This window comes from Ochotona curzoniae, unplaced genomic scaffold, assembly GCF_017591425.1.
Source record: "Ochotona curzoniae isolate NIBS_2020 unplaced genomic scaffold, NIBS_Ocur_1.0 scaffold_1037, whole genome shotgun sequence".
Lineage (NCBI taxonomy): Eukaryota > Metazoa > Chordata > Mammalia > Lagomorpha > Ochotonidae > Ochotona > Ochotona curzoniae.
Window position 1 is genome coordinate 30909319 of NW_024467083.1, and position 70512 is coordinate 30979830.

Sequence of the window (70512 nt, forward strand, 5' to 3'; positions counted from 1 at the left end):
ACTAAGTTTGGCTTTTCCTCTTAGTTCACAAGTTCTGTTAGGGTGTATTCTTCGACTGCCAGCATCAATACCGAACACACCCTCCCTCTGGGCCAGGGCTTTTCCAGGGATCCTTCAGAAGGAAGGATTGTTGATCACGCTTCATTTGGTTCCAGCTCATCTCTAACACTGACAATGCCAGGGAATGGAATTAGTGGCCTGAAGGAAAACGAATTAAATTTTTTAACATTATTTACTCAAAAGGGATTGAAATGATATCTGTTTTTTCACATCCTCAATATACCTACCATCTAAACTCTAAGATAGATGACTCCTAATACAGAAAATGAAAAAATGTATTCATCCAGTAAGTCCTTATAAAATGTCTACTGTGTAGAACTGAACTGTACAAACTCTGAGGCCAGGGCAGGGTCTAAGTGAGTTGCTCTAGTTAAAACAGTCACTCAGGGCTTGGTGGGTGACCTCCTGCGTGGGAGTGACTGGCTGGGTTCAATGCTAAGTTCTGGCTCTGGCTCCTGACTCCAGCTTCCTGCTAATCCTGACCTTGGGAGGTTGTGGTGATGCCTCCAGTCCTTGGACTCCTGCCACTCATGTTGCGTTTGGGGAGTGAGTCAGATATGTGTACTCTGTCTCCCTGTCTGCTTCTTAAATTAATTAGACAAAGGCATGTAGCCAACCCCTTGTTCCTGTGAGAAGGTGGATTTGGAATTTGTGTACCTCCCACAATTGTTTAATGAAAGAACAGGAACCCATGTTTCCCTAGAGTTATGTCCATTTAATAAATTATTCAAAAGATTGCTTCCACTTTAGACTACAGGGGGACAAAAGACACTGTCCTTTAACTTTGTGTTAGTGTTTCTTAGCAACATTCCCTCCCCCCCCCCCCCCACGGAATAAGGAAGCAGTTTGTTTTGAAGAGGATGGAAATGTTGCATTCCAATGATTTTCACGCCGGCAGTTGCTTCTGATAAGCAGAATTTGAGCCATGTTGAGAAAAAAAAATTTTTTTCCAATGTTGTGTGTGACTTTTCCATATATTAATTTAACAGCATTTTTTTTTTATTTGAATGGTTTTTCAGGCCTAAGTGTTGCAAAATTTTAAGGAAAGACAACCTTAGAGCAACGAAACCAACAGCATCTCAGAACTATTGAAATCACTTAAGCAGTATCCTCAAAACATGTTCTACACTGGGGACCCTGGGATGACACTGAGTGGCCATCCCTCAGCCCCAGGTACTGATGTGGTTGGGTTTCTGGGAGCAGTCCTCTCCCTTCTCTCCCTTCTTCCAGATATAGGAAGAAAAAAAAAAAGGAAGCAAATGTCTCATCCACTTTCCATTCCTTAATCCTTCTCACCCTGATTGGTGGTCCATGTGGGCATATATCCTTCTCAATAATGTAAGCATCATCGAAAATAAAATAAATTTTTTATAAAAAATTGTTGAGGAAAGAGCACAGACAGGAGACAAACAGGTCCAAATTCAACCCCTATTCCTGCCACTCCTTGGCTATGCCTTATTTCACAGGTCACTTAACCTCTCTAAAGTCTCCATTTCCACATCCAGGAAATGAGATAATATTCACCCAGGTCAGGCAGGGTTCTAAGTTCATAACAACAGAAGCCAACAACACATTGAATTTCACATGTAAGCGGAAAAGGAATTTACTGAAGAGCTAACTCACAGAATCTTGAGTAAGATTAAACGGAGGAACAAAATAGGCTGAGCAGCCTCTCGGACAGCACCTGGAAGAGGTTGCAAAGCCGGCTCCAGGGAGCCAGCGACGCCCTCGACTGGGCAGTGACGCTTGGCTGTGCCCCCTCTGTCCTGCCCCATCACTTCTCGGCCTTTTGGCTAAGATCGAGTGTAGTGTCTGGTGGCCTTCCCCTTCCACTTCTCATGGAAGCTCAGGGTGGCTGCACTTCTACTCTGCCTGCCAATATGGAGGATTGATTCTCTGCTGTCTTAGCAACGCTCATTTCCAATACAATGTTTGGAGCAGGGTGTGTCTGGGAAATTTAGCTCATTCCCTAGCCATGAAAGAGACTGGGAAAATAAATACCTGCTATTTCAACTTCTTCAACTTCCACCAAGGGTCTTAATACTCAAAATTTACCAAACATAGGATGCAGATGCCAGCTAGTGTCCTCTGACTTTCTCACTGCTGCCCCCTCCCGCAAAAGACATTTTCACTGCAAGCTATCCCTTTGGCTGTCCAACGCCAGCACATCTTCCTCTGTTTACATAAGAAAAGTGTCCCCCACACAATCTGCTGCAAGGATTCATACATAATGGAAAATGCTCTCACCTTGACTCCAAGAAGCACACGCCAGCCTCACCCGTTACTGTGCTCATCTCCCGGCTCAGCATCTCTAGACAGTCTTCATCTTCCAATGTGTGCGTGATCCCATCTTGGTGGTTCTGCAATATAGAGACCACATTGTGCAGATGTCCTGGGACAGTGGAAAGATATAAATATATGCATGAAAGAGCAACATAGAAAATGATATATTCCATACTCTGCATCAGGTCACAAGGCCAAAGTAAGTAGGAGAACATGCCTAAAAGATCATGGAAAATAAAATTAGAGGGTGTAACTTGAGTGCAAACATTTTTAAATCTATGCATAATTTTCCTAATGTATTTTTTCATGAATTGTTGAAAGATCTTTTGTAGGCATGACTTTCAAAATTCTTTTGATACAAAATAAGCTTTTACTTTTTTATTTTGGATGATGTTTACACAGTTGAGATGGATGCATGTCCATGTGGAAATAGATTATGGTGGGAAGGTTTGAGGAATAGGGGAAAATAGATGACACTTTCCACTTTCTTTTTCTTTCTGTATCTGGGGGGAGAGGGGGAGAAGGGGAGAAGCCACACTCAGCATCCCAGCCACACTAGCACCCAGGGATGGGGAAAGGCCGCCCGATGTCGTCCCAGGGTCCCTGATGTGGCACATGCTCTGATGGCACTGCTCAGCTGGTTTCAACAGTTCTGAATTGCTGTTGATTTCGTTGCTTCAAGCATAAGGAAATGCTTCCATGGTCTATTTGGCTGACAGAGTCCACTTAGACTCCCCATTTTCCCAGATACTTGCTGTCAATGCTTGACTGAGAGACTTGTCCAATTTGTTCTGCCCTCCATCCTCTGCTATGGTACGGGATGGATGTCCTCTGCAGGTCTCAATGAACTGCCATACCCCATATGTGCATCTGGGCATGTCGTCCACTGCACTAGCTTTAGCAGCTGAGAAGGCCCAGTTCTGACACACACACTCCACAATCAGACCACAGATCCTGTGATTTTCCCCTTGTTTGGAGTTCTGAGTCCAGTGGTTCAGTTGTGGGGATCCCCAAAGAAACCTCACAAGAGTTGATCACGGACCTGACTCCTGCGTGCGGCTACCAGTGTGAGGTTTGGCTCAGTTGGTCACCTACATCAGCCTACATATACTGGTGGTTGCAGTTGCTGGGTCAGTTCTGTCTCCAGCCCTATCTTATGCACAAACCAATGGATATTGTGGCCCAGACCAACCCTGTCCACCACACACTCAGCCCTCATGCATACCAGTAGGAACTGCATTCTAGTCAGAGAGACCCCCAGTAGCCCCCACCAGGCCTACCCCAGCCAAGATCTGCGTATGATGTGTGCAGCATACTGGTCCAATCTGTCTTACATACCATTCAGCTCTCATACATATTAATGGGCATTGGAGCCTAACTCAGCCCAACTGTCCCCACTATCCAGTCCACACTTTATGTTGTCAGGTTCTACCACCTGTCCAGGCAGACCCTCGCCAAGCCCTGATTCTCATGCTTATCGGTGGGAGCTGCAGCCCATCAGAGAGGTGCCTACAGTTTCCCTACTGGACCCACTCCCAGTCTCAGATCTTGCACTTTCCAGGTGGTTCTGCAGTCTAACTTGACAGGACTTGCTCTTATTCCTAGCACTTGCTAGCTGATGCTGCAGCAAAGCATGACCAGCCTGCACTTACTCTGGCTCATGCATGCACTGGTGGATACAGTTAGCCTAGCATGGCTCTCACTTTAAACCAGTTCACATCAGGCCAACAGGCTTTGTAGCTCTGCCCAGCCTCATCTGGCCCTGATCCTAGTTCTCATGCTCACCCAATGGGACAGTGGCCAACAGGGGAGCCCCCACAGCCAGCCTACTGGACTTACCCAGTCCCCCAGATCTTACATTTGCTGGTGGGTGTCACAGCTCAGTCTGTCATGTTTTGCCTCACCTCAGCATTTGCTGGGGAGACTGCAGACTGGCCTGGCCCCAGTTCCAGCTGATGCTGGCCAGTATAAGCTTATCTTTTAGCTTCTTTTCCACAGACTCTTTGACACACTTTCTGATAGCTGATTTACCTCCTCTACTTTTCATTCTGCAGTGCTTTAAACTTCACCTTTTTGGACTGTTGTTCTCCATACAGTGGGATTACCCAACCCTTTGTTCTGTGGGATCAAAACCCTTGGCAATTCCACTGACATGTTTTCACATTTTGGTATTTGGGCACAGTGGTCCAGGGAGTGGCTCTGGGGCTTTGCTGGATGCAGCCATACTTTCCTAACCTGTTTCATGGCAGTAGCCCATGGCTTCTTGATAAGATTGATCAGTCCACACTACACAGTCATCCCAGTGGCAAGAGGAGTCTGAAATAGCATCTTCAATTGCCAAACTGAAAAAAAAAAATGTCCCTTTTGTGTTAGACTTGAGCATCGTTTGGATGGTAATTCCTGTAAAATAGCAAAACCTAGCTTCATAGAGATGGAGAATCAGAACAGCACTCACAGAGCATAGCACCTCTTGTCCCCCTGTTGGGTAAGAGCATTATCTGCAGAGGACAGCCTTTGGGGAATATCCAAGTGGGATAGAGTTGAGAACAGGCCACCCTATGTCATGAGCAGGCCCTTTGAGAGTAAGTTCTTGATGGTGCAATTTACTTGCACTTTTTAAAACCTGACCTAATTTCATTCACTTCTACTTTGCTTGGCTAAGGGGATAAAATAATACTAAGGTGCATGATTGTCAATTCAGGTCATATAATGCTGTCTCTGACATCCCATGGCAAGCTCCACCAGACAGTAAAGGCTGGGCAAAGATCAAGAGTGTGAATGATGTGGTGGACTTGGCCAAGGTTACTTTCATTATTTTGTATCATTATACAAGCAGAAGCCAGACAATGCCAAGGTTGGTCACAGGTGCAAGGATGGAGGTGTGAGTGACTACTGTTTCTGGATGCTCCTTGTGTCCAAATGGGTGGAAGTCTCTGGAGGGAGGTGTGAGGTGTACCTGAGAATTCATGGAAGCTCTGTGCTCCTACTTCATACCTTGCTCTATACTTTTCTTCCATCTGACTTTATCTGTATCCTTTGCAATACCTTTTTATTTTATTTTAGAAAAAAAAGGTATATTTTATTTTTATTTGAAAGGCAGATTTTACAGAGATAAGAAAGATAGATCTTTTTCCACTGGTTCACTTTCCAAATGCCACCACAGTTAGAGCTGAGCTGATCCAATGCTAGGAGTCTGGAGCTTCTTCCAGGTCTCCCACATGAGTGCAGGTAGTCCCAAGGACTTGCAACATTCTCTGCTGCTTTCCCAGGACATAAGCAGGGAACTGGCTTAGGAGTGGAGCAGCTGGGACTAAAACAGGTACATGTATGGGATGCTGGCACTGCAGTCAAAGAATTAGTCTATTTTACCACCACACTGGATCCCCTTGTAATATTCTTTGTTAAGAAATGAGTAAATGTAAGTAAAATATTTCCCTTGATTCTGAGAGTTGCCCTAGCAACCTAATTGAGCCCAAGGAGGGCTGTGGGAACCCCAACTTAGAGCTGATTGGTCACAGCTATGCTCCAGGCTAACAATGTGAAATGGGGAGCAGTCATGTGGGCCTGAGCCCCCAGTCTGTGGGGTCTGCTGTCATCTCCAGCCATTGTTAGAATGGAGCAGTGTCTGTGAGAGGGTACCCAGCTGCTTTCTGTGGAAGTGTCTGCTATGGAATTGATTGGTTACTGCTCATGAAGCATTCTGTGTTGGTTGGTGAGTGAGAGAATACATAAAAGGCATCAGCTTGGTTTTTTTCTGTTTCTAGAGGTACTTTGCTCAAATTCAAATGTACTTACTTCTCCTTGTATTTGCTACTTCTGTATTACTTAGGATTTTTTAAAACTCTGTTAATGCCCTGTTACAAGTTAATTGTTCTTTATATTAAACTATCTGATCATATTATTATATGATTTTAAACTTTCTAATTGTGCCCTGATTGATGCAATCATCAAACATTCAGCATTTTTGTTAAAATTTTAATTTCTTTTTTCAAAGGTTGATTTAATGCTTTGAAAGGCAGAATTATAGAGAGAGGGGTAGAACAGAGATCTTTCACATGCTGGTTTACTTCCCAGATGGCTGCAATAGCCAGGGCTGTGCCAGGCTGAGGCCAGGAGCCAGGAGCTTCATCTGGATATCCTCTATGAAGGGAAGGGCTCAAGGACTTATATCATCTTTCGCTGCTTTCCCAGGTCGTTAGCTTGGAACTGGATCAGAAATGGAGCAGCTGGACCACACAATGGCATCCAAATGGGGTACCAGCATCTCAGGGAGATTAATCCACTTTGCCAGTACACTAGTCCGTGGATGTTGAAGTTCTTCCTTTATAAAACTTTTTATTTTATTTTTAAGGTTTTTTACATAGTTGAGAGGAATGCATACCCATGTGGGCCTCCGATTAAGATGCAGGGGGTCGAGGTAAATAGGATGGTATGGGACAAATGTTTCAGTTCTTTTTTAATTTTTTTCCTCTTGTGTCCAGCAAATGGGAAGGGGAGAAAACCACTCCTTGCTGTCAAACTGTATCAGCATCGGGGATACATGGGGGTAGCCACTAGGCTACCGCCCAGGATGCCCCCCTTTTAAAAAGATGTATTTATTTTTATCGGAAAGGTAGAATTACACAGAGAAGGGGAGACAGAGAGAAAGATCTTCTATCTGCTGGTTCACTCCCCAAATGGCCATAACAACCAGAGCTAAGTTGACCTGAAGACAAGAGGCAGTAACTTCTTCTGAGTCTCTTGCATTGGTGCAGGGTCCCAAGGCTTTGGATCATCCTCTACTGCTTTCCCAGGTCTCATGCAAGGAGCTGGGTAGGAAGTAGAGCAGCTGGGACATGAACAGGCACCCAAATGGGATGCTGTCATTCTCAATAAGAAAGTTTTTTTTTTTTAATTTTAATTTACTTTTTAACATTGTTTTACACAGTTGAGAGGAATGCATGCCCATATGGGTGTCTGATTAGGGTGAAAAGAGTCAGGTATGGAGGAAGATGGGCCGGGCAAATGTTCAATTTCTTTTTTATCCTGTGCCTGCTAGGGTACAAGGGGAGAGGGCTGCTCCTTGTTGTAAAGTTACATCAGCTCCCAGGGATGGGAGACAGTCATTTGATGGCAACTTAGAGACCCCAATGGGGGAAGAATGCTTCAAGGGTGTTACTTGAGTGTTTTCGATAGTTCTGAGATGTCCTCAGCTTTGTTGCACCAGGGTTGGGAGAACCTTTGGCTGCCCAAGTCCATCTCAGTGTGTATCCATAGACTGCCATACCACAAAACTTGGCCAGGAGAGTTGTCCAGCCCAGGGTTTTGCTTGTGCCAGTGGGTGCTACGGCCTAGTCTGAGATGGCCTGCTTCAAGTCTTAGCATTCACTGGCAGGTGCTACAGCCTAACCCAGCCTGGTCTGACCCAGCCCCAGCCCTCATGTGACCTAGCCTGGCCTTCATGCTGATCTGGCTCTCGTGTGTGCCAGCAGCTGCTTGGACTGGCTCAGGCTGGGATGCCCCCCATACTTGGCCCAGCCTGGTCTACCTACAGCTCTGGCTCTAATGCTCACACGTGGGAGCTGTAGCCTAGCAGGGGATTTCCTCAAGTTACCCTACAAGGCCCATTCCCAGTCCTGTATCTTGCCAGTGCTGGCAGGTACTGTGATCAAGCCTCACATGTTCAGCCTCCAGTCCTGGCACTCATCAGTAGGTACTTCTGCCTAGCCTAACTGACCTGCACCCATTCCAGCTCTTACTGGTGAGTGCCGTACCCTAGCCCAGCCTGGATCACTTCTAGACCTGGTTCTCATATGAATCTATGGGTGCTGTGTACTAGCCTAGACTATGTCATTTCCATTCTAGTTCTCATAAGTGCCAGTGCGTGCTGGGGCTTAACTCAGTCCAACCTCCCTCCAGACCCACCCCACAAGCATGCTACAGGTGCTGCAGCCTTACCCAGCTTGGTCCATCCCCAGATCCAGCTTTCATGCTTACCAATCAGACCTGCAGCTTAGCAGAGGTGTCCCCTTAGTTCCCCTATCAGGCCCATCCCCAGCCCTAAATCTTGTGTGTGTTAGTGGGTGCTTCAGTCCAGTCTGGCATGGGTTGAAGTCTCAGTACTTGCCAGCAGATGCTACAATTTGGCCTGCCCCAACCTGTTCACAGTCTCAATTCTAGCTAGCAGATATTGCAGCCTAGCCAAGCCTGGCTTGCCCTGAGCCCTGGCTGTCATGTGAACTGGCAGGTGTTGCTGCCCATACCCCGTCCTGGCTTTCATGCACGTCAGCAGGTACTACAGCCTGGCCCAGCCCAGCCTTCCCATAGACCTGATACACACACAAACTGATAAGTGCTGCAGCCTTGCCCAGTCCAGTCCGTCTCCACCCACTGAGAGCTATGGCCTAGCAAGGCAGTTCCCTAAGTTCCCCTACTAGGCTTGCTCCCAGCCCTGGACCTCATACATGCTGGCAGGTACTGTGGCCCTGCTTGGAAAAGTCCATCCCCTGTCCTGACCTTTGCATATGCCAACAGGTGCTGTAGTCTGGCCCAGCCCGGCCTCCTCCCAGTCCCAGCTCCTGTGAGTGTTGGTGAGATCTGCGGTCTAGCCTGGCTTGGCTTGTAACTACTCCCAGCTCTTGCACAAACAGCAGGTGCCACAGTCCCACAGAGTAAAGCCCAGAAGGCTCCTACAGAATCTGCCCCCAAATCCAGTTCTCATATTCTGATGAGTGTGGTGGCTTAACCTAATGTGGCCCTCTCCCCGACTCCAACACTCGTGGAGGGGTACTCCAGCCTAGTTCTGCCAGGCATGCCCTCTCTTTCACTGTCTCTCACTCTCTGTAACCATGCCTTTCAAATAAATAAATCTTTTTAAAAAGGAAGAGAATGACTTTCTTCTGTGATGAGTCAAGTCAGGTGTCTGTTCCTCAGTATTTTCAGATCTACAAACTGAGTTGAACTATTTTGGTCTGAAGAACTGTGCAGAGCAAGTCATCATGCTGAGACCCTCTTAGACAGGAGATATTGATAACCTTGACTGCTCAACCTGCCCATCATGTCCAACCTGCATTACCGGGATCCTAGTGCTGTCAGTGGGCCCAGAAGCCCATTTCCACTGCAGCCCCTCTCACATGAACAGCTAGAATATTTCTGTTCTTTTGATTTAAAGATTCATTTATTTTTTATCTAAGAGGCAGATTTACAGAAAGAGAAGGAGAGACAGAGAGTGTGACAAAGAGATAGGGAGATTTTCCACTTGCTGGTTCACTCCTCAAGTGGCTGCACCAACCAGAGATGAGCCTATTCGAAGTCTGGATCCAGGAGCTTCTTCTGGGCCTGTGACGTGGGCACAGGGTCCCAAAGCTTTGGGCCATCCTCCACTATTTTCTCAGACAATTAGCAGGGAGCTGGATCAGAAGTGGACAGCCAGGACATGAACCAGTGCCCATATAATGTGCTGGCACTGCAGATGGAGGATTAGTCTGATAAACTACTGTGCTGCTTTCCACTATAGCACTTTTCAAGGGTGAAAGTATTTCCTTTACCAATGTAGAGTCTTTGGTCAAGGGAGTCTCTTTGGGAAAACTTTTGGGGAATGTGTGGATGGCTTATATATAAGATCCAGCATTATTATAATATTTTAAAAATGAAGTATTCATTTACTTGAATGAGTTACAGAGATAGAGTGAGCATATGAGTGAGCCAAGCTGAAATCAGGATCTAACAATTAGGACCTTCATCTGGGTCTCCATGTAGATGTCGAAGATCCAAATACTTGGGCCATGTTCTGTTGTTTTTCCAGGCCTTTAGCAGGGAGCTGGATTGGAAGTGGATCAGCTAGGACACAAACTGGTCCTCATATGGGATGCCAGCACCACAGGCAGTGACTTCACCTACTTCACCACGATGCCAACCCCCCTCTTATCATTATAAGGATACATTTCTTTGTGAAAACCTTAGTAGAGAATTTTTGGCTTCTTAATCCCATTTAAGCTAGGCCACCACTTGTCAGGCTTTAATCAATCAACTAAACAAGCAATTAGAGCTCCTCCCAATTATTCATACTTGCATAGCGAATCTGAGAAATTGATAAGCACACCCACATCAATACAGGCCAATCTAAAGTCATGTTTTACTTTCTTAACTAGAATAATCCATATTCGTTCCCATATAAACTTGCCCATCCAGTGTAAATTATCGAGTCTTAAAAATTCTTGAGTGTATTAAACCTTCTTTTCGGTGATCTTGACTTTGTAATTGGCTCCTTCTGGCATGCCAGGATCTGACTGGAGTTTAATCTCCAAAGACAGCGGGTGGGGATGTAAGCAGAGAAGTAGATGCATGGTCTTCCCCTGAAACAGTGTCTCCCTGAAGTTGCAGGATCAGTGTACATGCTATAACACTCCTTCGATAAGGGGTTGGCCCTGAGGAAGACTCAGCGACGGTAAAATTTTAGGATGTCGAGTCTGCCAAAACCTATCATAGCTCCCATGTCTAGTTTTTTTTTTTTTTTAAGATTTGTAGGACTAACAAGTGTGGCGCTGGCATCCCATATGAGCATCGGTTAGAGTCCCAGTTGGTCTACTTTTGATCCTGCTGGGAAAGCAGCAGAGGACCCAACTGCTTGGGGCCCTGCACCCACATGAAAGACCCAAAAGAAGCTTCTGTCTCCTGGCTTCCTATCGGCCCAGCTTTTCTGGATAATGTGGCCATTTGGGGAGTAAGCCAGTGGATGAAGATCTCTGTCTCTCTTTCTTTCTCTGTCACTCTGCCTTTCAAAAAAAAGTGGTAGAGATAAGGAGAGAGCGATATCTCCTGCCTGCTGGTTCACTCCTCAGATTGCCACAGTGGCTAGGGGGACTGTACTAGGCTGAAGCAGGAGTCTGGAACTCCATCCAGTTCTCCCACAAGAGTGGCAGGGGCTCAGGTATTTGGGCTAGATTTTGCTGCCTTTCCAGGCACAGTGGTAGGAAGCTGTACTGGAAATAGAGCAGCTGGGATTTGAACTTTCACTCTGACATGAAATGCCAGCATGGCAGACAATGGCTTAACTTGTTGCATCACAATGCTGGTCCCTGGTGTTAAACTTTTCCTGCTTAGTACCCTATATTTCACAGAAATGATCATGTGAGGCTGTGGGTTAAACAGTTGAGCAACATAGAGAGTCAAGCTTTTAAGTTTTGCTTTTTGTTTTTTGTTTGTTTGGACTATTTCAAGATTGTGACCAAAAGACATAGGGATCAGGCCCAGTGTGATAAGTCAATTGTCTGATGCTCCCCTTGCAAACACCAAGATCTCATGCAGGCACTGGTTCATGTCCCAGCTGCTCCACTTCCAATCTAGCTCCTTGCTAATGGGCTGGGAAAACAGTAGAGGATGGGCCAAAGCCTTGCGACCCTGCACCTGCTTGGGAGACCTGGAAAAAGTTCCTTGTTGCTGACTTCGGATCAGATCAGCTTTGACTGTTGTGGCCATTTGCAGAGTGAACCAGCAAATGGAAGATTTTTCTCTCTGTCTCTCCATCTCTGTGTAAATCTATCTTTCCAATATGAATAAATACATCTTAAAAATAAAAGACAAAAGTCAGACTTTTTATTACAGTAAGATACACAAAGACAGTTTTAAGTCATATGAAGTTTCAAGGCTCAACCTATGGCATACTTTGAGCTTATTATTTTCTTTTTAAAATCCTCCCTGCTGACTTTTCCAGCAGCCACTCCACTTCTCAGACCTTGAATTCTGTTCAGAGTATTCTAGGACTACTTCAGCCCTCCAACCCTCCCCTTGGTGGATAGACACTGATTGGCTGTGAGCCTTCACAACACCTGCTTCTCCAGTTCTCTGTCTAGTTCCTGATTCAAGACTGGATCAGTTTTCAAGGGATTGGATCTACACCTTGTGCTGACTTCCTTGTTTTAAGGGAATCTTGCAAAAATAAAACCCTGGTCTTTCTGAAGAAGATCGTGTCTCCAACAAAATTCCTGAGATGGAAGTATGTGAAGAGCTCAGATGTTTGGCTCTGGAACCTGTCAGGGTTTGGAGCATCTGCTGCTGATTAAGTTGTTAGAGCAAATAAGATTCTCTGTATTCATGTATATGTGTCTATATAATCTAACATAGTAGCAGATACACACTATATTGACAATACATACTGTTCACTGGTGTCTTCCTGGCTAATACAATAAGCAGGATTGAGCCCCAAGGGATGAAATTATATGGATGCAGTTAAACTCAAGCTCTGAAATTAGGATGTATACAGTTTAGAGGACACCCTAACAGAAAGGATAGGAACATTTATAGTAAGTCATTGCCCTCTGACACTCGTGTTTTGCATAAGTAGTGACATTTTAAAGCAGAAAAAGTGGAAAGTTCTTTATAATACTAGCTTACACATTTTTTATCTGGTTCTTGTTATAAAGGCAGGAAAAACAAACCAAATTTGAACCCACCCACCCATGTGAGCCTTGATGAGACTGGGTGTGACTTCTTTGTGCTGATTTATCATCGGACAGGAAGTCCATCTGGCTTGCTCTTACATCATGATGCCTCAAAGTCTGGGTTAAACGTGTGAATATAATTAATGGGATAAACAGAGAAAAGAAGGTGCTGTTTTGGGTCCCTGGAGAAACCTGAAATTAGAATGAAGTTGTGAATGAATTTTCTAGTCGCAAGCTGCATTGAGATGAGAGGTGCCAGGGTGGGCCCAGTGGGGAAGACTCCAGAGCCCCATATTGGAGTGCCTGGGTTTGAGATCCACCTCTGACTCCGGGCTCCAGCTTCCTGCAAGAACAGACCCTGCAGAGGGCAGCAGGTGATGGGGACTCAAATTCTTGGGTCCCTGCCACTCACCTGGGACTTCTGGACTGACTTCCTGGCTTTGGCCAGTCCAGCCTTGTACGTAAGTGGACCAAAAGATGGGAGCTCTCTCTCATTCTCTTTCTCTCTCAGTCTTTATTACCCCTCAAATAAATTTAAAAGAAAGCTAGAATAAAATAAGTATATTAAAGGCCTCGGGGCATATTTGTTGCCTTGGCACTATTATCTTCATCTGCTGGTTTCCACAAGTAACTAAAGAATGTTGCCACTCCAGATTTCACTCTTGGTGACTTATGATTTCTTCATGTATATGCATGTGCATTCGCCCGGTTGTCATCTAATTGCTGAGTTTCTGGTTCATCTTGGTTATCCTATCAGGCTCTGAAAATCCAGTGATGAAAGGACTTGGTCCCCATACTTAGGAGTTCACAGTGTAACAGATAAGATAGAGGTATGAACACATAATTGTAGTTAATGTGCCTAGCACAATAACACACACGCACAAAGAAAAACAGTGGCTCAAAGGAAACCTTCCTGAACTACAGCTGGGGAGGTAGAGTTGAGGACATCTTCACAGAGGACCTGAGCCTTGAGCTGAATCCTGAGGGCAAAGGCAGGTGTTGTCCGGGAGAAGTGGAGAGGAACATCTCAAGTGAGGCATGGCATGTGCCCAGGCAGGAAGGCAGGGAGTGGCCTCAAGTCCTGGGACTGCAGATGCTCAGAACAGAGTGGAACAGGGAGTGGCAGGAAATGGGTGGGGATAGCAAGGGGGCGTTGGAGGGATAGGTCAAAGCCAGGGCATGGGGGACCTGGAGTGCTAGGTTGAGAAATTTGTTTCTTATCTGAAAGAGACCAGGGAGCCATCGCTGGGTGTTAAACAGGTTTGAATTTAAAGCAGTCATTCTGAAATCAATTTGCAAGGGGAAGGAGGGTGGCACACAGAGAATCTGGAAGCACTGGAGCAGACAGCATAGTAGCAGTCTCCCATTTTGACTGTGTGTCTGTAAGGAGGACTCTCTCAGCTCCCAGATCCCTCCAGTTTCCTAAAATAGAGTCATGCACATCGTGGGGGGGACGTGGGCATGTTTGCAAGGGGTGCAGAGGCAGCTAGCTGACCATCCAAGCTTTGTCTGCCTTCCCAGGGCATGGGGTAGTTGTTTACGCCCTGTCACATCCTGGTGGAGCTGGGTTACTGGCATAGGAATCTAAGTGGAAGAGGCAGGTTCATTTTGGGGCTAAGATGACCGGTGTCAGCTGTGAGCTCTTTCATACTTTGTCTCCAATTTTTACTTTTCCTGTTGACTGGCATTCCCTGGAGGAGATTGGCCAGACTGGTTTGGCCTTCCTTGTGCTGGTTGACTCAGTGGTTTGCCTTCTCTGATACAACTGACTTTTTGCCAAGTTGCAGAAATTTATTATCAGACTTTGAGGCTTGGTAGCTAATTTGCTAAAAATACATCTGTTCGTGATTTATGAATAATTTTGGCAGTGACACTATAAACCTACATAATTTCTGTTATTATTAAAGTTTTATTTGCCTATTTGAAAATCAGAGTTACAGAGGCAGTGAGAGAGTGAGAGAGATTTTCTATCTGCTGGTTCACTCCCCAGATACCCATGATGGCCTATGTTGGGCCAGGCTGAAGCCAGGAGCCAGGAACTTCCTCCAGGTCTCCCATGTGGGTGGCAGTGGCCCACTGCTTTCCCTAACACATTAGGAGGGAGCTGAATCAGAAATGTAGCAGCTGGGACTCAAACCAGTGCCTATGCGGGATGCTGGCGTGGCGTGACAGCATCTTCCCAGCATGCCACAACACTGGCTCCTATCATTATTTTTTAATTAGAGAGAGAAACAGAAGGAGATGAAGAAATGCTTCTTTTATCCACTCATTTAGCCCCAGATGCTCTGGGCTGGGCAGAAAGAGAGCAAGTAGCTGGAACTCAATCCAGGTCTCCTTTGAGAATGTTAGGGACCCAAGTACTTGGGCCATTGCTGTTGTAATTGGTACAGATGTAAGGGACTGACTTTTTCCTCTTCTAGTGAGAATCGGACACTTATTAACATTAAAAGGAATGAATGGAACAGTCTAGTGGAGACAGCAGGGTAAATGATACAGAAGAGAGTAGAAGACTGATGGAAGGAAATCTTTTAGAAGGCAGGGAGGAGAGAACCGGAGGGAAGGTTTAGTGGGGAAGAGGGGTTTAGCTCAGTTTAATTGAGGAGAAGCAGGACAACACGTGAACAGGGTATGCCTTATGGTATTTAACCCTTACAAAACTTACTGGGGAGGGTGGTGGGTATATCTCCCCTGACCCTCCAGCTTTAAGCGATGTACTGGAGGCCTAGCAAAGGTTGGTTGCTTGTGTGGACTCACACAGGAGGAGTCTAGACCAAGCGGCCCAAGGTAATGCTCATTTACAGTGAGTTCTCTATAGAGAGTACTCCAAAAATGACAGAAATTTAACTGAGTGCTTGCTTTATGACCTGGTAAGTCAACAGGCAGACAGCTCTTGTTGGAACCCACAGACGGCGCCTTTTGGTAGACATCTGGCAGAAGAGGCTGCCTTTCATTAATGATTGAACCACTCAGTTCCAAAGGTCTCGCATGTCTTGCTGAGAAGAATTTGCAAGCACAAACAACCTGCTCTTGCCTGTGTGTGCAGCTGAGTGGTGGGTACCCCGTGCTCCTCCTACCTAGTGATCTCCTTCACTCCTCCCAGCCGCCGGGCCACGTGGATGCTGTGACACCTGCGTCACCCTTGAGAAAACGGAGCCTCAAAGAGATCCACTGGCCCAAGGCTACAGACGAGGTGAAGCAAGACTTTGAACTCAAGTCTTTTCTGATTTCATAGCTCTTGCTCTTCCAACAGTGTATTGCTTAATGTAGGTTAGGGATGGGAATGGACCCACTGGCACGAGGAGGCATTGTGAGGCTTTGTATTATCTTCAGGTCTATTACCTGCTTTCCAGGATTTTTGTCTTTCTTCTTTCAAGTTCCTGAAAATTAAATTTAGAAAGTGTGGCAGGACTAACCACGGTCAATATTTATATAGCATCAACCATACACTAAGCTTTGATGTAGGTGCTGAAAGTATGACTTAATCCTAGAGAAACTCTGTAGGTGCTACTGTTACCTCTCTTTTACTGAGGAGAAAGCTGGGGCCCCAAGAGGCTGAGTAATTTGCTCAAGGTCACACATACCACAGATTTCAAAGTCAGAAGCTGAACTCAGTTGGGCTCCTGAGTCTAGTTTCTCAGGCAGGAACCATTGGTCTTTGATAAGGAGAGTAACTAGACTTGATTCTCAACTCTGATTTTTCTGAGCTTCCTTCCCCATACCCATTCAACAGTTGCTTAACTAAAGGCATAGGTGGGAGAGGCAGGGCTGGATATGAACCATACCACTTACAAGAATTATGTGGTCTTTGACAAGTTCCCGAAGTTCTTTACAGCTCAGTTTCTTCATTTGTAAGGTAGGGGGCAATAAGAACACTCGGCTGACACAGTCCCTGAGACAAGGCACAAAATGCCTGGCTCATAGGAAGCAGGCAGTAGGTGTTACCTGTTCTTCTAAAATGTCCTAAAGCCCGTAGGCAAGGTTGGAGCAAGGCCTGCTGATGCCAGCACCCCAACACTCACCACTTACAAACTGCCTCTGGAGTGCCCTGGTCACACAGCCAGGCAGTTTCTCCTCCACACTTCCTGGATGCTCTCTGTGGCCATCTTGTGGCCTCTGGTGGGGGGCTTGGTGACTCCTCTCCCTTCCTGTCTCAACTAGGATGATCCGTCGGTCCTGAAAAGGAGGAACCAGAACCAAAAAGGAGTTTGAGGCCGGTAAAACAGGGCAAGAAGCCCAAACCTGAACTATGAAGTTCAAGTGGCCACCACAGGCCTTGCTAGGAACACACACCTGGACCCACAATGTTGCTGAGATGCCAGCAGGAAAGGTGCCATCTGTGAGCTGTCAGGTCCAAGGGAGACTTTGCCCAACACAAATCCTTACGTGTGATCCGTGACAAGCCTGCCACTCCTACCCCTAGTGAATCCTGCTTTCTATTTTTAAAATCATTATTGAATCCTAATATTTTTAACTCAAAAAGAATTCAATTATGATAAAATGCACATAACATACAATTTAACCTTTTAACCATCTTTAAGTGTACAATTTAGTGATGTTATTAAGTACATTCAAATTTTAAAGGTTTATTTTATTTACTTGAAAGGCTGCATTAGAGAGGGGGGATTGAAAGAGACCGAGATCTTTCATCTACGGGTTCACCCCCTAAATGATGGCAACAGCCAGGGCGGGGCCAGGTTGAAGCCAGGAGTCAGGTGCTCCATCTGGGTCTCCCATGTGGGTGTAGGGTCCCAAGGACTTGGATCATTCTTTGCTGCTTTCCCAGGCACATCAGCAGGGAGTTGGATCAAAAGTGGGGCACCCGGGACTGGATCCAGTACTCATATGGGACGCAAGATTGTTATATTGCCAACCCTGAATATCTGCAATTGTTGTGCAGCCAGTTTCCAGAACCTTTAGTGTTTTGCATTTAAGTGGAATTGTGTAGTTTTTGCCTTTTGATATGGGCTTATCCCATTTAGCATGTCTTTAATATTCATCCTAATATGTCATCAGTGGAGAATTTAACTATGTATCCTGGCCCCTCCATCTGTTATTTGGGGGTGCCTACTCAGAAGGCTGCAGTTGTGTGGAAGATTCTAGATTTCTCAGGGTGGCCTGAGAAAGCATGGAAGGGAGATGCTACATTAAGGAGAGAAGTCAATGGCTAGCCTGTGAATTAAAGGTGAATTTTAGATTCCAAGGTGAAGCAGGGACCTGGTGCTAAGAGGGAATAAAGAAGTTAGAAGCTGGTCAGACAGTGAGGAGCCCAAAAGGTCAAGCAAAATCGGCACCTGCCACGGAGACCACCATTTGTCTAGTATGGGAGAAGTGCTCATTATAGCAAAGCAAGGGCATTCCTGCCTCTCTCTCTCTCTCTCTCTCTCTGTATGCGCACATATGTGTATATGTGTTGAGGGGGGAGTATCTAGAAAGCATAGCTAAAGAAATGCTTCCTAGGAAAGTGTTTTTTTCTGAATCCCCATGCTTTGTATTGAAGATCTGTTTATTATTATAAAACTGTTTTACATGAGACTGTCAAGAAAAGGGAGTGCTATGGAAAGTTGGTCTCTGTTACTGCCCCTCACCCTGCTGCACCATGGGAAGCAGGGCTCAAAGGTGCCTTCAGTCTTCTATTCCTGTTCCAGTGCTCCAGTACAAACCTTACTTATCTTACTTGAATGTTGCCAGATGCACTTAGAACCACTGGAAAATAACATTATAAGATGTCATTAGTAAAAGAATACATTTTTATTTTACTAAGGACAGATGTCTTTATAGCATAAGGTGGCTACACATAATTTTTTAAAAAAAGTATTTATTTGAAAGGCAGAGTAACAGAGAGAAAGAGAGAGAGAGAGAAACTTCCCATTCACTCCCAGTGGCCACAGCAGCCAGATCTGGGCTGTTCAGCTCCAGGCTGTACTTCGGAACCAGAAAATTCCATCCTGGTCTCCTAGGGGCCCAAGTCCTTGGGCCATCTTCTTCTGCCTTCTCAGATGTGTGAACAGGGATCTGGATGAAAAGTGGAGCAACTGGAGTTTGAATAAGTGCTTATATGAGATGCTACTGCCACAGGGGAAGTTGAACATGCTCACGATGCCAGCCCCTACAAGCCATGTTTTGATTGTAAGCTTAATACTTTTTGTGTGTCTTTACATGGATTCAACCTCGAATGGAACAAAAGGACACTTCGCAATGCTCCTGCTCCCTGCTGCTTTTGTGGTCACCCTATTTCCCCTGTATCAGTGCGCTGCATGTGTCTCTGGAGGTCTTTGTGTAGCGAGTAGCTATGCACATACACTGCCCACCTCATTGCCCCTACACGGTAGTGCAGTAGACAGGACATGTGCATTCTTCCGGCTTTTGCCCCCTAATATTGTATCTCGGACATAGCTGCAAATCGGTGCATGGAAACCTTCCTCAGTGGGCTCCATAGCCGGTAGCACTGTCCGCTTCTGCCAGGTGTCAGATTCACGGAACAGGAGTCCATGATTCATGGCAGAAGCGTCACTCCCTTGCTCAAACACCGTCAGCTGCAGATTTAGGGCATGTCCACCCCATTCACAGCATGGCCTGTTCCAGCCCAGGCTGTCTCCGCTCTGTTCTACCCTCCTCACACCGCCCTGCCCAAAGTGGAGTTTCCTCCCAGTTCTTTCTGGCCAGAAACCTTCCTCTATTGAATGCCCAACCCTCACTGCCAACACCAGCATTTGCCACTCACAGTTGTTCCCTCCCTCGCATACGTCAAGGTGGTTTGAAATGCATAGCTCTTGCTCCACCAGGCCACAACTCTGCAGGGCCATGCCAACAGTTTTCTTTGTTTGCTGATTTCTTTGTGCTTTCAATCATGCTATAAAGTGTACATTTCAGTGTTTGTTCACTTGTCAGAAGGCCATGAAACCTGGCTCTGTGCCCTGACTCACCCTGGCGTCGTGCAGTGGGAGAGGACAGAGCAGAGTTCCCTGCAGAAACCGGGACTAAATTATCTCCCTCCTTCCTCTGGAAAAACAGGCTTGAGGCCAAGTGCTCTTGCTGGTGTCAGGGCCCTGCTGAATAGACCCTAAAGAGGTTACAGGCCCAGGCTTTTGCAGACACTGCTCATCTCTTAGGGTTTTTTGTTTTTCTTTTTTAGATTTGTTTTATTTAATTGAAAGGCAGAGTTACAGAGATGAGAGACAAAGAGAGAGAGAAAGAGAGATAGGGAGAACCTTCCATCTGCTGGATCACTCCCTATATGGTCGCAATGGCCAGAACTGAGCTGGTATGAAGTCAGGAGTCTGGAGCTTCTTCTGGGTCTCCCATGTGGGTGGCAGGAGCCATCCTCTGCTGATTTCCTTGTGCCATCCTCTGCTGATTTCCCTGTGCCATCCTCTGCTGACTTTCCAGGCACATTAGCAGGGAGCTGGACTGGAAATGCAGCAGGTGGAATTTGAACCAGTGCTTTACATGGTGGCAGGTGGCAGATTAACTCGCTATGCCACAACATGGCCTTCTTCCCTCTCTGCCTCCCCCACAGCCCATTGCTTTGGGTATGGTAAAAAAAAATCCAGTTTTTACCATGAGCAGATCAAGTTCTGTGTCTAGAGACCTCACTGAAATACTTTTTTTTTTCTTACTGATAGGATGATGTAGGAATGTCATGGGTTTAAGCTGCCACCTGGGACACCTGCATTCCATATCGGAGTGCCTGAGAATGAGTCTTTCCTAGCTACTTAGCTTCTGACCCAGCTTTCTGCGGATGCACCTGACAAACAGCGGATGCTAAACCACGTTCTTGGTCCTTTGCCAATCTTGTGGGAGACATGGATGGAGTCCCTGGCTCCTGGGCTTTTGGTCTGGCCCAGCCTGGCTTGTGTGGAGATTTTTGGTGATCGAATCAGCAGATGAAAGATTTTTGTTTTCTGTTATTCTGTCTTCCAAATAAACAGATCTTCAAAAAATAAAAGAATACTAAAGAAGATATTGATAACATGACATGACTACGTTCAAGTCTGTGTGGCCCCTTCTATACTTTGTCCACATGCAGGCATTTAAAAAGGACACGGCAGCTCCAGGCAGAGGGAGTTTCACATTTGTACAGGAGTCAACGTTTTAGTAGGAAGCTAGATGAACCGACATTCCGGGGAGGAGCCTTTCTCACCCAGGCGCTGGGGCACTGGCCTTCTCATTTTTCTCTTCTTAATTTTGGAATGAATTATCTGAGCTTGATTTATTCCCTTCCTCCTCTGCACTCAGATCTTCTCGAAAAGATCCATCCCAATCCCCACCCTGCTTTATCTTTGGCAGCTGGAATGCAATTGGAATGTGAGCGCTGGAGGAAAGTGGGTTGAACATTCAAGAACATGCTTAACTGCCTCGTTCGGTCTCCTTTCAGACAAGCCTCATCTCTTCCTGACAAAGGAAAGCATTTACCCAAACCCTGGCTCTGGAAAAGTTTCCCACTAGCAGCCTCACCCGCCATATTTTAAGCATAATTTCTTCCTTGTGAATTGTCCTTTATTAACCCTCTTGCATCTCCTGTTCCCCTACATGCACTAACTGGGAGCACTTCCACTTCAGTCACGCAGGACTTCATATGGCTGCCAGAGCCCCGTGTCCTCGGCTTGCTTGCTCCCTGTGGATATCATACCATGGGATATGGCAGAGAGGAGTGGCTAGCTTCACATTTGGCCTTTACCTCTTACTTGCTCTGTGCCTTGGCCAAACCACTTGTAAAGCATCAATAGCACTAATCCCCACTCCATGGTTGATGAGTTAGAACTTGTAAAATACTAGATTAGAACTGGAATACAGCAAGAACTCAGTTGAATATTGGCTATTGGTCAAATGTCTTACTGTTCAAGATCAGAATACATCTAAATTTTTCATAAATTCTTCCTTGACTGATTTCTCTCTGCCCGTGATAATCCCTAATTCTTTTAAAACAGCTACAGAAGGAAAGATACAGAGCATCCGGGTTCAAATATTGTCCTAGGAAGTAATATGTGACTATAAGGAACTTAAGTCTCAGTACTCTCATCTATAAAATGGAGGCTGTGACATTTCAACAGCGTTATTGTGAGGAATAAATAAGATCCCGCTTTAGATATACCTGGGCTGGGCAGAATACACAGGTCCTGACTCATAGCAGATCCTCCACAAATTCGCATGCTCCTACAAAATATTTTATTTATAGAGTTTTGCTTTTCAGATGATAAAAGAACTGTTATAAAACATTTGTGATACTCTTACACTGTTTTAGAGAAAAATAGTTCCATTGACTTTTGAGACAAAATCTCCCCAGGCCTTGTGTCTGTCTGCTTGTTTATGCCCACCACCTAATTCTGTCCCATGCGGTTCACACAGCAGCCCTGCCCATCTTTGCCAAGTGAATGGGTTCCTATCTACGACTCTCCCTCTGGAGATTAGAGCTGGGGTGTGCACTGAAGAGATCACTTCCAAATTGGGAAGGGGTTTTCCAGGCTTCTATTCCACCTCCCAGTGAGATGGGCTGGGCAGAAAGCATTAAATCACTCAGAGTTGGCTGGTGTTCAGGGGACTCAGAGAAGGGAACAGGTCCAAGAGAGAATATGAGCTGATTTTTGGGTCAAGTTCTGCAGAATGTTTGAAACTGGCTTTCCCTGCTGCCTTCTCTTTTTCCTTCATGACTGGGTGTGGGGAGGGGTGGGATCTGCTTGTACAACTCAGCAATGTAGCAAAATGAGTGGAATTTTCCAGATGGTTCCTCTTGATAGCTATTGGCACAATTGTAGCTTTGCCTGCTGGGAGCCATTAGGCCATGGCCCTGAAGACTAGACGGCTGTTTGAACAAGTTGGCTTGTGGGATCCCTGTGTTTTCATTGGCACAAAGAGCTGTGGAAGAGCTCCAGCCAGAAATACCATCTTTTATTTTTCTTGTGTGTGCTCCCTGCTAAATGCTGTGAGCAACGGTACCAAAGTGAGGAAGGTGTCACACTCTTGTCTGCCAACACACATCCACAGCAGCCCATCTTTAACACGGTGACTCAGGTGATTCCCCAGCAGCGGACACCGATTCTGAATGCGAGAACCTGCGGTAACCTGCCTCGGAACTTCAAATCGACACCTATACTGTGAAGATGAGTTGATGTTTCCTCTCTCCCATCCCTAGGGCCCTCCTCCTGGCAGGTGCTATTTCTGACTTGAGGTGAAAAGGCTGGGACTGTGGGAGCTTCCTGTGTGGTCAGGGACCTCTGTCTCCCCGTATTCCTATTTTACCAGCCCACTTGTGAATTGTTCAGCCATCTTCCCGAGACCCAGTAAACATGGTGCTGTTAGGAGGCAGGTGAGTCAAGGGGATAAACCTGGACTGATTCAAATTCTCCTCTCACCAAGAAGAGGTAGTGCGCCTCACTAGCAAGGGGCTGTCCGCTTCTCTATTCTCTGTGGCTCTCACAGAGGTTATCTTGTATTCTCCTAGCCTCAGAGCCATGAATTCTTTTACCTGTAATTACTTTTTCTCAAACCTACAGTAACTTGGCTTCGTAGTGCAGTGTCCCACCTGGCATGCAGAGGTTGGAAAATGTAACATGTTGTTTTCTAGGCTGACAGTAGGGCTTTCAGATCTTGTGCCAGATGCCTTTCCTTGAAAGTTGGATGTAGGGAGCCAAGCACCATAGCCTTGTGGCTAAAAGTCTGCCTTGTATGCGCTGGGATTCCATATGGATACTGGTTCTAATCCTGGCGGTCCCACTTCCCATCCAGCTCCCTGTTTGTGGCCTGGCAAAGCAGTGGAGGATGGCCCAAAGCCTTGGGATCCTGCCTCTGCTTGGGAGACTCAGAGGAGACTCTGGGCTCCTAGCTTTGGATTGGCTCAGCTCTGGCCGTTGCGGTCACTTGGGGAGTAAATCATCGAACAGAAGAATTTCCTCTGTCTTTCCTCCTCTCTGTACATATGACTTTCCAATAAAAATGAAATAAATCCAGAAAGAAAGAAAGAAAGAAAGAAAGAAAGAAAGAAAGAAAACTGAATGTAGGAACTAAGCAATGTGGGAAAAAGGCAGGCCACAGACATGCTTTGCTTGTGCATACAGCACCATGGTTTGAACAGGTTAGAGCTGCTGGCAACAGCAATGACTTCTCAGTTCAGCGGCAGCTGTCTGAACCAGCCATTGGTAGCCCAGCTTTGTAGAATGGACTTGGGAGTCAATCTAGAGTCAATTTCTTTGTTTACATCAACTCCCATCTTACTTTAAATATTCATGTCATAAATTCCTTTTTAAAAACTGCTTGCTGATAGTAGTCTTAACAGAATTTATCTTACCTTGTCCATGTGCAGTGATAAAGCAAAATGGTTGGAATTTTATCTTAGACTTTGTTATCATACATTTCTTTCTCCCAAATTAATTTTTTTTAATTTAGTTAGTTTTATTGAAAGTCAGATATACAGAGAGGAGGAGACACAGAAAGGAAGATCTTCCATCCAATGATTCAATCCCCAAGCAGCTGCAATGGCCAGAGCTGAGCTGCTCTGAAGCCAGAAACCAGGAGTTTCTTCTGGGTTTCCCATGTGGGCGCAGGGTCCCAAGGCTTTGGGTCAGCCTTGACTGCTTTCTCAGGCCACAAGCATGGAGCTAGATGGGAAGCAGGGCTACTGGGATTAGAACCAGTGCCCATATGGGAACCCAGCAGATGCAAGACAAGGACTTTTAGCTGCTAGACTATGGCATCAGGTCCTAAAACCTACTTTTTCTTTTAAAAAAAAACAGTTTACTCACTCACATCTGCTTGCTCATTCCCCAAATGCCAGGAAACTTAATCCAGGTCTCTCATGGCCACCATCTGCTGCTTCCCAGGGTACATGCGATCAGAAAACTGGAATGGGGAACAGAGCTGGGACTTTAACCCAGGTGCTTCAATGAGAAGCAAGTATACCAAATAGCTTTTTAACCACATTAAATACCTACCTACCTAACTCTCCTCCAGGCAGATTTTGAGTTATTCTTTTCTTTCTTGCAGTTTTCCTTGATATTGAATGACCTGACATTCAGTATCATATATATGGAAAATGTCCTCACAATCATACTGATGTGTCCAACCATGAAGTCTCCATTCAGTTGCAACACTTATATGCCATTTCATGGAATTCCGGTGAGGATACTTGAAAAAGTTCATGGAAATAGAGTTGGAAGATAAGTTTATTTTAGTACAAAAGCATGGATTTCCATCAGCCTACAGCATGTAATGCATGCACACTGAAGCTTGCAACAGGTTCAGGAAAGAACCAACATTGGTCAGAATTAAGACTTCAGTGCTGGCACTTCATTTCTGAAAAGAAAAGTTATAACTCCAAATAGAAGTCATGCCTAGCATATTTCCCGACATCTAGGAGATGATTCAATAGATGGTGATTATTCAGATGTCATACTCTACCCTTTCTACCTGGGACTGCTTCCCTTCTAGACTTTTTTTTTAATTGTTTTTTTTTTTTTAACAGAACCTTTGCCTTGAAAAATGGGTTCAGACATCTGAGGTACCCTAAGTGGCGGGTGGAGAAGCTAACTGGCTCAGCCTGTGCTTACTCAGGACACAGTTAGCATATATCCATGCAGACCCTTCTCCTAATTCCTCAAGTATTGGTCCTTCATCCTGACTCAGCAACAGGGCAGGGAGAGCCTTCTGGAGAGTGTGTTCCCACTTGACTCTTTCCTTGGTAAGAGCTTGGCTGGCTGCTGGCCTATCCAAAAAGAAGCAGGAACGAACATTTCTGAAGAAGAAAACAAAAATACTATCCCCAATTTAGATAGAACTAAAAAACAAAAAAGCACTTTATTTATGAAGGACAATAGTACGCAAACAATATAAAACTTGAAAGCTTATCTGGCATTGAATTAACTTTTCTGTTTCTGTCAAACAGGAGCTGGTTTCCATTTGGACATTTCTGCTCGTGAAATCCTTACACCGGGGTGGGGTGGTCGTTTGGGGGGTGCTTTTCCCAGGAGGGGTAACCGCCTCGTTCTGTTTACTTCTTTCCCTTCTGCTTCATGTGCATTACAAAATAGTCATTGCATGCAATGGTGAGGCCTGCGATTAGCGAGAAGAAGCTCTGGAACCCCACTTTGCCATCTCGGCACTGGTCCAGGTCCTTCATGATTTTGTCCACAGCCAGAGGGTCTTTTTGATTCTGAAAAGCAGAAAGAAAAGAGAAAAAAAAAGGTAAGACATATCAGTTGGTGGTTGTGGCAAGGAGCGCCCTGGGTTTGTGCTGCTGGCAGTCACGTAGCTCTCCTCTCCCTGGTTTGGGGGTTTGGCTGAGTCACAGGATAAGGAGCCTTTTATTTTTCTGCCTTGGAGCAGTTGGATACGTGTAACATTATTCAAGAGCCAACAAAATTATCAACTTAAAAATTAGCCTGCTGGAGAATTTTTTTTCAATTTCCAGCCCCATCCATGGTTGCCTTGGCAGGGCCAGACTAGATGATTTTGTGAGCCTTATGCAACCCAAGGGCTGGACATTCCATCTCCTGAATTAGATGCTAAGTAACCTTGAGAGGTAGTTTAAATGCTTCTTTTTTCCTTTCACCTTGAAGGGAGCGTTTTAGTAAATGAGTAATTAGATTCTGCCTGACAACTCCTTAAAGTTTCCAAGTTTTAAGTTTAAAAATTATATACTCATGTGATAATCTTGTATTCTGGAGAGCGTGGGCAACCTTTCAAAAGGAAATTCTCCACACTCTCACAGCAGATCATTGTCCTGTGGACTTTAAGGAGCAGCTGATGATGTCGCGGGATGTTTTAGTTTTGGTGAAGTTAGTCGGCTCTAGCTTTCGTCTGAGCACAGCTGATGCCAGCTAGTGTGACTTTATAGCACACGGTAACAGCATCACACGGTTTCATGGTCTGGGTATCACGTATGAATTGAGGAGGCTGGGTCAGAGTCTCTCTGGGATCACTTCCAATGCCAGAGATGGTTAAGTCTGCATATTCTTTGCTTGACGCTCTCTGTGGGAGCAGCTTCAAAAGGAACGAGTGAGGGGGTCATCAACTCCCTGTGACGCCCAGTGCCCTGTATGAATGTGCGAGCCAGCAACACCTTTATGCCTTCATCTTGTCTCCTGGTGTTTGGTTTCATCACCATGCCTTTCTGCAACGAGGCTGGTTAGATTAGGGACAGCAGTTTGCCCTATAGGATCCATGCCACCGATCAGAGAGGGCCGAACAGGCCTGTCAGGGGTTGTTCAAGGTCTTGGATGAAGGTCTTAAGAATTCCAGTGACTCGAGGTGAGGGTACTTTCAAAAGTTCACAGAAAATGTATATGAGGAAATAAAGAAAAAAAAAATAAATCCAAACTGTGCATGGTTCTCAAGAATGCTTGGACCAAAGCCAACATCTTTTAATTCCATTATCTGAGCTTTTTGAAGTGCCCTAGTATGTGAGGTTTCAAGTGTGCTGGGTATTTTTATGCCCTTTTGGCAAAGCAGCGGCACTTCCTACCCAAGGACAAACCCTGCTTCCTGCAATCAACAAAAACCTGCTCTGGGCTGCTCTGGGTGGGTTTCAGCTAATTCTGGCCTCACCCCCGGCTTCCTGGCTTCCTGGCTGTGGGCAGAGTGAGAGGGATTCGAATGACATAAGAGATCTGCTTTAGAAGCAAAGTGCTGTTATGCAGAGAGGCGCCTGCAATTATGACCCCGCACCCACGACAGAGCGCCCTGCCATGCCCAGTACTCCATGCTGGCCATACTTCTGCACCACAGAGTACACAAGGAAGGAGAGGATCTGTTGGTACGTGCCATTCATCCTGGCTTCTAATGGAGGCAAAAGCACATTAGACAAACGTGTAGTATGTCCAGAACGTCTCTGTTCGTGCCACGGGCAGGCTTCCAGTGAGTGTATTTTGTCCTTGCACTTTATGCTGGCCTTGAGGAGTCATAGGAAGTGAAAGCAACCTTGCAGATAATCACGTTCCCACCCTCTTGTTTGACAGAGGAGGGGGCGGAGTTCCAGACAGCTGGAGTTTCCCAGTGCTGGTTAGGGCACAGCAAGCCCTCTACAACGCCCTGGCCTGGTTCAACTCCTTCTGGGATAGCACTGCGGGAACTAATGCTGTTTACGCTGTTTGTAGCTGCTTAGTTCATCAATATAGATGACATGGAAGTTGTGGGGTTCTCTAAAGCCCCATGCTTACTGACAAAGGAGCTGGGGCTTGGCTCACATGCTCTTTACCAGGTAGATGTGAAGAGCCATGGCCCAGCCTTTTAGGATCCTTTAGAGGCTAATGCATTATTTAGCACCCAACACAGTTATAAACCTCTTAAGTGCAATTGTAGCAGGCAAAGAAGAGCTTGCATTTCAACCTACTCTTCTGTTAAGCAATCCTTCGCCCTGGTTGAACATTAAATAACTGACACCACGCCTTTGTAGATCAGAATGGAAAAAAAACAATATCCTTTTGTGTGAAGGCATTTTCAAAGGGAGATTCAAGCTGCTCAAAATGGACTGTGACGAGGATGTCCAACACCATGTTTCTAGACCTGAGGTGGCCACTCCTCAGTGTATTACTCTCTGGGGGACAGCTTTCCCCCAGCTCTGCCCCAACATGGCCTCAACGGGCACAGATCACTCCAGATGGAGTGATCCTCTGAGTGTCATGGTCTTCCACCTGCAGACGGCAGGCTCCTTCATGTTTATGTCCCCTAGAGTATCTTACAAATCATCGGCACTGAATACTGCTCAATAAACAAATGAATGGAAGCACTTTTCTACAAGTGAGGTTGACAGGGAAGGGAAGGAGGGATAAAAAGGGACCAGCAGCTGGAAGCGTGGAATTTTACAGCTGGTTCTTTCTGAGCCTTTGCAGACTTACTTCCAAAAACCCAGGGAACTCCTTCTCCATGAGCACTCTCAGGTCATCCTTTGTCAAGTAGCCTTTATCCCCAGCAAACTTGTGAAAGGTAAACATCATGGTTTCCATGGCATGTTCCATTTGAGATGGCATTGTGGCGAGATCTATTGATATCTGTTAAGGATGTGAAAATAATAAAAACAGAATTTGCATTAATACTTGGGTCACAGTACTGGCAGACTTGAGGCAACTGGAAGGTGGGGGATGAGCTCAAGATTCCTGAACTGGCACCAACCCACCCAGTTTTGGGCCTTCCTGGGGATGGGAAGAGGCACTGCAGGTCCTGGTGTTCTACATGAACCTTGCTGCTTGTTTAACTCTCCTTACGAAGGAGTAAAACTCTAGCCATTTAGGAAGGAAGATGAGGGTCCCTCTTAAAATTGATAGGGTCCCTACAGAAACAATAGAGAGGTCATCATTTCCCTTACCGGGATGAATGGGACTCTTAGATATGGCTGCACCCCAATAACTCATGCAAAGCCTGGATAATAGGAACGTTTCAATCCTCCAGGCTCAACTTGGTAACTTGGTTCAGTCAGAAATCTGCTTACACTTGAGTTTTCTGCTAGGTGTGTTTTCTTTATTGAAGTTCTAAACTTATTACTCATTGCAATAAAGACATTTGCCACTCTGCAGGAGAATGCAGTTGGAAGTAGATTATATAGTTCACCTGAGAAGGAACAAGTGAAGGTATATGTATATCCTAACTCCTTGGCAGCCTGGTGGCAGCCTTCTGATAGTGGTGGATGCAGGAGCTGTTTTTACAATTTGGGATGTGGTGGGAGAGCAAGAGCTTTCTGTCATGAAGCATTCATAAGAGGAGAAGAAACATACCACGTTGCTATTGACAGCTAGAAGGAACTCGGGGCACAGGTTTCCTTAGGACTCAGTGCTGGTACTGGCTGAACTTTGGTTTAATTGGAAACAATGCTTTGACCAAAACACTTTGGCCAACATCACCTAAAAGCACTGCTAGATAGAAAAGCAGTGAAGTTGGGCCAACCACTGTGACATAAGGGATGCAGTACCAGCATCGCCTATGGGCACTGGTTCCAGCCCTGGCTGCTCCACTTCTGATCCAGCTCCCTGCTAATGTGCCTGGGAAAGCAGCAGAGGACAGCCCATGTGCTTGAGTCCCTGAACCCACGGGGCAGACCTGGATGATGCCCCTGGCTTACGGCTTTAGACCAACCCAACTCTGATCGCTACAGCCATTTGAGGAGTAAACCAGAAGCACGGCTCTGTCTCTCTTTCTCTGTAACTTTGCCTTTCAAATAATAAATAAAATAAACCTTAAAAAAAAAAGTGAACTCAAATGAAGATTCTTGTAATATGCCACTCAAAGAAAACATCACAAGGGCAGGCTCTGAGCACAGTTGAAGGGGAGGCTGGCAACTGCCCCCACGGAGAGCCTTGGTCTGTTTCCTGCTGTCCACAGACACCTGCTTAATGCAAACTCGTCAGTGCTCTCTGGAACAGAGGAGAAGGTGGGGTTTGTGAACACAAGGATTAAGCAGGTATAGCTGGGAACTGTCCATCCTACCAGCATGCCAGCATGCCAGAACTCTCCTCGAGAGGCTGCTAGCAACCAGAATCGGCCATGATTCATCTGGAAGGCACTTCCCTTGGAGAGAGCTTAAAGGGACACTTCAAGGACTGCCTTGAAATGAATTTCAGCGTAATCACACCCTCCACCCTCTCCTCGCACGCCACCCAGATCTGGCTCGTCCCCTGCCATCCATATGGGTTTCAGATGGCTGAGGGCTTACAAGCAGCCGACCTTGCCAGGACTGTCTCTGAAGCCCAGCAGCTTAAGAGAACTGAAGTGAACTGACACATCCAAAGGGGAAAGACTAGGGTCCCACCCCAGCTCTTCAGTAACTCTGGGAAACAGACACCACAGAGCTTTCAAAATCCCAGTACCCAAGCTCAGAGCAGCAGGTCACGTCTTGACTAACTCCCAGAGATCGCAGAAACTGAGCCTGGGTGGGACAGCTTGGTCGTTTTTTTGTTTTGTTTTGTTTTGTTTTTTGTTTTTGCAGGCCAGAGCAGAAGGACTGTGCTGCAAAGCCAGAGAGATAAGCGGAAATGCAACAGGATATGGACCCCCACAAACAGGATGAAATTCATGTAGAGCTTTCTATGAACTTTTTGAGGACTGCTTGATGCATTGATTTCAAACAATTTAGCACCAGAATTCTCTTTTATTTTTAAAAATAAATGTTGGGCCCGGTGTGATAGCCTAGTAGCTAACTACTGGCCTTGCATGTGTCAGGATCCCATATGGACTCTGGTTCATGTTCCAGCTACTCCACTTCCCATCCAGCTCCCTGCTTGTAGCCTGAGAAAGCAGTGTGAGGACGGCCCAAAGCCTTGGGGACCCTGTACCTGTGTGGGAGATCTGGAAGAAGCTCCTGGCTGCCGATTGGCTCAGCTCCCACTTTTGCGGCCACTTGGGGAATGAACCAGTTGGATGAAAGATCTTTCTGTTTCTCCTTCTCTCTGTAAATCTGACTTTCCAATTAAAAAAAAGAAACAAATATATATATTTTTTCTTTTTCAACTGTGCCTCCAGACAGGCTCCAGAGAGGAGGGGCGGCCTTATCCCTGGGTTTCATGGAGGAGTCTCTCTACCCTCCTGTGTTGGGCTCATGCCACACCGCGTCAGTGGCACAAGGGCCTAGGAAAGGGCAAAATCTTTTCAAAAAGTTAAGAAATTTATGAGAGGGAGAGAGAAAAATCATTGATTGCAAGAGAGTTCCCATCTGCTGGTTCACTCCCCAAATGCCTGCAGACTAGGGATGTCCTCTGCCACGTCAGGAACCAGCGCCCAAAGGCACGGACTGGGCTATATGGAAGGAACTGTGCACACCGGTCTTGCACAAAGATGAAGAAGAATGGAAATGCTGCAATGGAATCCCTGCTCTCTTGGCTGGAGGTTGAACCACATAGTTCTCTGGGTACAGTGATTGCCTTTCCAGGGCGGGACTGGCAGGGCTGACTGCAGCCTGAAGACTGGCTCCCGAAGCCAGCAGTTGTTGAGGAACTGGCATCTGGCACTGCCCGCTCCACACGCTCTGCCTCCAGCAGGGGGAGGTCTCCTGTTCCCTGGCTGGACACACTTGTATGTGAGGGTCCTGAGGCTGGGATCTCCTTCTGTCCTGCGCCCTCTGCTCTGGCACCTGAAACATTCAGGTGTTTTTAACTGTTTGCCTTCTTGGACTTCAGCCTCTCTCAGACAAGAACTGCGGGTTCTTCTGCCTTTGCCCCTGGACCACTAGGTAACTGTTGTATGAGTGAACCAATCAAGCAATGCCCTTGGCAGGAGCTGAGGGGTAGGGGAGCCTGGCCAAGCACCAGGGGCTAGTTAAATACCCCTTTATTCTGAGCTCAGCAGGAATGCAGGAAAGCTGGAGAGGGCCAGGAAAGGGCCCCAAATGGGTCTGCTGTGTACAGAATACAGAGGGGAGCACATTCCATTGGCCAAGGAAAAAATATGTGTCCTGCCAAGCAAGTCTGGCCAGCCTCTGCAAGCCTCCCCTCCGTGTCTCAGGCTTGTTGTTCTCCCTACTTTCCATACATCCCCTTTTCACCTCCATGGGTCTCTAGCCCTGCTCTCTCACTGTTGGCAATCTGGTGATCTCACCATCCACTTCTGATTCATTTCATTCTCATGCCAGGACTCTCGGTCTCCAGGTCTACCTGAAGAACAGGCTTTAGGAGGGGACACATGGAAGTCCACCGGCTTTCTTTGTGTCATTTCTCTGCATGCAAAACAATTGTGGACTTGACACATTCAGTTCTTTTGGCAGCAATTCCATTTTCCAGTTTGGGTTCTACACGAAGCACCTACCTCGCAAGTGTTGACTCTGGTGCCAGGCAGGTGGAACCCGCCATTGCTGGGCCCCGTAACTGTGCTGGCCTTTGGAAGGTTCACATGCTATAGGAACGCTATTATTTAATCTCCTGAAGTCTAGTTATTTGCTTTTCTGTCCTCACTAGATGGTGGGCTTCCTGAGAAGGGTCTCCACAGCCAGGGCAGCTCTCCGATGCTCAGCAAGTAAGAATGTAATTCAGAGAAGCAGGGGCCTCCTTAGAAAATGTCTGCTGTGAGCAGTCCCAGCTGCTGGCTCCGGACCTCGTTTCAAAGAGGGCTCTTCTAAAGGGCAGGAGGCCTGGCCTGCTCTGCTCTTCTGCAGCTCATCCACGCTGCAGTTTTCTCACAGCCCACCCAGAAAATCCCTGGCAAGATGTCCATGAAAACAAACAGCTGCTAGGCAAGATGTGTGTGAGGTGTCTTCCCTTTTGCTTTAGGGATTAACCGAAACCCAGAAAGGCTTTTTGAGTTTGAATCCTAAGGAGAATCAGGAATTAAAAAAAAAAAAAAAAAAGTCGTGGCAACACATCCTGGACCTAGGCTGTTTACCACCTCTCGCTAAAGGATACCTGCTCTTTAAAGAGCTGGGCAGCAAAGTTTCCATGCAGTTCAGTGCGGACAAAGAACTCAGAAATCTCTTCTTTGCCAGCCTAGTATACCCATTTTTCCTTGAAGAACAATCAGCACACGAGTCTAAATCATCCAACAGTAGCTGCTGTGGACACAGCTTTGGTGAGGGGCAAGTTGTTAGGCACACCAGGTAACCTGCTGCCTGGGACACCCACAGCCATATGTGAATGCTGGCTTCTCTGCTTCTGATCCAGCTTCCTGCTCACAGGCCTGCGTGGTCCGGGTGTTTCTGTCCCACTTCCCACGTGGGAAACCTTGCTGGAGCTCCTGGCTCCTGGCTTCAGCCTGGCCCAGCCCTGGTGTATTGCAACCACTGGGCAAATGAACTTCTGCATAGAATCTCTCTGTATCTCCCACCTTCTCTCTGTTATTTTGCTTTCCAAATAATGTAAATAAATCTTAAAGAAAATCCTCTGGGGGCGGGGGAAGCTGGTGATAGTAATTTAGTAAAGAGATAAAGGAAGTGCTGAAAATAATTAAAATCACTGTTTTTTTTTTTTTTTTTTTGGCTTTTGCTGTGATAGTCCTAACTTGTTCAGTCTCCAGGAAAAATGAGAAATGCAAGAGCCTAAATTTTTTGCTCGGCTTCCCTTTGCACTCTGAATGCTAATGTACACATCATAACCCTGAAAGGATTCCAGTGTTTCTCTCCACGTTATGCTTTAAAACAGAGGCCCGTGTCCAAAGGCTCTAAAGACGTCCCAGTGTTTGGAACTGTCAGTGGAAAGGAGGGTGGCACCCCGCCCAAGGCCTGACCTCACTGGGGTGGCCGTTCAGAAACTGGCCAGACCTGGAAAGAGGGATCCTCTTAGGTTGCACGCAGGGAAAGATGGCAGGGCATCATCTGGAAGCTCCAATGAGTGAAAATTGGAAACGTTAAAATAAGACATTAATGGCAATCAAGGACCCCATAAAGCAACTATGCCGTGGCTGTCAGGGACACACACACCACTGAGAGGGTTCCATCGCAAAGACAAACCCGATAGAAATCTGTGGGGGCAGGGCCACGGTGGAAAGTTCTATGAGCTCTTTCCCTGCCCCAACCCCAGGCGTTATCTTTTGCCACTTGGAGGCAAAGATCACCAACCGTGAAAGGCTGGCCTCACCTAAGTACAAGATAGAAAAAAAAAAAATCCATTCCTGAAGGCTCCCAGGGCAAAAATTCTGCAACAACTGCAAACCTCCTAACGGGGCAAGGCTGCTTCCCAAGAAAGGTGGGGGCGGGATGCCAGGCAGCCCTCAGGTGATAAGCACAGCAGCAGTCTGCAGGTGGCTCTGCCCATCTAATTGCTGCCCTCCTCTGCAGTTGAGTCAAGAACCCCCCTCCTCCGGAGCGGGGGGTGGGGTGAGTCACTTCCTTTTGGAAAATGCCCTCTAAGATGGCACAGTTCCCCTTCTCTTTCACGAAGTGCTGGGTCCAGAGAGTATCCGCCAGGGCAGGGCCACACCCGCGCGGCCTCACCGCTGAGTCACCGGCCTCAGTCCCTAGGAGAATCCTGCATGGGGTTTGCGGAGCCGACTCCACCCAGAAGAGCGCATGCTTCCCGCTCCTCTGGAGGGGGGTGAGTTGGGAAGGGGTGCGAATCTTGCAGCGCAGAGCGGGTCTGGGCTGCTCTGCTTCTCCTGCCCTCTTCCCCTTTACCCAGCAAGGCAGAGTTTCTGGTTTGTTTGGCAGGGCATGGGTATGAGCAGTCTGGTCAGGGTGCGGCTGTGAGCCAAGAACCAACAGTAATACCGTCCTCTAGCCAACGGGACCCCAGTTAATCTGGGAGTGGGGGAATCCTTCCTCCAGCCTGTTAGGCCCCCATCTCTTTCTGGTTCCACCTCCTTAATGAAGATGGCAAGAAGGGAACTCCTTCGGCTGAGAATCACTTCACAGAGCCTTCCCCACCCGCCCCCAGCTCCCCAGCAAAACTAATTTGTAAAGGAAACACACCCTAGTCCCTCCCTCCGCTGGACGACCCTTCCCAGGGAGTTGGCTAACAGGAAGGCCAGCCCGCAGTGCAGGCGGAGGGCCTGAGGGGTATCCCCTCAGGAAGGGAATCCTGCAGCTGCCAGGCGGAGCAGCCCGCCCCAGACCGCCGCGAGGGGGGTGCAAACATCTGGAAGGAGGTCCACTTGCAGCTTAAACCCACACGGAAACTTACCAGCCAGGACAGGACAGCAGTGCGGGGCTAACTCGGGAGACTAGTGGAGAAGTATGTAAAGTGGGAGGAGAGAAGGGCAAACAGATGGGGAGAGATCAGAGGTCTGGGGCATCCAGTGCCCCCTACCCCGTCAAGCGTGTAGGGTCTGGGGGCCGCCACGCCCGCGCCGGGGAGGGGCGCAGCTGGCCTCGCCTGGGTGTGGCCGGCGGCCGAGCGCAGGACAGCCGATGCCACCCGCGCCCCCAACCCCGACCCCGCGCAGGTCCTGCGGTGCCGGGATGCCCCAGCCCCCATGCCCACCCCTCCAGGCCAGCGCCGCCGCCTGGTGGGGGGCTTCCCCGGGAGGGGCGGGCGCACGGGCCCGAGCGGGACTCACCTTGGCCGGGAGGCGCGGCAGGGACGCTGGACGAGCTGGGACGCGGGCGATGAGCAGAGCCGCAGGCTGTGCGCCTTTGTACGTGGGCCGGGCGCCGGGAGGGGAGGAGACGCGGGCTCGCGCGCGGGCGGGAGGCGCCTGGGCTGGCGGTAGGATGTCTCCTCCTTCTCTTCCTGCCCCACCTCCCGCGCCACTCACCCACCGCGAGCACACGCACACCGCTCGGCACGCACACACCCCCTCTGCTAGCTCAGCGCCCAGCCTCGCCCCGGCCTCCCCGCCCGCAGGGCTTTCGCGTAAACTAGGGTTCCCAAGAAGGAATGCGCCTACTCCTGGAGTATTTCAGGACAGCCACACCCTGAGCCCTGCCCTTCCTCTCGGGGTTGGTTTTAGATGGGGGTGAGTGTTAATCAAAGAATCCAGCCCCGCTGCTGCAGGTGGGGCTCGCGGGCCCCGTCCCGGAGCGAACCTGCAGGTGCGGGAGGAAGGACTCCGAGCGCTGATGGACGCCGCGGCGCTCGGACCTGGCTGGCCTGAGGTCGGAGCTCTCGGAGCTGCCTGCAGCGCCTGCCCTTCAGTCACGGGAGGCACGGTGCTGTTGGGCACCGTCAGCTGGAGAGAAGGCGCTGCAGCCCTTTGCTGTTGGGCGAGGGGTTTACTCCTCCAGGGTGTGTGGTTTGCCCTGTGGAATAGTTCAGTTTCGGTCATGGTTGCTATTGCCGCAACCCCCGTTTCCCAGCCTCCTTGTGTGAGCAGTGAGTGCTTGGCGTCAAATTCCCTACATCATCCTTTTTGCTCCGAGATCAGGGTTTGTTTGGCCCCAGAAGTTCTATAGGAGAAGTTTCTGGAAGTTATCTAGAGAACTCCGAAGTGTTTCCTAGCAGTGACACCGCCTCCTCCACCCCAGCCCTCTTAATTTTATTTGTGGTTGAGGGTTAAAGGCAAATTCCTAGCAGCTGTCTGCGGAGAAAAGCTCAGGCTCCAACCCTAGGGTTTTCCTCTGTTCCCAGGGGAGGTTCTGGGAGGCGTGAGTGATCGCAAAGGAATGAGCAGGCTCGGGGATTCCTCCAAGTGCCACCACGTGACTCTTGGCTGCAGTCGGGAAAACCCAACTGGTTTCCAACCCTCAGTTCCGGCCACCCTGGCGCTGACTCCTCAAGGGGGCAGTTCCGTGAGGTCCTCCCAAATGGTGCTTCCCAGGCCCCAGGTTACAGCCAGGGAGGAAAGCCAGGGTCTCTCTGTCCCTGAATTTAGAATGAGAAGGTCGGGCCCAGCGCAATAGCTTAGTGGTGAAATCCTCACCTTGCATGTGCTGGCAGCCCATATGGGTTCGTATCCCGGCTGCCCTACTTCCCTTCCAGCTCCCTGCTTGTGGCCTGGGAAAGCAGTCAAGGACGGCCCAAACCTTGGGACTCTGCACCCGTGTGGAAGACCCGGAAGAAGTTCCAGTATCCTGTCTTCAGATCAGCTCAGCTCCAACTCTTGCAGCCACGTGGGGGAGTGAGTCAGCAAATGGAAGATCTCTCTGTATATCTGCCTTTCCAATAAAAATAAATAATTTTTTTTAAAAAAGAAAGAATGAGAATGTCTAGGTTCATTTGATATCTTCATCTGGGCTACAGAGCTTTGGGAGAGCATCATAGGCTGTGTGAGAGCCTCAGCTGTCCGTCAGTCTGCCCTGGAAGGGCTGTCAGTCCACAAGCAGATAGTTAAAATCCAGGGTGAGCTGCAAGTGGCAGAGGAGACAATACAGATGGGGGAGCACTGAGGGGCCTCCCAGACGCCCCTAACTGATGGCAGAATCATTTATGGAAAAGATGCAAAAATGAAAAAAAAAAAAACTTGTGACTTTGACCTATAATGATCTTGTTTTAGAAAGAAAACAAAAATGATCGGTTTTAGAAAGAAAATAAAAATATTTACAAATCCATGAACCAAAGAGGAACATTTCCCTGTATTTCTCTCTAGTCTTTGAAAATGCAAGGTATTTCCATAACTGTAATTTCTTATAAAATGACTCAATTACTATCTTTGCTACTTTTATGTCATTCGATATTTGTTAAGTGCATGAGTGTTCATTTATGCCTTTGTTCTCTCTCATTTTAGGAACTGCTGAGAGGACTGCAGTTTCTCCCTTCTCCTGTTGCCATCAGGGCTACTTTGAGGGGGCCAGTGGATGCAGGCCCCCCGGGAGCTGGTTCTGACCTGCTGAGTGCTGGGACCACCATGGTGAGGATGGTCAGTGACGTAGACCCTCTCCCTGCCTCCCGTAGCTTCTTCACCACTGTCTGCACTGGCAGGTCCATAAAGCTCCATGTACCTGCTGTGCCTGCAATCTCTCTGGGAAAAGTACTTGTAGGCCAGTCTGTCTCCTGACAGCGGTGCACCTGGTTAACCGTGTGTACAGTGAGAGCAGTGTCCCTCCCTGATGAGAACTCCCTGGATCAAGGACCTGCACTTGAGCCAGAGCTGCTCCTCCAGGGCTCCATTGTGGCCAGAAGTGAAGGGGAGATGCATAGAGAGAAGCAGAGTGGCCATCCCATCCAGGGATGTGGGTCTCTGTGCCTTGATCTTTACCCCAGGTGCTTGCCCCCCAGTGGCTAGACTTCAAAGTGGAGGCTTACCTTTAGTGCATAAATGAGAACTGGATCATGTGTGTGGGCTGCCCATGTAGAGACACCTGTCCTGAGTGGGCCAGAGAGTTGCCTCTGAGGAGAGGAAGCTGAAGGGTGCCTGATCATGGTCAAGGGCAAAGGAAGGCCTCTCCCATGCTCTGTATCTTATGACGCAGGAGTTGATGCCTAAACTGAATAAACAAATGGGGTGAGGGCTTAGCATCTGTGGAGCTTTCTGGAGTTTTTATGGGCCTCAGCGTGGAACCTGTGCATGGTCATTGTGATGTCTCCTCCTTCCTGGTCCCAGAGGAGACACAGAGGTATCCTGGCAAAGGAAGTGCATTTATTTGATCGACAGGGGAGGGCAGGCAGTTCCAGCTTCCCCAGCTAACTCCCTGACCTGTTTCCCCATGTCAAGAGGGCTGAGAATGGACGCTTTAGTAAGTGTGGGCTCTGGAATGAAGAGGGAGCAATGGTCAAGCTCTCTACCGGACCCAAGGTATGTTTCAGTGCACAAAATCCTGGGAGCAGAAGAGATTGTTCTACTGCTGAAGCAATGCTGGATATTTTTTCCTGCTTTTTGCTGTGGCATAATGATGAAACCCTATTACCCAGTGGTCCCCCGTTCTGTGGGGTTTGTGGCTGTAGCAAAGAGCAGTGGTTGGCTAGGATGACGTTCCTGGCACCTCTAAGCACTTAGCTAGTGCTGTGTGACTAGTGACCAGCAGAACAGCATTGTAAGTCAAGGGTGTCACTTGCAGGCCAAGTTAGCCTGGAGCAATTTGCCCCTATTCTTTCTCTCCAACTGCAAAGACTTGGGATCCAGGAATGCAAGGGCCCCTGTGGGAAGGAGCCTGGTTCCCTGAACCACCCAAGTTGGGGGAAGAAAACCATTTCCTGAGCAAGAATACTCTGGCTGAAGTTCCACAGGGAGAGAGAACCTTGAGCTTGCAGCATAACCCTGATGAACGTATGGCATTCTTTGAGTACTGGTATTTTTAGCAGCCCATTCAGAAGAATTAATTTGTATGTATAGAAACTATACTTGGGTCCAGTGGTTAAATCTTTACCTTGCATGTGCCAGGATCCCATATGGGCTCTGGTTTATGTCCAGGCTGCTCCACTTCCCATCCAGCTCTCTGTCTGTGGCCTGGGAAAACAATAAAGGACAGCCCAAAGTCTTGGGTCCCTGAACCCACGTGGGAGACACGGAAGAGGCTCCTGGCTCCTGGCTTTGGATCAGCACAGCTCCGGCCGATGCGGCCACTTGAGGAGTGAATCATTGGATGAAAGATCTTTCTTTCTGTCTCTCCTTCTCTCTGTGAATCTGACTTTTCAGTAAAAATAAAATAAATCTCTAAAAAAGCTACACTATTGGCACAGGTGTTTATCTAGCAGTCCATCTGTCTGCTAGGACACTCACATACTGTATAAGAGGGCTGGTTCAGTGTCTGACTCCAGCTTCCTGCTAAGGCAGATGCACCCCGGGAGGCAGCAGTGTGACTTAGGTGACGAGGACGTTGCCACCCAGGTAGGAGACCTGGATCGCGTGCCTAGCTCCTGGTTTTGGCATGGCCCAGCCCTGGTGATTATGGACATTTGAAGAATGAACCAGAAGATTGGAGCTCTTTCTCTCTTAAAGAACTAATCTTATAAATTAATGGGGAAATAAAAAGGAAACACATTAGGGTACTGATGGCTTTGAGCCTGTTTAATACAGAGCCTTTCACTGCTCTTAGGACCGTGAGGCAAAGTGCTCCTGGGGCTGGCAAGTACGTAGTTTCTCTGTTCCCTCCCCGGGTCAGACTGTGCCCTGTGTCAGCAGAGACCCATACAGCATTGCTCAGCATCCTGGGCGCCCTGCTGGCAGCAGTGTGAGTCAAGCCTGTGTACAGGGCCCAGGAAGCAGTTACCACTGTCCTCTGCTTTCCTCCGTGGAGGACCGCTCATTCACAATGGTGAGGTCAGAAAGCTCTGCTGGCCATTCTGGAAGGAAAAGGAGGGCAGGGCAGGGAGTCCACAGTCGGCTCTGCCAGTATACCCTGCATTAGAAGATACTAGAATTTTAAAAAATGTGTCCCTTATGGCTAAAGCATTTAGGCTGTTGGTAAATTTTTTTCCTACTGTCACAAATAATTATGTCAAAGGATGACTTTTGAATAAGCAACTTTGCGCACGTTTTTAATTTTTTTGGATGGATTCTTAGAAAGAGGAGATCTTATTTGTTTATAAGAATTTTACAGGACCCGAGGGATAAGCCACAGTCCATGAGGGCAGGCAGGAGGTGAAACCAGAACCGGGAGCAGTTGTCTCCAGTTGTGCATGGGGAGGGACAATGTCCCTCGAAAGCCTGGCTCTTCATGCGAGGCACTTTGGAACTTACTTTTGAGATAACCAGGAGTTAGACGCAACAGGGAGAGTGCAAATCTCCCAGTTACAGCTGTGTACCTCTTAGCAAATCATTTCCGCCTCTGAACTAAAGTCTCCTTGTGGGCAGGGCAGGGTGGATCCCTACATTCTGGGCTGACAAAGACTGCATCGTCTGATGAATGGGATGGTGTCTGGCACTGCTTCAGCGGGCAGCAGGTTCTGGAGCGCAGATCAGTGCCTCTCCCGTGTGATCCCTTGCCCTGCAGAGAAGCAGCATGGCCTGGGTGTGGTGTGGGGGAGTGCTCTTGAGTAGACTGCCCCTGGGGGACTAGGGCTTGCACCTGCTGTGCCGTCTGATCTCGTTGAGCAGCAGAAGGGTTGTGGCTGTGGCTGTTGGAAATGCAGCAAAGCTCCTCACTTAGGCTTGGAAACCACTGGCTTTCCTCTGAATTCAGAATTCATCTAATATTTACCCAATACATGTTAATCCCCTTTTAAACAGATTTATTAATTCGGATGGCGGGGAGACAGAGAGAGAAGGAGAGAGACTATCTTCCCTCTGTTAGTTCACTTCCTGAATGACTGCGACAAGCAGGAGCCAGGAACTCTGAATCTCCTACATGAATGGCAGGGTCTCAAGCACAGGAGCTGTCATCCATTGCCTTCTCAGGCTCGTTAGCAAGGAGCTAGACTGGGAACTGAGCAGTCACAACTTGAACCATCACTCTGAAACAGGATGTTGGCATGGGAAGTGTGGCTTAATCTGCAAATACTCTTCTTTTTTAGTTCTTCTTCTTTAAAAAAAAAAAAAAGATTTACTTATTTTTATTGCAAAGTCAGAGAGGAGGAGAGACAGAAAGGAAGATTTTCTGTCCATTGATTCATTCCCCAAGTGAGCGTAATGGCCAGAGCTGAGCCGATCTGAAGCCAGGAACCTGGAGCTTCTTCCAGGTCTCCCACGCGAGTACAGGGTCCCAAGGCCATGGCCTTTCCCAGGCCACAAGCAGGGAGCTGGATGGGAATTGGAGCTGCGTGGATTAGAACCGATGTGTATATAGGATCCCAGCACATGCAAGAAGAGGACTTCAGGCGCTAGGTCACCATGCCATGCCCCTGTTTCTTCATTTTTAAAGCAAAGATAATAATGGTCTATCTTAGGGAATATTTTATAAATACTTGTTGAATCATCGACAGTGCCACCAGTATGCCTGGCACCATGAATATAGACATAAAGAAACTCTTTTTGCCCTTGGAGAACCCGGTCCAGCATAAGCAGATGCCACCTACCAATTCCTGGCATGTTTGGGTGCTGGGGATATGTCAGTAATGAAGACAGGCAAATTTCTGTCCTTGCAGACCGTGTATTCTAATGGGAAAGACAAAAGTAGCAGAGAAAAACCAGACTCATAGAGAATCTTTGGCCAGTTGTTGTGAGTGCAACGATGGGAAGCAGAGGAGTGCGGGTGAGAGAACAACAGGCACCCATCTTCGGAAGGAAGTTGGAGAAGACTTCCCTAAGAAAGGGTATTGAAACCGACGCTCAGAAGAGGAACTAGGGCTGCAGATAAAGGAGGGATGAGAAGGCTGTCCAGAGTAATGGCAGGATGAATGCACAGGCTCTGAGGCATGCAGGCGCTTGGTCTGAGTGGCCAGCTGCAAAATTGCCTGTATGAGCCAGGGGGAGGGTGACGTGAGGCAGGGGTGGGATACAGCATAGTTGAGGCACCAGAGTCTGGTCCTAGCTTGCTGGCAAGAGATAGAACAAAGCAGCCGTGTAACATAGCAACAGAGAGGGCAGGCTCCGGGCTTTCGGATAGGCTTGGGACTGAATCACAGTCTCTTTGCTGCCCATCAGCTACGTGATCTTGGACATATCATCTGCCCTTTGCAAGCCTTGGTTCTCTCATGTGGCAAATGGACCTGTTGGTGGTGCCTTTCTCACAGGGATCTTGTGGATATGAACGAGGAATGTGTGTGTACTAGGACTTAGCTGGGTACCTGCCACCCTGTAAATGCTCCACTCGTGCTATTATGAGCAAAGGCTGAGTTGGAACCGGATGGGCTAGTGTTGGATCCTGACTTTGTGCCAACGGCATGTCTCTGCTCCTGATGCCTATTCACCTGTGAGATGGGAAATGGGCTTTGCATTTCTGTAGGGATGATACGGGCTAGAGATAGGGGTCGATCCTATCTTTTAGGTTTAACTTGAAAGTCAGAGCCAGAGAGAGAGAGAGAGATCCTCTATCCACTTTCATTCCCCAAATGGCCTCAATAGCTAGAGCTAGGCCAATCCAAAGTTGGGAGCTAGGCGCTTCCTCTGGGTCCACCACGTGGGTTTAGGGGCCCAAGGACTTAGCCATTGTCTACTGCTTTTTCAAGTCATAAGCAAGGAGCTAGTTTGGGATATGACACAGCCAGGACTTGAACCGGTGCCCATATGGGATCTAGGCACTGTAGGCAGAAAATTAGCTTGCTATGCCACTGTGCCAACCCCTTTTAGAATTTTTTTTAAAAAGAACTTCTTGGGAGCCAGCATTGTGGAGCAGCAGGTTAAAGCCGGTATCTGTGGCCCTCGCATTCCATTTGCGTGCCACTTCATGTCCTAGCTACTCCATTTCTGATCCAACTCCCACTCACGTGCCTGGGAAAGTAGTGGAAGACAATCCAAGTGCTTGGACCCACGCCACCTTTGTAAGGAGGTGGGTTCCAGGCTCCTGGCTTTGCTCTGGCCCAGCTCCAGCCCCAGACATTGTGGTCATTAGGGAGTGAACCAGCAGATAGAAGATCTCTCTCTCCCTCTCTGTAACTCTACCTTTCAAGTAATTAAATCTTTTTTTTAAAATAAAGATTTATTTATTTTTATTGGAAAGGCAGATGTACAGAGAGGAGGGGAGACAGAGATCTTCCATCCGATGATTCACTCCCCGAGTGGCCGCAACGGCCGCTGCTGCGCCGATCTGAAGCCAGGAGCCAGGAACTTCTTTCTGGGTCTCCCATGCGGGTGCAGGGTCCCAACGCTTTGGGATCAGAACTGGCGCCCACATGGGATCCCGGTGTGTTCAAGGAGAGGACTTTAACCACTACGCTATCGTGCCGGGCCCATCAAGTAATTAAATCTTTAAAAAAATAAAATATCCTTTTGCAATGTTTATTTACTTAAAGGTGTTTTCCTGAATATATCCTGTCTCTTAATAAACACCCCCCAAAGAGACAAGTAAAACTTGAATCAGAATCAGTTACACATTTGTGGGTTTGCTTATGTTGTGGGCTGGTTGGGATGGCTCAGAGAGAAAAACCAAATAGAATTTTGGTTCTCTTTGGCTTTGTAGTTACAGGGGGGCTTATTTCCCCACTTCCGGTTGTGGGTCTCTTCCAAGGAGGAGGGAACTTGCCCTGGGCCTTGGGTTGCATAATAAGGCCGGAGTGGCACTCCAGTTTATCTGAATCGCTGCAGTCGTGAGAAACAGAACCCCGCATGATGTGACCTGCCCGCCACAGGTTGCAGTCTGTCGGTTCACGAACACACATTCCCTTTTCTTTAATCAAATCTGAGAGCCAATGGTGTTGGAGCAGAAAGCCTGGTCACTCGTGCCACAGATTCCTGAGGCTAGAACGTAGCTGGGCTCAGAGGCAAAGAACTTGGACTCCATGGAGCGCCGGAGACTCCAGGCCCTTGTGAAATCCTGCTTGCTGGGGGATGAGGCCTGCACCCCGGGATCCAGGCGCCGGCGCTGCTGGGCGCCCTGGGCGCTGCTGGGCGCTGCTGGGCGCCCTGGGAGGTGTTTGAGGTCCAAGATTCCCACTGGACATGGGTGTGTCCTTTCGTTCTAGCTGAGGCTGTGGCACCCCCTGGTGGCAGGAGAGAGAGTAGCTTTGTGGCGAGGTTTGCTAACAGGACCGGAAGCCAAGTGTGGGAAGCAGAGGGAAGAAGGTGAAGCAGGGATTGCCCGGTTGGCCTGAGGCAGAGGTTGAGATTTAAGTTGGCACTAGGTCCCCCTTTTGCTTCCACCGTAGGTAGTTTTCTTCTGGCTTTCAGCAGCAAGAAGTCGTGCTCTGTGTATGCCAAAAAATGAAAGTGGAAAGAGATGTTTTTCTCAGCTGGGGATTGCTACCGAGGTATAGAATTCAATCGGGTTTATCGACCAGCTTTGAAGCAAATTTATTCTGGCAGTTTGGAGCATGGGTATGTGGAAAGTAGGAGCGCCTAGCTGTGTTGGAGGAATGCACTTGCTGGTAACGGGTGGGGATACCATTGGATCTGCATCAGTCATATCATATAAGAAAAAAAGTGCATTCCTTTCTTAAATCTGCATTTTAAATTAATTTATTTTAACTTTTTAATATTGATTATATAGTTGAGTGGGATGCATACGCGCATGGGCCTCTGATTAGGGTGGGGAGGGTTGGGGTGTGAGGGAAGGTGAGTAAGATAAATGTTTCAGTATTTTTTCAAAAGTGTATCTCCAGTCTTATTAAAATTGGCAGCATAATTTCGCCATCTACAGAGTTTTGTGCCGTGTGTTATCTGGTTTTATCCAAAGAAGTAGTTTATTTTACTTTTTAACTTTTTTTCTTTATTTTTGACAATCTTTACATGGTTGATTAGGGCACAAAGGGTTAAGGGCTACAGGAAAGTGGGTAAGACTGTTGTTTCCACATTATTGCTTTTTTTTTTTTTTCCTGTATCTGGGGTAAAGGGCGAGATAAAGGGAGAAGCCCCACCCAGTCTCCCACCCACCCCAGGTCCCTGATGTGGGGCATGCTCTGAGGGTCCTGCTCAAGTAGTTTTGATAATTCAACAGTTTTGAATTGCTGCCAATCTCGCCATTCCAGGCACGATGAAGTCGCTGCAGAATCCACTGATTGACATAGTTCACCTTAGAGTCTTCGTTTGCCCAGATTTTCACTGCCGACACATGGCTGGGGTAGTTGATTGATTTGTTCTGTCCTCTGTTGTGGTACCAGGTATCCTCTGCAGGTTCCAATAGACTACCATATCCTCCATGTGCACCTGGATATGCTGTTCACTGCTCCGTCTGAGCCTCTGAGGCTCAGCTTTGACCCTTGCACTCCATGGCAGGCCATGGAACCTGCATTTCTCTTCATGGTGGGGGTTCTGAGTCCGGCAGTTCGACTGGAGAGATCCCGAAAGAAACTGTCTGAGATGGTCCCAGACCTGATTCCAAGAAGCAGTTTAGATTGCTTAGTAGTCACTTGTGGTTTATATGTGTTTACCTCTAAGCCATAAATAGACCTAGAGACTGCTTTCAGATGCAGAAAGACCATCCATAGAGGTTCAATAACCTCCCTCCTGAGGGCACCAGCAGGTCCAGCCCTATTGGAACCCCATAACCCTAGTCTGATACCTTCCCCTCCTGCCACACCCCACACTCTGCCCTTATGTGGTTACAGTAACAACCATGACAGCTGCATGAGAATATCACCGGAATGCCAAGGATGTTTGGAAAAAAAAAAGAGAAAAGAAAAAGCTCCAATGTGAGGTAGCATGTATGGCCAGTGTGGCATGGGAGTAGTCAGTAAGCCTGGCAGGAATTCAGAACTCCAAGCCCCCTCGTGGTTAGGACCCAACCTCATGGGAGAATGCAGGATTTGAAGTGAGTGTTGAAGATTGGATCAGATTCTACAAGCATCAGTGGGGCAGTGGAACAGGTGCCTGGATGAGGGCAATGGCGTGGGGGTGGGTACAGAGTAACATGTATGAAGATGCTAAGAGGAAAGGGGCAGGGAACGTTTGGGGAAATAGCAGCTATAGGTAGGCGGAGATGGAAGAGTTGGAGAGCCAGAGGTGGGGCAGACAGTTGCATCACAAGGCAATTTGTTCTCCTCTTGAAATCCTACCAACAGCCGAGTAACTCATTTAGCACCTTCCTTCCTGAACCAGTGCCTCCTCCCAGCATTGGCTCCTGGTGCCGGGGCTCCTTTATCCCTGGTCCACAGCTCAGCAGGGGTGGCCTGTAGATCCGCTCAGCGTTTGCTCTGATCTCTGCTCTCCCTGTACCATCGCAGGTCAAGCCTGCAGCAGCCCACCTTCACTGCATCCCCCACCTCAGTATCACAGGGCTATCACCTTACTCCGTGGGCAGCGCTGACTCTGTCTTCTGTGGCTTCGCTATAAATGTCATTTTAGCCTATAGCCTAGAATTCACAAGCATCAATAGCCAGCTCTCTGTCCCTCAGCCTTCTAGGGACCGTGGCTGTGATGTGTGCTGTGGCACCTGGGGAAAAGTTCCGAGTCTCTCAATGCTTCAGTTTCCTCATTTATAAAACAGGTATCAGTAACTGGGTTAGTGATAGGATTATAAAAAAAAGAATTAAAGAGATCATGCGTTTGAAGCTCTTGGAGAGTGTAGGGCGCAATAGTAAGTACCTAATATGTTGTGAGCTATTGTCATCCTAACTATTAAATCCCAACAATATGGCACAGTGCGGAGGACGTGGAAGACCATACGTCAATGCTGCTTTGTGACAGGTGGAGTTCTGTATGAAGGGAGATGCAGCAAAGGCACAATGGGAGGGGCAGATCTTGCAAACAAGGTTGAATGAGGAGGTAGATCAGCCTGAAGTGGTGTATATTTGAAGATAGAAGTAACTAGACTGAAAAAAATATTTATTTATTTTTGGAAAGGCAGAGCAGATTTACAGGGAGAAGGAGAGACAGAACGATCTCCCATCCACTGTTTCACTCCCCAGATGGCTGCAATGATTAGAACTGAGCAGATCCAAAGCCAGGAGTCAGGAGCTTTCGCTAGGTCTCCCACGCAGGTGCAGGGTCCCAAGGCTTTGGGCTGCCCTCTGCTGTTTTCCCAGGCAAAAACAGGGAGCAGGATGGGAAATTGAGCCCCTGAGACACAAACTAGGATCCTGGTGCTTGCAAAAATGAGGATTTAGCCATTGAATCATCAAGCTGGGCCGCTGGCTAGACTTTCACTGATGGTGATGGTCTTCCCCAAGACAGGAAGGTCAGAGTTTGGGGAAGAACCCGGTTAAGGCACAGGGAGAAGGGGACTCCACGGGAGCAGAAAAGAATGTGAGGCTGCCAGAGGAAGCAGGGATCCCTAGAGGTCAGGTACAGGAGGAGTCAGGAGTGTCTCACCAGATCAGAAAGCAAAGATGACTGGGGTTAAAGGGACGTAGGACCTCAGTGTAAGCATTGGTAAGGAAAATAACAAAAACATATCACATATACTTAAATCCACATGCTTGTAATAATTGTATACAGTAGAGTCAACAATGAACATTTAATGTGTTCTGTTTGGTTAATTTCAGTGGGTAATAGAGGATTATCTGATATTCTGGACACTGGTAAATAAGAGGAAAGAATCAAGTATTTACCCCGCTGTTCCTATATAAAACTGTCCTTTAGGCTGGACAAATCCCCAATGAGAAGTTTCTCTTTGTGAAAGAATTGTTCACTAAATAAGGAAAGCAGAACACAGTTATTTTGATCTTACAACCTCTAGCGAACTAGCTCCTGGGCCTTGATGGCTGCTAATAAGGAGAAGAAAGCAGCTGTTACAGGTGCCCTGATGAGGCATGGGTTTGGAGTTTACCAGAAACTCAACCCTGAATCTGATCTCACTTCAGATTCAACTTCAGTTTTGAGAAGGTGGAAGAAGAGGGGCAGCATGCTAAATATGAACACTGGGATGTAACTGGCAAGTTCAGACTAGGAGGAATTCTACAATATCCATGAAGGTGTTTCTTTTTCAATGAACAAAAAGCAAGGGGCAAGGAGAAAGAGGGAAAGAGACCTCCAGAGAGAGAAGCAAACTGCAAAAGATGTAAGGGGCGTGTATTTGGCACAGCTGCTTAAGTTACTACGTGGGACATCAGTGGCTGCGTCCATTCAAATAAATTAAGAATAGATAATGAAACACTTTTAAAAAGATTTATTTATTTACTTTTAAATATTTATTTAATTTGTATTGCAAAGCCAGATACATAGAGAGAGGAAGAAAGACACAGAGGGAGATCTTTTGTCTGATGATTCACTCCCCAAGAGGCCGCAACGGCTGGTGCTGTGCCGATTCAAAGCCAGGAGCCTGGAGTTCTTCTGGGTCTCCCACGTGGGTTCATGGTCCCAAGGCTTTGGGTCGTCCTTGACTGCTTTCCCAGGCCACAGGCAGGGAGCTGGATGGGAAACGGGGCTGCCAGGATTAGAACCGGCATCCATATGGGATCCCAGTGCATGTTCAAGGCGAGGACTTTAGCTGCTAGCCACCATGCTGGGCCCATAACTAAACATTTTTGAAAAGAGAAATGTAAAGATACCCATCCATCAGTTGCAATACAGCAAGTTTGCACTGAATTAAGCAAATTATTAAAAATAACTGTACACTGATGAGACAGTTGGGAAAATTTGAAAACTAACAAAGAATTTTCATCACCCTTTCAGGTTTGAATAATATGATTTTGTTCTAAAAATAAGGGTCTTTCTAATTTAAAGATACATTTGAAATGAACAAAATGATGTATTTTCTGGCATTAGAAACAACCCAGGGTTGGGGTGGCAGTGGATAATGTGCAAGACGTATGAGCTGGACTAGCCTAGTCTATTTTCACAGAAATCTTCTATGATAAAAAGGAAAAGTGGACAGGAGATAAAAACATTGATCAGTGTCTAGATTTCCCTTCCCAGCTGTGTTCTATTTCCTTGCGTCTTAGAACAAGGAAGACAGGGCAGGTGGCGGTCTCTGGATTCCCCAGCTAAGGAGGAATGTGTGTCAGATCTGGGGCCAGAACCCAGGACTTCAAGGATGGGAGGAAGAAGACCACGTGGTATGGAAGGAGACGATATCAGGAGACGTGGGGTCATCAGCAGTGCCCACCAGCTCTGCACATCAAGGTTCATCAGGCTCGTGGACTTGCTGACAGAGTGAGGACTTGTCTGACTCGCGGAAGACAGCACTGGGGAGATACAGCTGGTCCAGAGGAGGTGAGGAGGACTGTCGGGGGTGAGGAGGACTGTCGGGGGTGAGGAGGACTGACAGGGGTGAGGAGGACTGTTGGGGGTGAGGAGGACTGACAGGGGTGAGGAGGACTGACGGGGGTGAGGAGGACTGTCGGGGGTGAGGAGGACTGACAGGGGTGAGGAGGACTGTCGGGGGTGAGGAGGACTGAGGAGGGTGAGGAGGACTGAGGAGGGTGAGGAGGACTGACGGGGGTGAGGAGGACTGTCGGGGGTGAGGAGGACTGTTGGGGATGAGGAGGACTGTTGGGGATGAGGAGGACTGACGGGGGTGAGGAGGACTGATGGGGGTGAGGAGGACTGTCGGGGGTGAGGAGGACTGAGGAGGGTGAGGAAGACTGACGGGGGTGAGGAGGACTGTCGGGGGTGAGGAGGACTGTTGGGGATGAGGAGGACTGTCGGGGGTGAGGAGGACTGTTGGGGGTGAGGAGGACTGTCGGGGGTGAGGAGGACTGTTGGGGGTGAGGAGGACTGACGGGGGTGAGGAGGACTGACGGGGGTGAGGAGGACTGTTGGGGGTGAGGAGGACTGTTGGGGGTGAGGAGGACTGTCGGGGGTGAGGAGGACTGTCGGGGGTGAGGAGGACTGTCGGGGGTGAGGAGGTCGGACAGGGGTGAGGAGGAATGAGGAGGGTGAGGAGGACTGTTGGGGGTGAGGAGGACTGTCGGGGGTGAGGAGGTCGGACAGGGGTGAGGAGGAATGAGGAGCGTGAGGAGGACTGTTGGGGGTGAGGAGGACTGACGGGGGTGAGGAGGAATGAGGAGCGTGAGGAGGACTGTCAGGTGAACTAGTACCTAGGAAGCAGTCATCACTGCAGGGTCCTTGACAGTCATTTTCACCTCTCCCCATTGTCACATTTAAGCCCCTTTCTCAGCTCAAAGTTAGTCTGTTTCTAGTCCGGGCTTGGGGCACCCTGAGTGGATCTTTGTTTTGCACTGTCCTGGCGACTCTGCAGATCAAGTTTAGCGCTGGCACTGTCATTGGGAGGGTAACCTGTGAATCTGGAGAAGCATTTCTCCAGCCTTGCTTGCCTCCTCAGCCCCGTGAAGTGGGGCTGAGGGAACCTGTGTTACCCTCGCTTCCTCCTGCCCATTCTCGCAGACAGCTGGATTCACCCAGAACCCAGGGCCTGGCCAGTCCAGACTCGCCTCCCTCCCGGACTGCGCTTCTGACTGCAGTTGTCCAGGAATGCTTTCAGAGGCGACTGGGGGAGATTTAAGGGATCAGCGAGAGCAAGCAACAAAGCAGGAATTATCACAGTTGCTGTGCTGGGTGTGGTAGGTTGACTATCTGAGCTTGCATTCCCAGCCCATCTCTCACCAGGTGGCTGGGCAGTACAACAGGGCCGTTGTGAGGTGGTGGGTGGTGAGTCACTGAGGTCTTTCTGGGGTAAAGGGGAGAGGGAGTGTGGGGGAGTAGCTCTTCCCTAATGGTGGAGCTGGGTTGGATTGGTGGTGAGTAATCAGCTTTAGGATCTTCTACAGATCTGTGTAGCCAGATATTGCATTTGTAGAATCTCTTTTTGGTGGGAGGAGGTTTCTTCACACGTCCTCTTCTTTTTTGCGTCTGATATTTTGCTTTATTTGAACATTTTAAGCATACTCATGGTGTATTAATCAGGATTCATTAGGCAAATGGATTCATGCATTTCTAGCATGAATGTGTGTCAGAGGTGAGAAGTCCCATGCCAAGGGCTGCAGGCTGGAGACCTGGGGTGCTGGTGTGTGTAGCTTGGTACCAAGTCCAGGAACCTGAGAACCAGGGATGCTGCAGGTCTAAGTCTCAGTGCAAGATCAGAAGTCTGAGTGCCAGCAAGGCGGCGGCTGGTGAGTCCTGGAGTCCCTCAGCCAGCAAGCTGGGAATCCTGACATCCAAGACAGGAGTTGAGTGAATGAAACTTGTTGCAACTTCTGAACAAGAGACCACTTCACCTCCTGCATTGATTCTCTGCAGGCCAGTTGGTGGGGCTCACCCATGACAAGGCTGGGTCTTCCCACCTGGTCTCTCAGACCCACACACTAATCTTGTTTAGAAATACCTATGCAGACCCAAAATAATGATTTTCTAGATCTTTTGGTATTCTTTAATCCAGTTAAGTTGATATGTAAAATAGAATATCATGGGAACCAACACAGTGATGTAGCATGTAGCATCATCTATCTGCAAGCTCTCAAATGGGAGCCAGTTCATATCCTGGCTGCTGCACTTCCAGTCCAGCTCTTCCAGGGAAAGAAACAAACAATGGCCCACCGTCTTGGGCCCCTGCATTCACATGGGTGGCCAGGAAGAAGCTCCGGATCATCTCAGCTCTGGCCATTGCGGACATTTGGGGAGTAGGCCAGAGGGTGGGAGATCTGTCTTTTCATTTCTCTCTGTAAAAATCCAATAAAAAGAAATTAAAAAATGACCATTGTGCATGTTGAAGTCCTCCTTGACTGCTCTGTCTCCAACACACGTAACGGTGTATAGTCTCTCACCTGTTGCATGTACTGAAGGTCCCTCATTAGCAATTTGATGTCGGCAGGGGAGCCTGTTTTAGAAGGTTTCCCTCCTGTGATTGGCTTCTCACTGGAGAGTCTCCAAGGAGAGAGCTGGGAAGGGGGAAGTTTGTGTCTGCCTGGGGTTTCATGACACCTGCTGTTCTGAAACCTATTTCAGTTCATTTGTCAGCCAGGAGATGAGGTACTGGGGAACACTGTTTTGATTTAGCTCAGCTGACTGTGTTACCTGTGAGGAGTGACTCACACATTGGCCCTGAAGGTCCCCACCGTTTTGGACTCGGTACTGTTTTAAATATCTGCTTCCCCTAGGTTGGCTTCCTTAAGATTCGTGTGCCTTTCAGGTTTAAATATTGTTGTCCGCCAATCTGCTGTAACTTTATAACCTTGTTCCCACTGAGCTGCTATAACCTCATGACATCATTCTTGACAAACCCTCCTACCAATCCCTTCTGGCCCCTGCCTCTAATCCTCACCAACCTACCGATTCCCTGCGGTTCCAACAATCCCATCCACCAATCCTTCAAAGCCCTGTGAGGCACAACCCCAGTCACACAAAAATAGCACACTCCAAGCCTGGGTTGCCTGGCCCAGAGCCTGTTGTCCATCTGTGTTGTCCATCTGGCCTACCTGCTCGGGAGGTGCCAGGCATGTGAGCTCTGGGGGGTGAGGTGTCTGGCAGGGTCCTGGTCACCTGGTCTGGGTCCTTGGCCCACCTCTGCATGGTAGCGACCAGGTCCATGAACCCCAGGTTGTTGGGGGTATGGCAGGGTGCAGGTCACCTTGCTCAGGTCCTTGGCCTGCCTACACAGTGAGTCCCAGATAGGGGATCTGGCAAGGCCTAGGTTGCCTGGCCTGGGTCTTTGACCCACTTGCATGGTGGGTGCCAGGATGTGAGCCCTGGGGCGTGGGGGGAGGGGTTGGCAGGGGCCTGACCACCTGACCTAGGTCCTTGGCCCATCTATGTGGTAGGTACCAGGCCCTTGGGCCACAGGGATAGGGGGTCTGGTGGGGCCCAGGTCACACAGCCTGGGTCCTTGGCCTGCCTGTGTGGTTGGGGCCAGGTCCATAAACACCAGGGGCTGTGTGTCTCGTGGGACCCGGGTTGCCTGGCCCGGGTCCTTGGCCCACCTGCATAGTGGGAGCTGGATCCTTGAGCCCCCAGGGCTGAGGATTTGTTGGGGCCCATGTTGCCTGGCCTAGGTTTTTGACCTGCCTACAAAATGGGCTGCCAGATCTATGAGTCCCCAGGGCAGGGGGATTCCTAGTCCTGGGCCTGCCTATGTGGCCCAGCCCAACCCTGCCAACCACACACTCAGTCCTCACTCACACCAGCAGGAAGTGCACTCCAGTCAGAAAGACCCCCAATAACCCCTACTAGGCCTGCCCCCGTCATGGTTCCTGTGTACGATGATGTATGCAGCATACTGGTCCCAGTATGTGGGTCTGTCCCACATCCCATTCAGCTCTTATACATATTAATGGGCATTGGAGCCTAGCTCAGCCTGACCAACCTCACTATCCAGCCCACACTTTATCATGGCAGTGCTATTGCCTGTCTAGACAGGTCCCTAACCCTGGTTCTCATGTTCACGTGGGAGCTGCAGCCCATCAGCCCACATTTTCTCTACTAGACCCATTCCCAGCCCCAGATCTTGCACTTTCTAGGTGGTTCTGCTGTCTAGCTTGACAGAACTTGCCCCCCAGTCCCAGTGCTTGCTAGATGATACTGCAGCAAAGCCTGACCAACCTGCACTTACGCAAATTTAAAAAGCCTTGTAAAAAAGAATCTTGTAAAAAATTCTGCTGAATCCCAAGTTGGAGAATGGAGTAGAACAGGCCAAACTGGCACAGGAGGAATGCGAGAGTCAGGGACAAGCTGGAAAGACTTTGTTTTCAAAAAAATTGAGATACATAATTGGCTTATTTAATGAAATATTTAAAGCATGGTTAAAATGGATATTCATAAAAAAATATATTTTAAGGAGTTCTTTAACTTAAAAAAGGTAGTTACCAATGTTTACTGCGTTATCTTTCTTTGCCTAAATCACAACGATTTTTAGGTTTTTTTCTGAAGATTAACTTATTTATTGAAAGAATTACAGAGAGGGTAAAAAAGAGATGTTCAGTTCATTGATTCACTCCCCGAGTGACCACGATTGGCGAGGGCTGGGCCAGTACAAAGCCAGGAGCCAAGAGCTTCTTCCAAGTTTCCCATGTGTAGCAAGGGTCCAAATCCTTGGGCCAGCCTCTGCTACTTTCCTAAGCCATTAGCAGGGAACTAGATGAGAAGTGGAGCAGCTGGGACACCAGCTGACATCCATATGGAATGTAGCGTTACAAGTGGCGGTTTTATCTGCGGTGTCACAATGCTGTGGTAGACATAAAGTGGAGATCCTAAAAGTGCTTGGGAGGTAATCTGAGTGAAAGGTCTTTGTGCATTTCTGTGAAGTTTTTAATTTATCCCCAATTATTTCCAGTTGTCTCAGCTGCAGCTGTAACAGCTGAAGTTATCTTTTGTCAATTCTTCTAGCCAAGTCTTAAAAGAATTCAGTTTGGCTTTCATAAGGACAAACACTAGCTGCCTATTTGTATTTTATGACTTTATGGAGCTTTTGGTTACATTATGTGTTATAAAAGCAAGTACAAGGTGTAAGGCCAGTCACAAGACTAGAATTAATTTCCTTGTCTGGGAACTTCTTGAAGCGGCCTTGCATTGTCTTCACAGCTTGCATGCTTTAATGAATCCGCATGGGAAGTTGATGTGGCCAGGAACTGAGGGTGGCCTCTGATGGCCATACAGCTGGAAGCTGGGGTCCCAACATAGCACTTCCTTCAGGAACTAAATCCTGCCACAACCATGTGTGTCTGGAGGCAGTTCTTCCACAGGCTGGCCTCCCAGGGGAGCCCAGCCCCAGGGTGGATGCCTTGGGAGAAAGCCAGTGAGGCCATGTCCAGACTCTGGACTCAGGAAGTTGAGATGGTAAACTTTAGGTCATTTAGCTTGTGGTCACTTATTACAGGATGAGAGACAGCCCACACATGCAGTTATGATTCTTTTTTTTTTTTAAGATTGATTCTTATTTATTGGAAAGTCAGATATACAGAGAGGAGGAGAGACAGCAAGGAAGATCTTCCATTCATTGATTTACTCCCCAAGTGGCCACAATGGCTAGAGCTGAGCCAATCCGAAGCCAGGGCCAGGAGCCTCTTCCGGATCTCCCATGCGGGTGCAGGGTCCCAAGGCTTTTGGCCGTCCTTAACTGCTTTCCCAGTCCACAAGCAGGGAGCTGGATTGGAAGCAGGACTGCTGGGATTAGAATCAGAGCTCATGTGGAATCCCAGCACGTGCAAGGTGAGGACTTTAGCTGCTACGCTATTGTGCTGGGCCTGCAGTTGTGATTCTTAAAATATATTCAGGCTGATTCCCTAAAAAGGCGAATAACAGTGATCTTAAATGTCTCAATCTCAAGTTGATGGTCTCCCTACAAGCATTGTCTAGTCTCTCCAGCTAAACAGATAAAATTTGTCAACCCGTAGATGCGCTCAAATTTCTGCCTTAGAGATCTCCTTTTAGTTGCAGCCCACACCTGCTGTTTCCTTCACCACACAGTGCTAGCGCTGGGACACTCAGCAAGAAGGTGAGAGAAGTCCAATGGAATTGAGAGAATTAAATAAGCCAGGTGTGGCAGGCTTATATAGAGAGGGATTGGCCTGCCTTGAGCTAAGATGGCTGGATTGTACTGGCCTTAGGGGTTCAAGAGAACCAGCATCCCTGGGAGGGCCTGATGCCAGACAGGAGACTGCTGGAAAAGGACAGGACTGGGAGGGGAAAGGTCGGAGGGGAGGGACCAACCAAGAAAAGGCCACCTTGCTGGATGACAGACAGGTGGTGATGGCGTGGAAAGAGGTGCAGGGTGGAAAAACCAATGAACCTGGGGATTTGAACCGATGTGAGGCTCCCAGAGGTGGGGAGATAAAGAGTTGGTGTGTTTCTGGGCACACCAATCAGGTGCATGTAGGTGCTGTTTCCTGTCTCGGCTTATCCGTGGGTTCAGGAATCTGTGGTCACTGCAGCTCAAGTGTTTTAAATGGAAAGTTCCAGAAATAAATAATTCATAAGTTTTAAGTAATATTTGTTACTGTTTAATTGTTCTATTTTAATTTTAAGCTGTTGTTGTTAACCTCTCACTGTGCCTAATTTGTAAATTACAATTCTATCACAAGAGTGGGTGTGATGGTGCATGGGATTAAATTGCCATTTGGATGCTTGCCTCCTGTTTTGGGGTGCTCACTTTGAGCCCTGGTTACTCCATAACTGGTCCAGTTTCCTGCTAATGTGCATCTTGGGAGCTCAAGTGGTTGGGTCTCTGCTACCCACGGGGAGATCAGATGGAGTTCCTTGTTCCTGGCTTTGCCTGACTCAATCATGGTTATTGTGGACTTTTGGGAAGTGAACCAACACGGGAACAATCTCTCTCTCCCTTTCTCTCTTACATTTGTTCACTCTGCCTTTCAAATAAATAAATTTTTGAAAAGAGAGATCACATAATTGACCATATATGCATTAAAACTTTTTTTTTAAATCATGGCTATAAATACATAGGAAAAATCGTTGTACTTATGGGATGTGGTAGCTCCAGGCATCCATGGGGGGTGGGGAGCTTGGAACACAGCCTCCAAAGACAAAGGTATATCACTTTACTGTTTTATGAGAAGTCTAGGAGGGAGCTTGGATGCTCAGGTGCTCCAGCTGGGTTGTGATAATTGGAGCTGTCCATGGCCAAAATCTCCAGGGCGGGGCATGCTATGATCAGTGAGGAGGTGACTTGGCAGGCAGACCCAAGGACCATCAATGTTTAAAAGACAGGAGGTTAAAATTTTTATTGTATATTAAAGGCAGTAACAGAGAAGAAAAGATAGAAACCCATCTGCTAGTTTGCTCTCCAAGGGTCACAATGGCCAGGGCTGGAGCAGGCCAAAACCAGGAGCCTGGATCTCCATCTGGGTTTCCCACATGGGTGGTGGAGGCCAACTTCCACTGCTTTCCCAAGAGTGTTAGCAGGGAGCTACATCCTAAGGAGAAGATCTGGAACTGACAGGCTTAGCGTGTTGTGCAACAATGCCGGCCCCTATTGGTCCTTTTCCATGTGGTTCACTGGCCTTGCTCTCCTGATGATGTTTTCTTCTGTTCACCTTTGCTGAAGCTTCTTCCTTTGGTTGTCCTCTCTTCCTACCTGTGGGCATGTCCCCAGATTTTCCTCTCTCTGCTGCCCTCTGCTTACACTAGGTCTTCTTTCCAGACTCCGATCATAAATGCCCACTATTTCCAGGTAGCCCTCCTAACAGCCCCTCCAGTACTCCACAGCCTCATTGAACCAACCCTTCTGCTTGGTACCTCTGTAACACTCGTTTGCTTATAGGAGACGATCCATGGCATGTTGTTGATTTGAATCTGGAGTTAGAAGCTTGATGCTGATTGGATCTTACTTATCAAAACTTGAGAGTGCCAAGTAAGTAAAGATTTCCTAACATTTGATGTCTTAAAGCCAGTGACTTCTTGTAGAATGGCCAATAGACCAGTATAACTTAGGACATCTGGTATTTTTCCTTTTTTTTCTTGGATCAGTACTCTTTGGGATAATGACACTTATTTCATACAGGGTGTACGTGCTAATGGAATAATATGGAGGCTTTCACTGACTACAGATTTTTTTCCCCTTGTGCTGATAATGAATTAAAGAACTCATCCAAGAGGTGACTATTATTCTACTTGAAAAATCTGGGACTTGCTTGACACTGACGTTCATTTTGGAATGTTAGAGCCAAAAGGGAGGGACCTCAGAAGTCATATCTATGATCCATCCCACTTGGTTCACAAAAGCAAACCTCTGTTCAGGAGAAATCCCTGCCAATCAGTTCCAACTCACATCAATGGAACAGGAATCAGAGCTTCTTTGAAACATCTCACTGCCCCTGTGTCCTGGGGACAGCTGCTTGCTGCTGTCTCTTTTCTGGGCTCTCCTGACTGTTCCATCAGAGGGACAGAAGCCATAACTCAACAGGCTAATCCTTCACCTTCAAGCACTGCCATCCCATGTGGGTGTCCGTTCGTGTTCCAGCTGCTCCACTTCCCATCCAGCTCCCTGGTTAATACCTGGGAAAGCAGAGAAGGATGACTCAAGTCCTGAGATCCCTGCACCCTCGTGGGAAGCTCCTGACTCCTGGCTGTGGATTGGCTCAACTGTTGTCTTTGTAACTATTCGGGGAGTGAATCAGTGGTTGGAGATCTTTCTCTCTTTGTGTCTCTTTCTGTAAATATGCCTAAGACATAAAAAAAAAAAAATCTTAAAAAAACCAACCAACCAAACAAAAAACAGAAACAAAAAAGCTGAAACCAGTGTGGACAGCAGCGGAAGCTGAGCATGGCCACAAAGACCTTGACAACACAAGCCCCCTTCTGTTCCTCATACACCCCCGGCTCCAGCTCACTTGCTCACTTGGTGACCTCTGCCTGTCTCTTTCCTCTGACACGCCCTCCTCTGTCTTTCAGCCTTCAGCAAAAGTGTCTGGTCCTCAGAACTGTGAACTTCCTGACTTCTAAGGTGGGGTCGTCATCTTTTCTTCCTGCCATTCTGCACTCTCTGACAGGCCTTAGTCGTTTTTCCTTCCTTAGGTTCTTCCCGCAGTAGAAGGCACAGAAACGCAGGACCTGGTCAGCTTTGCCCAGTGCCACCCCCAGGGCGTCTGCTCGGGCCTGCAGCCGGGAAGGCCATTTAAGGCATGAGTCGTGGCAGTGATAACACTCCATCACACTTGAGTAACTGAGGGTGATTCCCATCGTGTCATTAGTCATTGTTCCCACTTACTGTGTTCTTGCTGGTAAGGGTGCCCATGAATCTGATTTACATTCCTCCCACTCTCCACCCTCCCTGGCACACATTTACCAACACTTCAGTGTGTGTCATAAAAAAAAAGATACAAATGTATTGCTTTATTACTGCCAGCAGGAGCGGCCAGTGTGGAGTGGTGGGTGTGGGGGGTTGGGAGGGGGAAGGACAGCACACAGGGTGGCTCTGCCAGTGCCACAGGGGCCTCAGAAACGCTTCTGGGCCTTGACAAAGGACTCATGGCAGGCGATGGCCAAGCCACCAACAAGGTTGAGGAATTCTTGGAAATCAAGCTTCCCGTCGCTGTTGAGGTCCAGCTTCTTCATCATGCGGTCAAGGACACCGGGGTCCTTCTGGTTCTGCAAAGATGATAATAACACATTTTTACTGCGTTTTCTAAGGAGGCTTTCAAAGATGCTGTCATGTTTTATTCTGCTAGGAGTGTGAAGTATAGGACAGGGCTATTTGTCTTTTCTTTTTCCAGAAACAGAGATAAAATGAACTGCCTAATGGGCAGACTAGACTTGAACCTGGGTTTTTTTGCTCCAAGTTTGGGGTTCTTTCTGTGACATTTTGGGTGACTCCATTTTGATAAATCAGTAGCCCTTCCTTCAAGGATTGCATGCAATGGCAAGATATAAGCTGTGTAAAAGTAGATTGAGTGTGAGGGGGACAAAGACACAGGCCCTGCTTATCTGGGTCCCCAAACACGCACACAGCCACTAGCTACATATGGTGGACTATGATTCAACTGGAATCAGTTAACCAAGAGAGTCAGTCTAGTCATGTTTCAAGGGTAGGCACAAGTAGCTGGTGGCCACCACACTGGACAGCATAGATACAGAATGTCCTTGCAGGGAGTGCTACTGGACAGAGCACTCATAGCCTTTGGGTCGTTTGGGTGGTGGTGGCCAGTGTGGGGGAGTGCATTTGAAGACAATCCTATGATGCCAAGTAATACTTCACTTACAAGTAGTTCCCAACTTTGAATTTTTTACAACTTTATGATGATGTTAAAGCAATGTGTGTTCAGTAGAAACCTCAAAGTCTGAATTCTTTCCCCAAGCTGCTGATAGGTGGTATGATAATTCCTCATGATGCAAGGTATGTTAGCCATGCGGTTACAACCAGGAGGGTCAACAACTAACCCTGAGTGGTGCACCGTGTTGCCAGTGTTTCTTGAATATAGTGTTCTGTGTTTTTGCATCCCATCATGTCTTAAGACATTCACGTGTGTAATTAAGATACTCAACTTTCCTATGAAGCAGGCTTTGCCTGACATGATTTTGCCCAACCACAGGTGAACATGAGTGCGCAGAGTACATTTGAGGCTGGCTTGGCTACGCGCTGCTGTAGAAGGGGTGGGGGATCGTGCCTCAAATGTATTTTCAGTTTTGCAAGAACTTCATCGGTTTGTAACTTTACAAGTGGAGGGGCATGTGTGTTTTTTGTGCCAATCCCTGTGTCACGCAGCTTACTCACTCTGATCTGTCAAACACTTCTTACTTCACAGAGAAGAAGAAAATGCTCTCCAAAGGTCATGCTAAGCTCACCCTGGGCCTGGGGCTCACCCTGGGCCTGGGGCTCACCCTGGACCTGGACCACTATGTTGGAGTGAGTGACACCAAGGCAGGAGATGGGGGTCAGCAGCCAAGCTTCCCTTCCCCACCTGTGTCCCAGGGTCGGTAGGGAGTGGTACCTTCGTGAAGGCAGCCAGCTCGGTGTTCATGAAGGTCAGGAACTCTGTCTTGGAGAGGGTGAGGCTGTTGTTGTCCTTCCCAGCATACTTCTGGAAAACAGCGATCAGGGACTCGATGCAGCGCTCGGTCTCTGTGGGGTGGGACATTTTCGCCTTTGGAGAAGGTTGCCTACAATGGGATGATGCAGACAGGGTTTACTGACAGGGTTAGGACGCACAGATAAACACAGAGGTATCCATTTTCCCAGAGTGCCGAGGGGCTTTCGTGATGAAGGAGATTCTAGTACTCTGGAAGGCAATCTGGGGCTCTCTCACATTTTCTCGAACAGTAGAAGTTTCTGTGCAGATATTCAGAAGTGAAGCAAGGGATCGACAAGCATGAGAAGGAAACCAAGTTGGCAGCCCAGCCCTTGTATCCTTCCTTGCTCCTTTCCCTTCCAAGCACGGCCAGCTCCCTGCTAATGCGGTTCCTGAGGATTTAGCAAGGAATGCCTCAAGCACTTGGGTCCCTGTCACCCATACCCACATGGGAGACCACCTGGAGGGAGCGCCTGGCTCCTGGCCGTCGCAGGCATTTGGGAGCAAAAGAGCAGATGGACGATCTCTGTCCATCTCCCTTTCAGAGAAAATGAGCCATTACAGACTGAACATAAAAAGGAATCCTTCCAAGTGGGTGAGGCTGTCCGCCCCTCCTCCAGGGCGGAAGTGTTGTGCTCTCCCTGGTGGATGACAGCAGCAACCGCAGGCTCTTGAGAAACCGGCCCCGCCCTTCCTCGAGGCTTCCACTCTGGGCATTAACGATGATTTATGTTTAGATGGCGAGATGGGCCAGCTAACGTTTAGCCTTTCCTTGGTCCCGAGGAACGGACTTTCTGGAGCTTTCGAGCCCGGTCATTAGCACGTGCAGAGGATTGCTCTGAGCTCGCAGCGGTACAGCCGCGGAACTTGGCGGCTCCTGCACCTGCCAGGCGCCCCTGCCCTATTCCCCGGTGCTTCTCGGAGCAGGCCGAGCCCCAGAGCCCCTCCAGGGGTGGAGCCTTTCCCCACAGTCACAGAGTTCAAGAATGGCTTACTCCCAAAGGGAATTTTTTTTCCCCCGGAAAGAAATGTTGGTACACTGAGCGCTTGCAGAAGAAGCAAGACCGGCCAGCCGAGAAATGGCCGCGTTTGCACAACGCGATCTATCAGGACTGACATCTCGTGTGTCAGACCCGGAGGACGTTCCCGGTGTGGGCGGCTGCGGACCCTCCGCCCGGCTTCCTGGTCTGTAGGTGCCTTCTCTGCCTCCTTCTCTTTGCAGGTTCAGAGCGCCTTTCCGCTCTGCTCCGTGGGGTTTCATTAACAACCATCCCCATTGTAATGTAGATTATTTTCCCTCTTGTAAACTGTTGCTCTCAGCCTTAAGGAGCGAGTGAAAGCGTCTCCACCGCTTTCCCGGGAAGTCATTCCCCAAAGAAAGTATCAAATGACTGACACGCCTGACTGTGGAGCTCGAGGGGATTTTGGCAAAGGGACCCAGGAGTCCGCAAGGCTTTGTCCAGGAGGCCACAGGGGCTGACCAGGCCGAACCCACGCCCTCCCCATTGCCCATGTGCCTCGGGCGTCTGCCCTGGTGGCACCTCAGACTGCAGAGGACAAAACCACCGGATACGATGAAAGAATTTTAAAAATGCACGCTAACTTTCCCAGCTCCAGGAGAGGGAGAGGTGGGGAGAGAGAGAGAGAGAGAGACAGAGAGAGAGAGAATATGAATCGGAGAGTACTTCAAACGGTTGTGGACAGTGGAATAGATAACGAAGTTTATCTGGGGGTAGATCATTTTCGGAAATGCACGCGGTCGCCCCTCCCCGCCCCCCCCCCACACGATTTGCACTTTCCCGAACTGCAGCCACAGCCTCCCCGCCCGCCGTCCACCTAGGAGGAGGAAGACGAACGGAACCTAGACGGGCCTCGCTTCCGGCCCGAGGCGCTCCCTCCTGGCCCTCGCCGCCCGCCGGGGCGGGGCCCCCTTTTCGGGGTGCCCCGTGACTCGGGTTCTCCCTCACGCAGGGCAAGGAGAGGAGCAGGGGGGACCCAGCGGCTGGTCACCCACCCCTGGGTGACCATCGGGCTCGCGGTCAGCCCGGACTGCGCTCGAGGGGGACGGGCGTGGCCACGTCCCGGTTCCCTCCCGCGCTCGGACGCCGGTGCCGGTGGTGGGAGATCAGATCTCGTCCCTGCGCCACCGCGCGTTCTTCTGCGGGTCTCTCACGCACTTGCATCCACGCAAGCCGCGCCTCGCCCGCGGACCTCTGGCCTGGACGGGAGTGGCCGCGGACGCAAAGGGACGGCGCGCGGGGAATGGAGAGTGCGGAGGACAGGCGGCCGGGCGCGCGCCCAGAGGGCGGCCACCCGGCGAGGAGAGCGCAGGGCTGCGCTTCCCAGGCGTCAGCCTCAGTGTCCCTGCCGCTTGCCGTTGCTTGGGGAAACTCGGGTCAGCGCGTCCCGAAAGATCCCGCTCTGCACAACAAAGCCAGCGACGCCTTCCAAACTTCAACCCCGGTCTTCAACTTCGCTCCCGGGCCTCGGCCCGGACACCTCCGCCCTTCGCTGGCCCAGGGCCCTCCGGGTTCGCTACCCGACCGTCCCGGCCACCCCCGGCCGTCACCTGCAGATGACTTGGGCGGGGGGTGGGGTGGTGGTGATCTTCCTCCCTCCCCTCCGGTAAGACGAATTTTTCCTGCACCAGTTCGTGCCACGTCCGCACGGCAATCACAGAGACTGCCCGGCGGGACGTTTGCTGATTTTTTTTGTTTTTCTCTCTGGGAGGAAGACGCAGCCAGAGCGGGGCTTACCGGGGCTTACCGAGCAGAGCTGCGCGGGGCTGGCGGCGGCTGCGGGCGAGTGCGGCGGAGCGCAGCGTGGGGAACCGAGTGCCCAGCCTAGCCGGGGCGGTGGCCTCCCCGCCCACGTTGCTCAAGCCTGACTCATGCGCCCCGCCCGCCCCGCTGCGCGCTGTGCCCGAAGGCGTGCACACACACACCCGGCTCAACTCCCACGGGTGACCCTCGGGGATTTTTCTCTTTCCAAATGGGCCCCCGTTCCTGACTGGGAGTTTACGTTGGGTTTTGGCAGGACTTATTTGTGCATCAGCAGCTTCCCTACAGTGAAGATTGTTGGGCAGTAGTGGTCACTGATGGTTACCAAGGATTCTTGGTGCCACTGGTTCAGGGATTGTTATCTCGTTCCAACTTCAAAATGAGGACAGTTTAAAAAGACTAACTATGTGTGTGTGTATACACACATATACATACATACACATACATATTACATACATGTACATATTATATATGTACTACAATTTTAAAACTGCCCTGCACTTGTAGTGTTATCTGTGTGACGTTTGCTGAAGAGTTGGGAGCTGTGTTAAGAACCGGAAGCTTTGAGTTCTAATCCCGACTGTTCCTTCATTGCAAGGCTTTTGACAAAATTCCCTCACCCCCGAGTTCTCAGTTCCTTATCTGCAAAATAGGTCACACGGTCTTTTCTATTTTCATAATGTTGTTGCACTGTTAAATGAAAGGATAGTTTTGAAAAGGGCTTGGAAAACTGCAGGGTAGGGGCTGGTGTGATTGTATAGCGTGCTAATCCTTTGCCTGTGGTGCTGGCCTCCCATTAGGGCCCTGGTTCAGGTCCAGCTTCCTGTTAATGTGCCTGGGAAAGTGCAGAAGATGGCCCAAGTGCTTGGGCCTCTGCAACCGTGGGAGACACAGAGCTCTGATCTGGCCCAGCTCTGATGGAGGCTGTCATTTGGAGAATCAACTAGCAGATGGGCTGTCTCTCTCCCTGCCTAATTCTGGCTTTCAAGTAAATAAAGAAACCTTAAAAAAAAAATCATTGTGTTTTTGTAAAGAATTTACTATATATGCCTTTTTCCTAGCCTGTTTTCTTCCTGTTAATGTATTTGTTCATGTTTGGTGCATAGAACTGGGTAACGGCCAAGTTCTGTGTTTAGTTTCTTCAAATTGTGTGTACCGAGTGCTGCATCTTATAGCATTTTGAAATGCCTCTTGTTTATGAAAATACAAAGCGATTAAATGGTAAAAAGAAAGCACTGTAGGATAGAGGCGGTGAAGGGTGAATGTGAGCTGCCTCCTGCCCCCTGCTCTCAGACCGAGCAGCTGACCTGCCTCTCTACCCCAGACCCGCATTTCACTGCTTCTTGACGAATCTGTTACAGCTGAGACTGAACCCCGATAACTCATTCTCCCAGCGACAGTGTGAGGTAGAGGAAGGAGAGAAGGCTGGCGTGGAGATGGCTCTTGGAAGGGCTCAGTAAGGGGGAGGGCGGCCTTCTAAAACAGAGCCTGGGAGGAAGTGATCTGGGGGGTGTATCTCCCCTGGAAAGTCTGTATCAGATCCTGTATAAGGAAAGTGCTCCTCATGCGGTGAGCTCATCCTGACTTCTCCATTCCTCCCATGTGACCCAATCCTCCAACATGGTCAGACTCCAGTCCTGGGTGTGTAATCTGTGGTTTAGTTAGGCCCTCTAACTTGCTATTACAGCCTTGGGCTCCATAGCTTACAATCAGGCTTTTCTCTCTTGCCCTGGTAATTTTAAGTCTCCGGGACTTTGTTTTTGTAACGTTTCTGTTGACTTTTTGCAAAGCATATCTCTTCAGTGCTTGTGTTCGCGTTGCTTAGCAGCTGGAGGCTGCCACTGCTCGCTCCCTCCCATCTGCTTTACTGACCGTTTATAAGACAGCATTTTCCTAGCATGCAATTCTGAGCAACTGCTTACTTAAAAACAAAATCTGACACAGAAACAAACAAAATGGTGGCCCAGTGATGTTTGTTTCAAATTTAAACTTAGTAGTTTTCTATGGCTCCAAATAACGTCTTTATTTTTAAGTCCATTTTATTTGTTTTAAAGGCAGACTGGCAGGGAGAGATAAATTCCCTCACTCCTTAAATGGTCACAGTGGCCGGTGCTGGTCCAGGCTGAAGCCAGGAGGCAGGAACTCCGCCCTGATCTCCCAGGTGGGTGACCGAGGCCTGAGTAATTGGGCAATCACCTGCTGCCTCCCAGGCACATTAGCAGGAAGCTGGATCAGAAGTGGAGTTGCTGGGACTTGAAATTGCAGGTGTTGGCTTAAGTCCTTGTAAGACCACGCTGGCCCCTGAATAACGTATTTAATATTAGTGATTTTTTCAAGTTATTCATTCAACAAATATTTAGGGGGCTTTACTGTGTGCCAAGCCTGGTGCTAGGTCCTCTAGATACAAACATGACTGCAAGAGAGGGTTGCCTCTGACTTCAGACCTGTGGGAGTGGTGGGCTACTCCATGATGGCAGCTGGGGTTCCTCAATACCCTGATGTTGTTTTTCTGCACAAGAGAATTGTTTCTGGTAAAGGGGCCCTGGCTTTCATCTGATTCTCAGAAAAACCTATGATCAAAAAGTTATTAAATAATCACCAGTCTAAATTACTTTGTAACTGGATCATAGGGCTTTTATAGTCCCTTTTATTTATTTTTTAAAGATTTATTTATTTATTGGAAAGTCAGATATACAGAGAGGAGGAGAGACAGAGAGGAAGATCTTCCGTCTGATGATGCACTCCCCAAGTGAGCATAACGGCCGATGCTATGCGGATCCAAAGCCAGGATCCAGGAACTTCTTCTAGGTATCCCACATGGGTGCAGAGTCTCAAAGCATTGGGCCGTCCTTGACTGCTTTCCCAGGCCACAAGCAGGGAGCTGGATGGGAAGTGGAGCTGCCGGGATCAGAACTGGTGCCCACATGGGATCCCGGTGCGTTCAAGGTGAGGACTTTAGCCGCTAGGCCACGCCACTGGGCCCATAGTCCCTTTTATTTTTAAAAGAAGATTTATTTACTTATTGGAAAGACAGAGCTACAGAAAGAGGGTGGGAGAGAATGAGAGTGGGAGAGTGAGCTGATTTACTCTGCAGATGACCACAGTGGTCAGGCGGGGCCAGGATGAAGGCTGGGAATCCATTGAGATCTCCTACAGGAGGGTTTCCGTTGCTTTCCCAGGTTCACTATCCGGGAGCCAGATTGGAAGTGGGGCATCCAGGACTTGAACTGTGGCCCCACACGGATCACTGGTGTTACAGGTGGCGGTGGCCCTCTGCACCACAACTCTGGCCTCTCTGTAGTCTCTCTTAGGGGAAAACACCTCACTCACAGCCCCTGTGTGAGGGGCAGCCTATTTGGCCAAGCGTTGCATTATTTGACCCTATTCCCTGCCTCATGGCTGATTGAATTGTACTGCACTCAAGGTGGTCAGTCCAGAGGATGTGCTAGCAGTGAACATTTCACGACGTGACATGAAAAGATGGACCGGAATCAGCTTCTTGTTCTTGGGAAACACATTAGAAACACACAGACATTGGCATAGAGAAAACTATGGAATCGTGGCACATGGAAATTATGAAGACGCTTGGTACCCTGAGTGAGTGGAAGCAGGGCATTTGAAATAAATGAATAGATTGGAAGGGGGTGGGGGACAAGCCAGTAGCTGCCTGGAAAGAGAGAAGCTTGGAGAGAGTTGTGTAGATTGTGGACTATTGGCAGAGAAGAACTCACAGTCTAACTCGGGCATTTCTGTTCTTCCTGAACCCAGTTGTTTGGTTTTCCTGATTCGATCTTTTAATAGCTTCCTGGCCTTATGTGGTAATCTGAGTGAAACCAAAGAAAAGAGCAGAGCCAAGTTCCTGTGGATTGTCCAGTGACAGGTGAAGAGATCAGCCACACCCAATCAGGGTTGCCTGTGGTGACAGCTCCCCACAGTTATTACTGGGTTTCCCGTCAAAGGAGGAAAGTTCAGAGAAGGGGCAAGTCTAGGTCTGTTTGACAAAGTAGGTAAACATGGAATCAAACTGAAGGTGCTGAGGAAGGGAGGGAGCTTAGGATGAGTAAGAGCTGCTAAACTGACAGTAAGACTCACACAGGAGGTGCGGATGAGTAAACAGGCAGTGGAGGGAATCGGTGAGGGAACCTCCAGGGTCCAGAGTAATTCTCATGTGCAACCCGATCTCTGTGCAGGGTTGGGTTGGCGCTTACAAGGACACACAAGGGTGTAACGGGCATTATAACAGGGTGTGACCAAGGTACAATGACACTGTCGAGGGAAAAATGAATGTCCAAATCTGGGGGGAGTGGAGAAAATGTTATGGTGAAAGTGCTGCTTCAGTTGGGCATTGAAGGCTAACAAGGAATCCCCCAGGTGGGCAAGACAAGGCCGTGTCAGTAGTGTAGTCAACAGGATTCAAATCCTAGTGCCAAAACACGTTATGTGCCCTGTGCTGCAAAATGGAGAGAATGGAAGTCATGAGGGCTGAGAGTTAATTTAAAGAAAGTGTCGAAAACCTCAGCAGTGTCTTCACAGGAAGTTTTACAATAATGGCTGGAGCAAAAGTCAGGAAGGGTGAGACGTGTATTCTGAGCCCTTGCAAGTGGATCAGGACTTCGGGATACTACTGGGTGATGATATAAGTGAGGCAGAAGCTGTGGGAAGTGACTCAGCAGAGGCAAGGGCAAACTCATTAAGGGCTGCGCTTGGAGACTGGGATTGTTAGCTGAGGATTACGTATCAAGAGAAATTAGAGATGTTTAAGCAGGAGAGAGACATGACGACCTTCATTTATGGACGTGTAGGAAATGTGAGCACACAGTGGTGATGACCTAGGGGAGGTGGCCATGGAGATGGTGAGAAAGAATTGCCATCTACTGAGAAGCTGGAAGCAGCCTAAGTTGGGCAGTGTGTGTGTGTGTGTGTGTGTGTGTGTGTGTGTGTGTGTGTGTGCAGGAAGACTCCTAGGATTCTCAATTAGCAATCAGGTGTGTGACGGTACCATTCCTGAGACACAGAATATGAAGTGAGTGGCATTCTGGGGGCACTTAGGGCAAGATGATGGTGCAAAACTGCTCATATTGAGTGTGAGGAGAGATAGTTCAATGCAGGGAGAATTCAGTGTGTCCTGCATTCAGCTCTGGTTCTCCCATGGCCCATTGCATTGTGCTTCTCACCACTGTCATTTTCTCTTTACTTAATTGTCTTGGTTACAGGACTGTGAGCAACTTGAGGGCAGAGATGGTGCCCTGATCCGCACAGTGCTCCCACCTGTCAGTCGTCCATTCAGCAGTTACACAGGCGGGGTTTCTGAGGGGATGCCGAGTTGCGCAGGCGCTGGGCTGTAGGGTTCCTAAGGTGGGTGGGGGCTCTGCTCTGATGACACCCCAGCCAGGTGGACAAGCAGCATATGAAGAACAAATAGAGGAAGATGCTCTAGTGCAGGAAAACAAGAGCCACGATTTGGGGTCTTGTCTCTGAAGCTCTTGAGGAAAGACTTTTCAGGTGCGGAGAGAGGCGGATGAGTGAGGGAGTTCAGAAAGGCCGAGACGTGTCCACTGGGATTGGTGGTGATATCTTCAGAAATCTTTGTTAGAGCTCTTTGTTGTAAGGGAGAAGGACAGAGGGCGCTGGATTGAGTGATGAAGAGTGATGGTGTGCAGGGTGGACGACTCATTTGATTGAATTGAATATGGAGGCAGGGTGGATGGAGTGACTGCTGGGGTGGGGGGCTGTATTAGGAACAAAGGAGGATTTAACAACATGGGGAAGGGTGGGCTTTGGCCTGCATCCCCTAACAGAGTTTCTGGGTTCAGGTCTTAGCTCTCTTTGTAATTTCAGCTTCCTGCTTGTGTGCACCCGGGGGGGGGGGTGGTGGGCAGTGTTGGTGACTCAGGCAGTTGCACCCTAGCCACCCATGTGGTAGGCCTGGATGGAGTTTGTGGCTTTAACCGGGCCTGCTCCAGGACCTTTTGGCTTTAGCGGAATGTCAGTAAATGAGGTCTCTATTTTTGTCTCTCAAGTGAATTTTTTTTTATTAGAAAAGGAAAATATTCATTAGGAATGTTTGGAAAATTTTTAAAAATACATAGACATACAGGAAAAACTCTAGTAAGTTTATAAGCCATGGAGGACAAGTTATCAGAATGAGAAGTCAAATATATAGGCTTGAAAGGATATGAACAAATCAACAAGGTCTCAGAGGGGTTAGAATTATTTCACAGAGATGGGCAAGGAGAAGGTTGGGGAGGGAGACTTCCTCACATCCCTGCCAAAGACACAAAGCACAGGCCTTGATGATCTTGGAGGAGATGGCAAGGGGTGATAACCCAGAATGGCTGAGTGTCGTAAAACATAGCAAGCTGTAACTGTGGGGTTACTCAGGTGGCTATGTGGCTTTTCCCAAACGGGTTCACAAGCCTTATCTTTGTATCCAAGACTGGGTTTAGGATTAGAAGCATACAGATGCCTGACACCAAAGGGTTGAAGGTGTTGGGGCTGCAGATGACAGAGGAATTGACTTGAATAAATGTTGAGGGCCGGACAATGAAGAAAGGAACGAGGAGTTGGAAGGTGGGTGTGCAGAAAGTCCTCATGGATTAAAGCAACAAGTAGGATGGAGAGAGCTGAGGATGTGAGAAGTTATGGCATGGTCTAATCTTTCAGCGAGTTTAATATTTTTTGGATGTTTTGCTGGGCCAAAACCCAAGCACAGCTATGAGTGTTAAATGGGAGTCCAGTTTCAGTGGATTGGGTGAGAAGAAGGTCAGGGAGCTGTGAGGGTAGGGGGTTGGGTGTGTCACCCCGACGGATGCTAAATTCATCCAGAGAGATGAGAGGAGTTAGGGTGGTGTGCAAGGAAGTTGGTGTGTAAAACTGATGTCAAAATACCACTTGCCAATTTTGTTCATGTGTTATACGCTTTGACTGGATGGAACCACT

At 48.4% G+C, this 70512-nt stretch overlaps 2 protein-coding genes and 1 non-coding gene across 3 annotated transcripts; all 3 read right to left on the bottom strand.

Moving 5' to 3' along the window:
* Positions 1-25530: 25530 nt before the first annotated feature.
* Positions 25531-35769, bottom strand: S100A10 (S100 calcium binding protein A10). The gene is made up of 3 exons (XM_040998734.1): positions 35655-35769; positions 28586-28738; positions 25531-25902 (listed from the first exon to the last, which is right to left on the bottom strand). The coding sequence occupies exons 2-3, from the start codon at positions 28715-28717 to the stop codon at positions 25741-25743; spliced, it is 294 nt and encodes a 97-aa protein (XP_040854668.1). The 5' UTR covers positions 28718-28738; positions 35655-35769; the 3' UTR covers positions 25531-25740.
* On the bottom strand, positions 31186-31306 carry LOC121168918. The gene has a single exon (XR_005885783.1). It is a non-coding gene; the product is annotated as a small nucleolar RNA SNORA26 (small nucleolar RNA).
* Positions 35770-59084: 23315 nt separating the features above from the next.
* On the bottom strand, positions 59085-63644 carry S100A11 (S100 calcium binding protein A11). The gene is made up of 3 exons (XM_040998820.1): positions 63560-63644; positions 60716-60884; positions 59085-59375 (listed from the first exon to the last, which is right to left on the bottom strand). The coding sequence occupies exons 2-3, from the start codon at positions 60860-60862 to the stop codon at positions 59223-59225; spliced, it is 300 nt and encodes a 99-aa protein (XP_040854754.1). The 5' UTR covers positions 60863-60884; positions 63560-63644; the 3' UTR covers positions 59085-59222.
* Between the last annotated feature and the right edge of the window lie 6868 nt (positions 63645-70512).

Coding starts and splice junctions, on each gene's coding strand:
- S100A10 (XM_040998734.1), bottom strand. CDS start 28,717: ATGCCATCTCAAATGGAACATGCCATGGAAACCATGATGTTTACCTTT. Junction 25,903..28,585: donor AGTTCCCTGGGTTTTTGGAA/GTAAGTCTGCAA, acceptor TCTGCTTTTCAG/AATCAAAAAGACCCTCTGGC.
- S100A11 (XM_040998820.1), bottom strand. CDS start 60,862: ATGTCCCACCCCACAGAGACCGAGCGCTGCATCGAGTCCCTGATCGCT. Junction 59,376..60,715: donor AGCTGGCTGCCTTCACGAAG/GTACCACTCCCT, acceptor TCATCTTTGCAG/AACCAGAAGGACCCCGGTGT.